General features: G+C 37.6%; 1 protein-coding gene across 1 annotated transcript; it reads right to left on the bottom strand.

The window, feature by feature from the left end:
- Positions 1–34,683: 34,683 nt before the first annotated feature.
- On the bottom strand, positions 34,684–70,989 carry GRXCR1 (glutaredoxin and cysteine rich domain containing 1). The gene is made up of 5 exons (XM_008491807.2): positions 70,594–70,989; positions 50,690–50,714; positions 44,787–45,010; positions 37,417–37,482; positions 34,684–34,863 (listed from the first exon to the last, which is right to left on the bottom strand). Exons 1-5 carry the CDS (start codon positions 70,987–70,989, stop codon positions 34,684–34,686), a joined length of 891 nt encoding a protein of 296 aa, XP_008490029.2.
- Positions 70,990–72,089: the final 1,100 nt, after the last annotated feature.

Raw genomic sequence — 72,089 nt, 5'->3', positions numbered from 1 at the left:
GAGCTCTTTTTTGGTAACCTTGGAGTTCCTTTTATGAAGATAGTCACTTGGTATTTAATCACTCACACACAGCTTGTTGTCTTCTGTCTGTCATGGTTTTAGACAGCAACTAGGTGATGGATGCTCTCTTTTATCCCCCACTACCTTTCCAGGGAAAGTTGAAGAAGGTAACAAGGGAGAAAGACTTGGCTGGATGAAAAAACTCAGGCAGGTTTAATGAGGTAGAAACATAGCAAATTACAAATGTATATAAAAACATGGAACTCACCCTTCTCGACCAGTGATTACTTCCTGACAAGAAAACTCTAACACTTGACTGGGCAACAGGTGGGGATGTCTAAGTCCAGGGTGTCAGGGGCAGTTCACAACAGCCTGAGAGCACCCAAGCCAGTCCTTCTTGAGAAGGCAAAAGGTGACCCACCTTGGTGAGTGGGTTCTTCTCCAGTCAGAAGACAGGGAGCAGGAGAAACCTCAATCCAGCTAGCACTCCAACCAAAGAAACCACCAGAGGACTTGCTTAGGAGCCATTTTATACCGAGCACCATGGGAAGGATTACTGTGATTGGTCTATTTGGGTCACCTGACCTGTCCTCTCCTCCCCATAGGCTCAGCTGCTCCCCATTATAATTGCCACATCAAGAGGTTGGCAGTGGCTTGGCGTGTCCCAGGCAGGTTTGTTTTTATCCTGGTTGTCTGAAACTAAGACACTATCTCTTAAGGAATGCTCACTAAATAGGATGTGAATTTTCTTAAAAATCTCTAAATATCCTAGATTTTCTTGCGAGTTTCTTCTCTCTTGCTCCTTGAGCAAAAAAACCCACAGAATTTGATATTTCTGGTCTATAATACAAGTGGTGATAAGCTAGGCTTCCAAGGGACTGGTGGACTAATAAGTAGATGATATCTGTGTTGCATCATCTTTGGAAACACGAGAGAGAGGAAATTTTTTAATATATATATATATATTTTTTTAATATATATAGTTAAATGACATTAATACATAGAAAAACTTGACGTGCTTTGCTGTCCCATTTGATAACTGCTGTAACACACATCCATGAAATTGAAAAGAGCTCAGCACTAGTCAGTAGTTGAATCTTCTGAAGTCCTCTAAAAGGGCCACTAACTCAGATTCCTGGCAGATGAAGAGCATTCATGTCTACAAGGCAGTACAATGTAATTCAAACAGCAAAAATGACTTTTTGTAAGGTGCTTAATGTGCTAGTTGTTTCCTGTCTCTTGAAGTGAAGGATTTGGCTCACCATCATTTTTCTATGGCAGTGGTCCCCACTCATTTTAATGGAAAAATGCCACAATGAGCACTTTTCAAGGCTTTAATGCATTACAGCCCTTCCTATCTACTATTTTCCAAGATGATTATGGATATAACACCTAGGCATCGCTTAATACCATACAACCTGTGCTTGTCCATAGAAAGTAGAAAGCCATTGATTATTTTGCAAGGTGCTACCTACTTGAAATTGTCATGTTTGTGCTTTAGGACATTCAATATATTTATTCTGCTGGGTTCTTTAAATGTCTCCTCAAAACTTTCTCTACTTTAGACAACTAATTGCTTCAGACAAATTACATAATTCCCTTTCATATTTCCCTATATGCTAAATACTGATAAATAGCCTCTATTTATCAAAGAGATTCAGCTTTGCAGTAATTATATTCCAAAGCATATAAAAATAATTTTTTGGTAGCACTCTTTAGTGATGCACAAAGGAACCACATACTGAATATAAACCAAATACAAAGACTAAAACCAACTGAAATATTGAATCCTGAGCAGAGATGAAAATAATACATTCAAATTAATTCAGGCAATTTTGAATACCATCATTTTTACTACAGCTTATGCTCTCAACAATCACTGTCTTTGAACTGCAGCAACTGGGATTAAAGATTAGGATGTATGCAGCCTACCCCAATCTTTCTGAATAGCCACAATTATCTTATGATTTGTAATGCTGTGCTCCTGCTCTTGAATGCTAATACCAGGAACTGGTTTTATTATGAAAATCACAAGTTTTCTAATGCCTTTTAGAACATTATTTCAGATGCTTTTATGTGCTGAGTTAAACTGACTACGCATGCAGCACAAAATTAAGGACAAAATATGGTCTAATTTAACTGTAATTAGGATAGAAATTAAAGGAAATTAGCTAGTACAGCACAAAAAATCTACAAAAATAATAAAACTATTATCCTAGATAAAGCTGGAACCTTGAACTTTGAGGCTTAACAAATGATTTCAAAGCAAGTCAAACAGTCTGAGCTAGATGCTAATAAATGACAACTTGTGCACTTCTAGCTCTCTGGAAGGCATCATTAGCCACGTGAAGCTATAGATCTTGGCTTCTTTTTCACTTGAGTAAATTTTACACTGTGAAGACCCACGATGGGGTGGGTATTTCATGCTAACGAGCTCCCTGCACCACGTTACTCTCTTAGTATTAGGGGAAAATTACCATTTTTAAGGAAAGACAATTTTGTAACTAAAAGATTAGTCAATCAGTACTTAGAGCAATTCCCTGTGCTGGTCCAAGAATAAATATTCAGCTAGAACTGTTTTCTAGTCAGCCATGGTAAAATGCAATGTCTATTAGATAGATCTCTATATGGCTGTAGTCTTTTGTCTGGGAAAAATAGGAGTTGGATCAAAATTTTATTTTATTTTAACTGTATCAAACTCAACAAGGTTGCTTCAAAACAAGACATTTCTGGGAAATTATTTCACAGACCTTTAAAGGGGTGAAATTGAGCTACTCAGATGTACTGTGTTGCTTAGCACAGCAACAAATTCCCATAGTTAAACTCCAGTGTATTCTTGTACAAACTAAATATTGCTGACAAGTTTTATTCTTCAGTGATGCCACTTGTTTCCATATACAAAGGAAATATTGATGATGGGTATGGATGATCTTTTAGGACTCCTCCAACCCAAACCATTCTATTATTCTATTATAAGATAATGGTGTCTGCAAGGACTAAAAATTACTCTTATTTGTCTTCTGAAATGGTCCTGAGCTGTATTAAAGTCTCCCCAAGCAAACAAAGTTCTTAGACCACCCCCACAGCACTTTTTTCAAAGAAACTGTCAGTTAATGCTACTCATTAAAGAGAACACAGAAGAATCAAAAAGAAACAACCTAAAGAAAGTCTCAGAATACTAGTTTTACAGCTCACAAAAGCCCATCACTGTCTTTGGCTTCAGCATTCCTGTTACATTCAATAATTAAAAAAAAATACTCCCAAATAAAATACTGTTGAACACAGAAAAATGGAAAGGAAAACTCCAGAGTTTGTGTAGGAAGGAACCCTAGCAAATAATAGCTGTTATTGTATAATCTTTGCATGAAGACATTTCACAAACCTAAGTATCTCTGCTGTCCAGATACAAACTTCCATGGAAATAGAAGTTCTATTAATATACATATACACGTATCTCTAGCTCAGAGTTTCTCTGAGTTGAAAGCAAAGGGTCTCAGTCACAGGGTCATATCTCAGCAAGCCAAAAGCAAATTTCAAAAACCTATACACCTCTCCAGTTTCCTTATGGCTGAGAAAAGTTTGGATTACAGCTTGCATGGTTTCCATTTATGGTCTCAGTTTATCAAAGGTTGAGAATTGTTGAACCAAGAAGTTGACATAAAAGGCAGAAGGAAAGGATTGCAAGCAAATACACTTACATTTCACAAATTTTCACATTATCTCATAAATGGGAAAATATAAATTACCATATACCTGTTGGCTGTTTTTCATACACCTTGAAAAAAATGAGTTAGTGAGAGCCCTATAGACAGATACTGCAATGCAGGCAGAATGCAGTAATATTTATTATTGTAACAAGCATGTAAAAATACAGAAAAAAAAGTCATATATGGCTTCCAAGAACTACTCTTCAAATACTGTTACTACTTAGAACAGGAGTAGCTAGAGGAAATGCCATTCCTGGATGGTTATGCTGACAGGGTGGACTAAAGACTGCCATATTCTACTGAAGAGAAAAACGCCCTACTGAGGCAGCACTGCCTTTTTATAAGCAGATACACAGAAATAATGAGGGATTAGGAGAGGAAGGCAGATGCCTCAGGAGATTTGCAAAATATAGCCCTTTGATAGCAATTAGGCTCTGAGCCTCCTATTGCAGCCTTCCTAGTTACTAAAATAGCACAGTTCTCATGCAAAGTGCCTGCACTCCAAACACAGTTTGTATTAAAGAAAATGAAGTAACGGGGTGAGGGAGGTCTGGCAGTAATCACTTTTTCTTGCATCATTCCACACAGTTTTGCAGAAAAGGCCCCTGCCAAGAGGCTTCTCCTGGCTGCTGAGTGTTACCTCCTTCATAGTGTTGTGACTGAACACACATGATGCTTGTGGTACATTTCTCTCAGTTCCATGGTGGTTTTGTTACTTTCTCATGACATACATTCAGAGTTAGAAAAGGTTAGTAATGTACTCAGCTTTCAGAAATAGCTAACCACCATCACAATTCAGCCAAAATTATATTCTCTGAGAAATCTTTCCTGCTATAAACAGCATGAGGAAAGCCTATCGAGGAAGAAAAATGAAGAGAGAAGGGATCCAAAGCATTGGCTCTCTACCGGGAAAAAAAGAAGCGCAGGGGATCCAGATGAAGTGCAGGGAAGCCTCCATAGAGCAGATTTAAATTACTTAGAAAACATTTAGACATTATAGTAATAAGCACAAGGGGAAACGCTAATGCAGGTGTATAAAACATTAAACAATATAATTTATTTCTAATGCCTGCTTTTACAATGCTATTTTATTTCAATCTTTCTAGCACATTTAGTGCAAGCACCAAAATAACAGCAACTCCTTCCAACAAAAATAGTATTCAGGAAGCTGCAAAACCATTTATTCTGCTTCACTCCCATCACATTAACCCAAATATATCCCGCTCTTTAGCAGCTCTTACTGAAGGTACCCTCCCAGATACCAGAATCGCAGTATTACTTATTATCTCAGTTTACACTGGGCATGAAATATGAATTTTCAATCTATCAGCAATAGAAAGGAAACAGAGTAACAAAGTCTTGACAGACAGTATTTTAAACCCTCTCCTTTCTCTCTCTCTCTTTTTTTTTTTTTTTTTTTGGTTGGTTGGTTGGGTTTTGTTTTGTTGTTTTTTGTTTGGTTTGGTTTGGTTGCTGAGATTCAGAGCTTGGAAGAGAATGAAGCGGGAGTCAGCAGATGACACTGATCATTGTAGAGGGGTTACTGGTACCATAATGGAGATTTCAAATAAGATAACAGGCAGTGAAGATCTGAAACACTGTAAGGTTCAAGGAGCCTGTGACCCAAGAACCTCACACACCAAGGGATACAGCAGGGATTGCACCCCATTACCTGGCTGTCCTGCTACTTGGTTTTGTCTGTAAGAATTTCAAAACCAACTATTCATCAAAAAGCCATTAACATTGTTCAAATTCATATATCTCGCCTTAATTTTCAAAGCACTTGGTTGTCTCTACAGTCTTAAAATTCTCTGTATGAGTCTCTATATAGAGATGATGTAAACGCCAAAATGCTATTTTTGAGGTTAGCAAAGAAAACAGATTTGAGGCACAAGAAAAAAAAATTAGAGAGTTATTAATTACTGTGAATGAAAAGAACTCATTATTTATTTGGGCCAGATTTGGTAATCTCCTGAATCACAGAATCAAGTGGGAAGTGAGTTAGTAAATCTTTCAAGGATCTGCTAGCACTTAATGAGATCTAAAAGAGAAAACAAAAAGTTAAAAAGTAACAGTTTCCAAGCAAGGGCTTTTCATTTGTCTCAGTAAGAACAAATTAAAAAATATTAGTTTTAAAGTGTTTCAGATTTTTATGGGTATTTTTGGGTTGAGTTTGTTTGGTTGGGGGGTTTTGGCTGTTTTGGGTAGTGGGTCTTTTTGTGTTTTTCCATTGCTTTTTATCATTCACTTGCTTCAGGAAAAGTAAATATTCAGTTAGGAGAGCTCACTTTCCAGTGTCAAGTTAAGACACTTGATTCAGTGACAAATGGGAATATTTTACGGCTATGAGGCTCGAAGTCACAGAAAAGTATCCCACCTGTACCACAGGAACTCAGAAAGTTTCACTGATGCAGTGTAGTCCATACAAAAAGATTCTATAGGAGGAATTCAGTGTAATTATTAAATTTATGGTTGACTGGGACTTACACAGCAAATTTTTGTTGCTCATTATTAGTAGTCACATGAGTTTAAATACTAATGTAATAAATAGAACTGGTCTAAAGCTGTCATTCTTCTGCAGTGAGCACAAGGTAGATGTAGTAATATTTGTATTTAAGATCATTTACTCACATCTGGATGTGCTTTGAAGAGACAGCAAAATCTTGCAGGAGTGCCAGCAATCACTAGGAAAGGTTCATAATCTAAGGTTTTTTAGAAAACAGCCGCACATTTTACATAATATTTTATCTTTGTTTTCACAGTCCACTTCAGGTCAAAAAGACATACCTGCCCAATTTCTGGAGCACTTCTGGGGTCAGAGGCAAATGGAAAAAATGCTTGCCTGTAGATCCAATAACTCCTCCTGGAAGAGCTCTTATATCTCCGGGGACTTGGATAAAGACAGCAGCTGGTTCTTACATCCTGAAGGAAAAAGCTTTTTCTCCACTAGTTCCTCCTTTACTGCAACCCTGGCAGTGTCACTCTGCTTCTGATGTTTTTCTGAAGTTCTTTGAGATTTCTCTTCAAAGATTTCAGAGAGTCAATTAGGGCAGATGAGAATTTCTGCCGCCACACAGCTTTTGATTCCCTTCTCTGAGATATTAAAAAAGCTGAAAAAGCTTGTGCAGTCTCAGCCAGTATCTCACATATATTGTTAACTTTATTCCTCTTGAGCAGAAATAGACCTATGTCCTCCCATAAAACAAAACAAGCCGACCCAAATGTGCTTTAGGTCTGCACTGCTAATCAACACCGAATGGCTGTGAACACACAATCTCAAAATTCAGCCTCATAGTCTTCTACAGAGGATTAGACTTCTGAGTATGGACACTTTCATACATTTAACATCAATGTTTATGGCACGCTCCATTTTAAGGGGATGTGCAACAAGAGTTTGCTAATGAATAAAACAATGTCTTCATCTCCAGACTCTACAACTTCTTTTGTTTGTAAGTGGCACAACACCCTTTTCTCTCCACATCATAAAAGGAAGCACCATCTGTTGTGACACAAGTGAGAGATGAGTTTCCCATGTGTTGTGTTCATCAGCAGTGTTGCTTTCAGGATAGTTATTTTTTAATCAACATTGTCTTTGAGGGTCTAAAGAGCACAAGGGCCTCAGAGACTTTTTGTGTCACTCCACATCTGCAAACCACATTCCTGTCAGCAGAGCTCTCATCTGTACCGTGGAAAGCTTAACATGCTTGCTGTCCTCCTGTTGACCACACTTGTCATCATTATTGTTGATACCTTCTATCCAGAGTGACACTTTTGTGAGGTTGACTGCCCAAAATGTAGGGCAGCAAGGATGGCCCTGAATTCCCACATAAGGCTTTTTATTCTCTACACTCTTTACCTACCTGGGCATCTCCATCCCTATCTGATAAAACTGACCAGAGAGGAAGGGTACATTGAGTTTCTGCACATGATAAAGGTTCCTGCAATGAAAGGGGCATTTTCACCGCAGGAGACTGAAGGTATGTGCAAGAACTCTAGAGCAGAACATGAGGGATGCCTGGGGGTACAAAGCCTTCTGACATAGGGCCTGGAGAATCAAAGATGGAAGCAAGCCAACATTGGTGTAGCCTTGTCCATCCTGCCTTTGTGAATAGTCCTTGCTACAACGTGTCTAAAACCCTGCCCAGTTATTCCCTGGGGCACATAGCGAGCCTTAAGAAAGTCATGAACCCTGTTAAAAGGTAACCAGTGTGTATGACCATAGTGCAATGATCAAAACATTTTCCTTAGCTGTGGCTTTTTTAACAGCATGCAAGTTACCTTACTTTCAAATGTGTTCCTCAAAAAACCACTGCTCAGCTTAGCAAAGAGAAGGTGCATGGGGTGACTTTTCAATATTAATACCTGATGGAAGGGTGCAAAGAGGATGGAGCCAGGTTTTTTACAGTGGTTCCAGGTGACAAGACACAAGACAATGGGTGCTAACCAAAACACAGGAGGCTCCCTCTAAACATTAGGAAACACATTTTCACTGTGAGGGTGACAGAGTACTGGCACAGCTTTCCATCCTGGGTAGTTTTAGGGTTTCCATCCTTGGAAACGTTATAAAAATCATCTGGACACAGTTTTGGTCACGCTGCTCAGAGTGACCACACTTGAGATGACCTCCAGATGTCCTTCCAGCACCAGGCTGTCTGTGATGCTATGATTTGGTTCTGCTGTGAGTAGACAATTTGAAAAAGAGTCATTTGTGAACCATGTACAAAGGCTTCATAGCTCACAAGTATCTTGTGAACTGCATTTTGGTGAGTCTTGATCTAAGAAAAATATGGGTGCATGTGAGTTGATCCAAATAAATCTCCAGAAAAACGGTATGCCACTGAAAATTAATCCCAGAAAAAAAAACCAAAAAAAACCCTCAGACTACTATGGCATTTACAAAACACCTAAACTTTAAACAAGACATATACCCCATGAAGACTCATCCAAATGAAAGAATCCAGATGAAATACATTGCACGGGACACTTTCCATCTATTTCCTACATAGTTTTTTTGTTATATACAAAAAGAAAAAGCTAAAAAGCATAAGTTAAAAGTCATTTCAACTGCATCTTTTCACATCAGTGAAGATAAAGGGAGAATGATATGAAATCTAGTTTATCCAAATGAAAAAAAAAAAAAAAGTTTCTGTGCTGGGGAGAAAAGGCTTAAGAAATACAGCAGAAAGTTTTCAGCTAGCTTCAAAAGAAACAATCCATAAAATTCAGATTTTATTTGTCTGAGGGGATTTATTTTCCTATAGACTGATCTCTCAGTTCCATTATTAATAACTGTTTATATTAACATAGCTAATTATCACCAAAATTCTAGTATGCTAAAATCTGAAATATACATACAGGACAGAAAACTATCTTGTTCATAAACTTGAATACAGGAATAATTCAAAGGAAAATGTTACTGTATGATGTTCTAAATTTTGTTCAATAATCATTGATTGTTGCATTCTTTAACCATATCTGCTCCAGATAGAAGTTCCTTGCCCTCATGAACCTCCTTCTAGTACTCCAATCTCTGATGAGTGTGTTACCAACACTGTCAAGAGGGTGACATTTCTTTGCCAGCCCAGGATTCAGATCTTGTGTAGGTGGTCAAACCTTATCAGGTGTTCAGAATGACAGTCTTGCAATAGATTTAGAGTTGTTCCACCCATTTCCTTCCAAGAACCTGACAGAAAGAATTTATCAGCAAAGTCTGCAACTCCTACACTAGTCCTTGCACAGCTCTGCCTCTCACATGCTGTTGTTGGCCATGCTACATGACCATTTTTCCTGTAAAGTTATTTTACTGATTAATGCATAAGTGGGTCATATGGGTTTAAAACTGTGGCATGAGCATGACAAATTGTAACAGTCATATCATCTGTAAGTGCCCAGTACCTAGTTTCACAGTAAAAGTGAACCAAATGTACTTTCAGTTTCAGTAAGTATTACTACTGGGAAAATAGTAGCATAAGTTGCTTATTTAAACATTCCACTGGCAATGCCTGGAGTGCCAGGCTCCCAGGAGTGGATGTGGAGTCTTTGCCCCTGGGATCTTGATCCACTTTCTGTGAGTTTCTATACAGACAGTGGTTTTGTTTTCAAGCTACATATCACTTGGCAACATGGAGAAGTCAGTGAATGCTGTGAATTAGGGAGGAGGTGAATTATGAATTCCTCCATGCTGCCTCATTATCTGCTCATCACAAAGGTCAACTTTATGCTCAGGACAATAGTCTGCTACCACTTCTAATAGGGCATGAGAGAGAGAGAGAGAGGGGAGAGCAGAGGCATCTTTGTGGCTCCTACATCAGTCTCCAGCTCTGAAATAATTTCTAAATAAACTTATCTTGTTTTCTCCTGATTGTGGAGGAAGAGTCTGGGACCCCTGAGTATATCCCTTAGAGCACATCCAATTAATTCCAAACTAAATGTGGAATAATTTGTCTCACAGGCAGTGGTAAAGGGCAGAGCAGGTGAGAGGGGGAGGTATTGTATCACTTGAAGTGAGAGATAATCTCCCCAGACTCTCTTTATAGTCACTGGTGGGGGAGAAGGGGAGGGGTGGGAAGAGAGAGAGAGAAAGAGAGAATTTTCTCTGGAGTGGAGATCATTGCTCATGTCTAACTTACATGCTCTGAATCTCTCTTTGCAAGAGACTCTACACTGACAATCCAGAAGCCTGCAACTAGCTGAGATGGATGGCTATACTGAGAATGCCCTCACCAAGAGCCTGTGTAGAGTAAATCACACACTGTAAATTCACATTGTAATTTATGGAGCTCCAGCTTTCCACATAGACAAGTAATTCATGACAAAAAAAGGAAACTGTGGACATGACCTTTTGTAGAAAATGCTGTAATTTTAAATCTAACTTTCATGTAACACTTTTAATCCATTGATCTAGTGGAATTTAAAAAAAAACCAGATGAGTACAAGTCCTGAGACGAGATGAGTCCTTTAGAGACTGAAACCACAATACAAGTACTAGTAATAAAGAAATTCTGTCAGAGACCTGAAACAACCCCCAGATCTCTGGCTTTCCATCTGGGATTTATTGCCATTGTTTGGCTGACTTGTGGTAACAAGGAATATTAAGAAACACTTAACAATGTTCACTCATTTAGAGGAAATTACATTCCAAGTATCATTAGTGATGAATGCATGTGCTGTGTAACTACTACTGGACATATGAAAACCCAGAGCTCATTCTGATACGTGTTGAATTCCTTTGCCTAGATTTTTACACTATATTCCTGTTATCTAAGAGCAGGATAGATTCAGCTTTGAGCAATAAGGATTCAGCTTTGACAAGATCTTTCACACATAAAAAGGCTTGAAGTACTAACAATAGGTGACTACTTGCATAGGAGAATCTTTTAAAGTCAACTAAATTCAAATTAGACCATGAAATCAAAAGAATGGGAATTCAAAACCAGAACATTAATTTTACATACACATGTGCAAAACCATGGCTTAGTTTGTGGCTGAAGTAGGCAACTTACAGTAAATTAAAATTATCCTATCAGTATTGGAGATGCAGATAACAAAACGGTTCTTTACTTTATACCCAGTGAAACTTTGTTCAAGAATTCAGTAGCATATTAAGTCACTAAAGTATAGAAGCTGAAGACCTAAATGGGCAAGAATGAGAGAACAGTAAATCTTTCTTTCCATCAGCTGCTTGTCAATGTTATGTTGCTGTAACAATGACCAATGATGGCTTTGAAACTTTCACACTGCTCCTATAATATGCTGCACTAAATCACAATGTAAGAACCAAAGAACTGCAGAGAAGGGAGAACCTGATTGCACTGATACCTCATATAAACTTGTGATTCCATAGCTCTCCTCTTCTCAGGGCACTGAAATGAAGTTGTCAGGAGTGCAAATAGGGAATCCTTGCCCCCCATGAGGACAGAGTGCAGCCATTTGCTGCCACCAGCACCCACACATTTTGCTTTTAGAAAGTCATTGTCACAAACAGAAAATCCTAAAGTTTTGCTCAGCCTGGAATGTTTCCCAAAATGCTCAGGATTCTTGCTTTCCTTCCCCTTGCCTTACTGCTTACATGGTGTATGAAAATTTGGTCTCAAGTCACTCACATGGTCTGCCCAAGGCTGCACAACTTCAAAAGTTGGCAGAGAACTCAGAGCATTTTCTTTTATCTGCTGTTAACTTCCAGCACTATGCTGAACCAGAGTTTTATGAGATGTTCCCACCTCCTGCTTTTCTTAGTGTATCCAGCTATAACTCCTGACCTTGGGAACTGAACCCATGGTGATTACCTGCTGGTGTAGGTGCCAGGTCTCTTTCTCCCTGATGTTCCTCAGTGGAAGGAAGCAGCAGGTGCAGCTGTGGAGCTCCACATACTTCAAATTGAGCCCTACACATGAAGTCCAAGAGCTTTTCTCCCAGACCTTCGACCTTTGGACAGCTATGGGCCTTCATCCTGTCAGAGCTACTGTTGCAGGAACACTCTGCAGGAACAGACCCTTTCATTTAGCCTAGAGGAAAAAAGAAGAAAAACTCGGTATGAATGTGAGCTGTTGATAAGCTCTCATTGCAGTCTGTACCTTCACAGTTGGGGAAGTTGGAGATACCTCTGAAGCTAGGAAACTTGGACTTCAGATGGAAATTAATGGTTTAAAAAGTGGAGAATAGGTTTAATATTTACTAACTGGCAGGCATCTTATGACTACACTGTGAAAAAGAGGTGCTTCTAACATCTTCCTACTTTAAAATCCCAGTAAACTTCACCAGGTCTACAAGGCCCTTGTCACAGAACACAACTGAAGTATGTTCTTCACCTCAGTGCAGGCTTGAATTAAGTGGCTGCAGATCCATGAAGGCATTTCCTTGCTTACTGTGGTCCCATGTGACCAAATGCCCCATGAGAACTAAACAATTTGCCACACATTTTCTTAATACTTTAATATTTAACGGCACTTTATGAGCACAATGTATTGCTGGGTGAGGGTAACAGTGCAAAGTACCAAGATATCATAAAAACTTTGGAGACAGCAGCAATATTTAACATGCTTCTCTTTTTTTTTTTTTTTTTTTCCTGTTTTGGTACATAGCACAGCTGCACTCCTCTTATCTGTCATTTCTTAAGAAGGGACAGTTAACTCCTGCTTACATTAGCTACTTTTCCACTAAGCCAAAAGAAAGCCTTCACCTCTGACCCTAATATGCAATTAACCACAGTATTCAACTGGGCTCATCTTTTTCCACAGTAGACACCGCTGTCAGAGATTGGAAGCACACCAGCTCCATCTGCTGAAACACTCTCGGCAGAGCCTTACCCAGTACCAAGCAAGAGATTGATTTTCATCAGCCAGCTGATATCAAGAGACAAGTACTGAAAGATAAGATTTCAATGAAAATACCTTTGTTAAAGCTGACTCAGCAAAACCATATATTAACAACCTTTTCTCAAATCTACTTTCTAAAAATTAATTGTCTTTCATAGTAAATAGATTCCTTACAATAACAAACCATGAGTCTTTCTAAATATTTCCTGGTTTGCTGGCCATTATTTCAACATCCCTATCATTAATGCACATTTTTTTTAATATATTAATAAGATTTTTTTCCACAAAAAATATCACATTCTGGTAGATCTAAAAGTGAGAAGATCACACAGAGGCAGTTAAGAAATGCTGAATTAAAATTTTAAGTCAGAAGATTGTGGCTTCCTATGTAAAATGGATTTTATGTCAAAAAAATATTTTCTTGTTACTCATGAAAAAATTGTAAATCTATCATCAAAGAGAAGTAACTGACAATTTTTCACCTCCTATCCCCAGCAAAGAAAAAGATCTGAAATACTGCTAGGATGGGAGTTTTTGCATGGACATCACTGATCCTGTATTTTGCAGCTTCTAGCAAGAAAATTAGGAAACATTAAGAAGAAAATAAGCAAAAATAATAGATGAGGCAGTTCCTTATTAGGAGACCTGCGATTGGTACATAGCCACTCACTCATTTGACATCAAAGCCGGTTCAAGAGCTACACCATGAAAGGCAAGTATTTTTCTGACTGATAAGTCCTGAAAGCTTGGAGATGTGTTGAACAATGATGAGTCCTCCACTATTAAACCTTAAGAGGCCAGACTGAAGAAGAGGACAGCTTAAATCCAGAAGTAAGTCTTTTAAATGCCTCTAAATCATAGCATAATTCAACTGGTAGAGACCTGCATCAGGTGAAACAAATAACCCTAGAAATACATTACTTTTGCATGGACTTGTTAATGAAACAAACCTTGTACTATCTTTGGAGATAAACAGAAGGCCCTAAGATCTATTTCAGGTGTGAGAGAGGAGGTGATTGTCCAGACCAGATTACTGGAAGGGGCAAATAAGTTCTAGTCCTTCCTGTGGGTGTTCTCTACCCAAGTCCTGTCTGGCCACTGCCCCCAAAGGGCAGCCAGAAATAGCAATAGGGCTGTTGACCTGCAGAAAAAAATACATAAATGTAACAACCACAAAGGCAAAGAGAGCAGCACACACACAAAAGCTGAATAGCAAAGTTTTGTACTACTTCTGACAAATACACTCTCAACAAAAGGCTCTTTTGATGCAGGTTCCCAGAGCTTAGCTAAGGGTATGTGAAGTGCTTTGTTCAGGCACCATGCACTTGTGCATCTGCAGACTCACAGACAAACACACTGAGCACGTGGCAGGTTGGCTTATTATCTCCTGCTGCACTTTCTCAAACTTCTAATTATCAACATCCCTGCTCACTGTCTTTTAAGTCAGATGTAAGAGTTGTGCCCCACAAGGGGTGATGAGGAACGTAATCCTACGCTTCATCCTCTCAACCAAATGTTAAATAGAAGTTTGTAAAACAACGGGGAGGGTGGCAATATTTTTTTTTATAGGGTACTCTAATGGAATGTTTACTGTTATGCAAAGGCAAAGATCTAGAAGAAACTTTTCTGGGATACTGACTTCACCATCTCTGGGAATACATGTATACTTGCCAGTGCCCAGCTCTTAATCTGGTGGAAAATCTAGGGCATCCTATTACACAACTACTTAGCATATTTTACTTCACCATTGTGTTAAGTCTAATACCAAGGAAGATGCATTTGAGGTTGTGGTGAAGCATCTCAGTAACCTCTAGGTGTTTCCTTTCATTAATATTTCCTATTTAAGATAGAACATGATTCCACACAGCAGGAGACAACCTCTCCTAAAAGCACAGTGCAGTCCCTTGGGCTGCTGTGAAGGGAAGGGGATAGAAAGAAAAAGAAAATGAAAAGGACAAAAAAAAAATCAATTAGACTTAAAGAGGAATACAGTGCAATCAGTGCTTTAAATATTCTTTCTACAGATGGAGTTTTCTAAGGTTCACACAGGAAATCCAACATCTGTCCCTTCTTCTATGACTGCACAGGTGACAACAAGCCCACAATGTTACCAAAGGGACTGGTTTCACCCCAGAAATGACTTGAGTTTTAAGGTGTCACAAAGACAGAATAAATTTACCCTACCATAATCCACAGGCTGCAGAGACCAAATTCATCCCTCAGCATCACAAACCAGGAGAGGAGCAAGCTGAAGAGTGTGAGGGGCTGGACTATATGGGGAAGATAAACATGGATCAAGCAGCTCTCAGAAACTCAGCTCTCTTGGCCAGGCTGTAATGAGGGACCTTATGAGTTAAATCAGCATTTGCCTTGGCAGGTGAGAAGTGGTCGCAGCTGAATGTAGTTAAGCTCAAAACCTTTTTAAAATAAAAGCCTCTGATGCATATTTCAAAAAAGGGAATTAGAGTATTAAGGAGGCTTTTTTAAAGTAGTCTTTTTTTCATTCTACTTGGTTTAAAGCTATACGAGAGTTACCAGGCCATAGCTGGTTTGTTTAGTCTGCTCATTTAAGTAGAACAAGCATCTAGTCAGGTAAAAATAAACCTCTCCAAGCAGGGTGCTTTAGTTGTTCTTTTTGCACTTTAGCTTGTTCTTCTGTCTCCCTATTATGCACATTTGTATCTTAAGCCTTGCCGGGTATTTATGTAGCCTTCACATTCTTTTGTATGATTGATGGAACTTCTGTTGTAATACCTAAAGACTGTATAGCTAATATCTAGCTTTTTAAGGAAGGAAAGGCAAGCTTTAATCAGTCTCCCTCTGTCTTCCCAAAAATTGACTTGACTAAAATTATGACTGAAATAAAAAAAAATTTAAATATTTAAAGGAAAAACATTAAAAATTGATTGTTTTAAGAATTACATTTCCAAAACACTGGAAAATCTTATTTAGAAGACTACTTGGATCAACCCTGGAGTCAAAGCAGGGGTTTAGATGAGGTGAGAAAGCAGTGTCTGGCAAATACATGTGGAAAGGGGAAATAAACATGGAATCAATGCAGCTTATGAGCAAACATTTTGCTGTGAATGAATAACCAGAGTTAAAGATTTTAGTGAAAAAAATCTATATCCTAAAGAGAAATAAGGTTTCTAAAACCAACTTTAAAATTACAAACAATATAGAACAATATATATAAACAATTGTAGAATAATAACAACAAAAATGTTAGAAATTGAAGAAAAAGAGAGCATGTCTAGTCAGGATGTGGGAAGTGCAAACATGTTCATGAGTAATCTCCTTTTGTTTCTTTAATGTTTCTATTTTTTCCCATGATTACATTTTTTGCTTCTACTCCAAGCATCTGAGAGTGCTTTTGTCCATTAGCAATCAGCAGAAGTGTTAAAATATTTATCCATGGTGAATAGAATAGCTGAGTAAAACGTTGGGGAGAATGGGAACAATGGCAAAAAAAGCTGAATAGGTTAGTAGGATGAGAGAAATAGATTAGTATTTGTGTGAACACTCATATAAGACATCAAAACAAAGTTTTATTACTAAACACCAAATGCAGGCTTCAAAGGTATAAAGACCTGCTCCAAATAAAAACCCAACATCATGTAAGTTCCCATATCATGAAACACTAAAAGAGCTGGCAGTCACATGGTACTTAAATTAGTAATGGATGTATGAGAAAAGAAATCAATTTATTTTTAGATCTGCAAAGACTTACAGTAATATTATGAAAGTTTGTTCAGCTTAAGTCTCTGCATAGTAAAAAGGTAGGTAGAAAATCTCTTGATAGTAAAGAATTTGAAGGCTGGAGAAATGCCTTGCAACAAGGGTTTGGGAGCCCAAGATGTTCAGCCCAAAAACGGGCTTGAGAGGTGGTTTGATTAATGGTTGCAAGTGCCTTCATAGCAATAAATTATGTATTAAGGGGATATTTAATATAGAGGAGTCATAATAAGAACATATGGAGAGGAAGTAATGCCAGATATTTCTGGCATGAAATTTTTCTTACAATGATGATAAATCATTATAGGGAAATCCTAAGGGAAATGGTGAAATTACAATTGTTCCATGTCTTTGTATCAAGATTAAATATCTCTCCCGGAGAGATGCATTTGTTAAATGCAACCTCTTTGGTGTTAACTAGGTGAAAGAAAATTGTTCACAATCTTGTGTTGCCTATAAATCCTTCAGAACTGTACTCCAGTTCAAAACCTAGGCAATGTCTCTAAGGATCAAAGATGAGTCCTGTATTCATTGAAAAAGTAATTATTTTCTCTCCTCACCTGCTGACCTACATGGAAGAGTCTAATATGGCTACTTTCACGCTTCTTTGGGGGTGTCTGAGAACATTTGCAGTGCTAGCAATTCACACACCCAGACAGACTCTATGTTAAAATTAAGTCCCTTTTCCCATTTGTGAGCCTTTCAAACAGCTCTCACTGTTTATTTTCATACACCACTTCTTGTAAGATAATACGTAACAAACTTTCAGTTAGGAGTTCTAGTAAACCCTGAACCTCAAAAGGTAGAGATGGATCATCAAAAATAAGCTGTGTTCTTAGTTAACATTGTGAATTTTATTAAGAATAAGAAACTCTCCCTTATAATATCCATTTGAATGTGTATGCACTTTTTGTTTGTTCATTTCTTCTGTTTCACAGTGGAGCATAGCTCTAGGACTGCTGCAAAGATCAGGAACCATTCCGCTCTCTTGAGACCTCTGGATTCTGCATATGAAGAACTTGATGTTATTTGTGTGCATTTTCAAGTCATCCAGAGTTCCAGTGGAAACTCTTGATTATCTTGTGGATAATCAGCCTCCAAATGCTGATCTTTACATCTTGTTACCAGGAATAAGGGTTATTACATTAATTTCTAGTATGGATCCAGTGTTAATGGTCAACATTATCGAAAACACTCATTCAGATGAGAAGTATCCCCTCAGAATCATTGGCAGTGCACAAGGCTTACACACACACAAAAAAGCCAATGCCTAGACTAAATATGATGTAATTGATAGATCACCTTCCTTCAGACCACCACTGGCAAGAAATTTAATTGCACATCTTTTTCCTAGGGAAAGGTAGTAGAAAACCAGGAGACTGTTTCTCTGACAATAAGAGCAAGAATCTAAATCTTCTACTGTCAAACTTGTTCTTTAGTAGATGCAGTGTTAAACATGTTTCTGTCCATGTGAAACAGGTAGAGTACACAGACTGGGTTGCATAGGACAGAGAACCTCTGGTGCCATCCCTGAACTCTTTAAGGAATAGAAAGAATGGTGTGCATGTGGTCTTGGCTGTAGTACAGCTGGTTTTAGTAGATATAACAGGAACAGGGGAATATAAGTGAGAAAAGTATGCAGAATCACCTAGACGAGATGTCCTGAAGTGGGTGATCATACAGCTGTACAGCTAAAGAAATAATGCATTTAGGAAACAGCTTGGGTGAGGTTGAGTCAGATATAAAGCTATGTGCTGCTCAGCAAACTGGTTGAAAAATCCTGACTGTCATTTTGAAAAGAAAGCATTAGAGTGCACTGGAGATGTAAGTGTCTTTTTAAGCCTTGCTAGTATAACGTGCTGGAGCCCTGGTTCAGTTAACTGGAAAAGACATTTTATTTTTCTTGCATGCAGAAAACATGAAAGTAGCTACCCCTGGGAAAACAAGTGCATTCATAGCTCAGCTTGCTGCAAGCAAAGCTTAGTTGGTTAATTGGGCTTTGGAGGATGGGAAACACACCAGTGGGAAATTACTCTGTGACAATCACGTTGCAGGAACACAGCCAGCCCTGCAACATCTGTCTTCTCCCAAATTTTGCTGAAGCCAATTAATCTCCCTCATAACCAGCTGGCCCCAATGTGACCAGGCACTGGCTCAATCCATGCAAGCTGAGCTCTACTCTGAAGCACGGAAGGTTTCATTTCCACCTCTCTCACAAAACTTGTGCACAGCAGCCTCAGTTCCACTCCCATGGGTTTCCTTTACCAAAAAGCCATTTCCTTCAGGGTAAGGCCAAAGCTGACCTAAAAAAGTCTTCAGTCATCCTTTGTATTTTACTGTGCGATCCAGATAATTTAATCTACACAGCCAAAAGTACCTTTTCCAGCACTGCAATTATGGTTAGCATGTCAATGTCAGTGTCAGTGTCCCCCAGTAAATGCTAGGCTTCAAGTGCTGCCCCAGTGCTCAGAGCCTGCAAACCCTTATTTTTCAAAGCAGACCCTGCCACATGAATCCTCCTGATCACAGGAAAATGGGCTGGACAGCCTGACCAACCCCAGCCCCAGCAACATGTTTCACTTCAGGTACCTTTCTAAGATTTCTTTGTAGACTTCTACTGCTTCAGGTCACTTGCTCTTTGCCTTGCTGTCATTTCAAAGGCATGTAATAGTTTGTAAAGACGCTGCCTGTCACTTTATTTCCTAGCAGAAGAGTTATTGAGAGCAGAGGGCAAAATAATACCCTACTATGTTTCTGTTGTTTTTCTGATCCTGTGTATCAATCAATTAAGATCACACAGTAAAGAAAGTTTTATAGTACAGTAATTTTCATGAAAGTCACAGTCATATACTGATGAGGCTGTTGACAGAAATGTAAGTGAATTACAGCCTGGCAAGAGATGAGGCTATTAAATTGAAAATGTCCTCCAGGTCTCCCCTAAGGATCAGCAGGTTTTATACCCCACAACTTTTCTTTACTTGATGATGTCTCTGTGGGAGTTACAGATGCCCAGTAAGTCTTACATTACTTTTTGTCTCACATTAGAAGTGCTCTGCACTGCCTAGACAGTGCAGGGTTAGGGAGTGGAAGGAAAATAGAAAAAAGAAAAAAAAAGAAAAAGAAAGAGAAAAAGTAATAAAAAAGAGAAGGTATTTGTTCTGAAAACAGAAACTAAAAACAACTTTTTTCCTCCATGACAGGCATTATTTTTATATATACACAGTTCTGCCTGTAAAACTTCCTTACATGAACTCATCAGTACCTTTGCAATCTGCCTTTTCTTGCCAAAATGCAGAAATGCATTGTAAAGTTCTTTATCAGAGCCAAGTGTGGAGGGAAAAGAATCCCTGTCTTTCTAAATCATGATCAATCTTGTTTACTGAATTGTGAGAGGTGCTGGGAAACCTCAGGATGAAATTATAAGCTTGTTTAGAAGACATTGTTATTTGTAGATATTCTTGTTATTTCTTGCATTTTCCCCCATAAAGATTCTTCTCAGAAAGCAAAAAGGATTATTCAGTGTCCTAAAAAGCATGCACTATAAATATGAGCATGCTGAACAGTCAGTGATGCACATCACAACATGGTAGGGAAGGCTTAGAGACACCCATATGGCTGCTTATTGTATAAACATGTGTACACCATGCTTATGGGGCACACACACCATAGGTGTGTATATATATATATCTAGAAGCTATATCAGTAGTATACACATACATACAAATACACCCAAACACAAAAATCTGTGTAAAATTAACATTTCCATGACCAACTTAAGGATGGTTTCATTTTAGAAGTGATTATGTGTATATATTTACATTTTTCCAAACAGTAAGGACCCACTCATGTTTTAGAACTTATTTATATTATCCAAACAATCAAGAGCATTTCCAAAATATATTTTAATGTATTTTTGTCTAGTTTAAATTGAGTATTATTTGCATGGGTCAGAATACAAAACAGCTCAGCAACAGTCTGCTTGTTCCTCTGGGTTGGAAATGACTGACTTGCTGAAGACTATTTCTTTGAAGAAGATTCTTTTCAGCTATGATTTAGAGACATTAGAGCAAAATAAGTTGCTCCCTTTCATATTTGCTTATTATTTGCTCCTTTAATCTTGCTCTGGGTTGAGAGGCACTCTGTGTAAGTGCTCACGTATGAAAGGTCCTCAGCTTCTGCTGATGCTCACCAGATTTCTGCTTAACCACCAGGAATGTGGTTTGAATTTCTTCTGTGCAACATCTTTTCCACATAAAATAGCAGCAGCTCTTTTCCACAAGCAAGTAATTATTCTCATAACAATGTAAACCCACTGTTCCAGACTTGGAGGCCTTTTCCTTCTCTTTTAGCCTTAAGTCATCCTGAAGATTTTAGGAACTAGAGTGGTTCCGTTTTCTATTCAAAAAGAAATTGCTTCTCTCCTATTACTGAGCTTTTTCTTATAATTCATTTTTTATCAAAGTGACACAAGCTTTCTGAGCAGCAGAATAGGGAGACAGGGAATTGGGCTGCCAGCAGGGAAAGCAACAGGCAAGTAAACAGAACTTTCTCTCTTACATTCTGGTACACAGCATTAGCTGTGAGCCCTCAAGAAGCAAGAGCAGCTCTGGGAAAAGCAGCAACATTTTTGTCATCTTGATAAAAGAGAGCTGGAGGCTGAGCTCAGAGAACTGCATTTTCTGGGACAGAAACAACTGAGACTACTGAAAAAACTCCTTAACAACCAGCAAGCTCAGCCGGCTGCTTGGGATTTTTTTGTTCTTGTGCTTAGTTTGTTTTATCAGAAAAGGCAACAGTATGACAAAAGTGTATTGTAACACTGTGTAATGATATGGCCATGGTATCACTAGTTGGCTCAGTGTGACTACAAATTTTGCCCAACAGGTGGACAATACGGCCAATAAGGAACTCCCTAACTGCTTTGAATTACTGCTGGTATCTTGTAAAACTGCTGACTATAAAATGCTGTCAGGACAAAAAGTTCATTGATAATATACAGTATGTCCCACATGGAATTCTGCCTACTCTCCTGTGTTCTCATTTACAATGATATAAGAAAGAACATTTTTCTCTGTAGTGCTCTAGATACTGTTTTTATTATTTTCATCAAAGCTCTTTTCTAACATATTGGTGGTGATATTTCTTCTAATATCCGCTGTTCGTTGCTGACATTACAAACAGTGTATATCATACTTACAGAAATAGTTGTCATCATAATGTGAAAGTTCAAAGCCCAAACCATACTCAACAGGTTTGGGCTCTAATTCCACCTACTGCATGTTTTTTTAGTGAGGAATGCCAAGTACACTATTCTCATAAGGAATAGTACAGATCTAAAGGAGGCATTAGGCTCCATCCTGCCCTTGGCAGGTTCTTTCCTGTGTTTTTCATCCTTTCATCATGATTCAGCTCAGCAGTGGGAAAACAAAGCGAAGCACTTCAGCTCTCTTACACCCTCAATTAGGACCTCCTCTGGGAGTTGCTTTAGGAGGCTCTTCAAGAGGTGTTGGAGCCAAAGGCTTGAATCCAGCTCTGCCTGGAGGCCTGGATTTAGCAAACAAGACTAAAGAAGTAAGAAGGAAATAGCAGCCTGAGCTCTGGGTGTTTAAATTTCTTATTTTTTTTATTATTATTATTTTATTTTTCACTTTCTTCAAGCCTGTTGACTAATGCAGTGTATTGAAAAGTATAATTTTAATTACAAAATAAAATCTGTTCTCTTGCATTACCCCACTAATAAATTCCTATCTATTTGTTTATTACTATTCCTCAACTGGGAAGAAATAGACTTTACTTTGAAAACCTGGTTCTTTCACAATTTTTGAGGGATTTAGCAATAAACAAATCAGTTATCTTCATTCTTTAATTGGTATCAAAGGATGGAAAATTAGCAAAGCCTCCAATATATTATAAAACATCTTGACTTCCAGGCCTATAATAAATATGTGCCAAAGTTGTCAAGAAACTTTCCAACAAACTGAGACCAGCATCAGCCTTTTTTTTTTTTTTTTTTTTTTTGACAATCACTATTTTATCCATCTTCCACAGAGATCATGAATTGCTGAAGTAATGGGTCCAATGTGTGTCATATCACAGAGGTTCCCTTATGCCAAATTTCAGATTTATATACTGGGTAATATGGACACATAGCACTAGCTGTGAGAGACCTGTGTAGAAAGTATTTTCTTCCAACAAAAATTCATGGATTTAAGGTAAAATGATGTTAGGAAACATTTGTGCAGCTTTGGTATCTGATACTACACGAAATCACCAGGGACCCTCCCAAAGGGGATTCCACTGCACCATTAGAAGTTAGCTAACTCATCTCTTGTGACATATGATACACACTTAGATCCTGAGCATAGAACAGCTTAAATTAGAGTGAGTAAACCCCTGCACTAAGAGAGCAACATTAACAGTCAGCATCTACTTTTTAGCAGGAACTTCAAAGCAGAGGGAAATCAACAACTCTTTCAAAACAGGAATAGTGTTGCTGCCTCTCCGGTCCTGCTCACCATACTTCTCATTTACAATGATCTCCATCTTATATACATTATTTATATCATCATTAAGCAAGATTAGAGAGAAGCAAGGACCATTTTTCACTGCTCTTTCTCTCTATATTTGCCCTAGAATTAAATAACACCTCTTCTGTTTGTAATACAAATTTCTCTAGAATTGCTCCAGAAGTCCTACCACACATCTCTTTTGCTGCACCACAATTTCTGTTGCATTTGATCTGGAAGTCATGTCCTCTTTGCATGATTACTATGGGCAGTCTGTCATTTTTCATGAGTATTTTTCAGGATCTCATGACCTTTCCCTGTGAAGCAAAAATAGAACTACAAATTGCTACCTCCAGATCAAATAACCTGGAACACATCTAGATAACATTTCTGTCCAGGCTCTCCCCTACCCACATCTATTACTAAGAGTCTCAAATCCTATCCTTTTTAAAAGAAATTTATACTACTAAAAATCTATACTCATTTATGAGTTCATTTGCTGTAGAGGATCTCCTTCAGTAATACAAAGAAGAGTTTGCAGCAGAAGGTACAGTGCTAGAAGTCCTACACTTGCTAGAAGCTCCGTAAGAGGCTACATGGCACAGGGAAATGAAACTACAGTATTTTGTGTCACTGTTTTTCCCTCTACAAGTCTCATGGTCTCACTGTGTATTCTGCTTTGCCTAACAATTCCTGTGCTAAGGCTCTTCTGCTCGGTCCTTTTGCTCCTCAGAAATAAAATTTATGCCTAAAATTTTGTTACATTAGGAAGAAAGTGCATGACTTTTAGTGTAGCTGTTACGAATGTCTTTGTACAGGATGGTGACTCCTTCCTATATCACAGAATAGGAAAAAAAAAAAAGGGGGGGAGGAGGGGTAGAAGTGGGAACTTTATCATTTCACAGCAAGGACTTTAACAGTTCATTCTAGAGTACAAGTCAACTGATTCTTTTTTACAGGCAACATGAGACCAAAGCATTATCAGAGATCTACCTGATTTTTCAGTGAAGTTAAACATCAGAACTACTTCAATAACTTTTTTGAGATTGCTATTAGTTTCAATATGCATTCAATATCATAATTGACTTTGGATTGAGACAGCAATTTCTGTTAGCTATAAGAGTCTGATAGATATAATTTTAATTTAATTAGATTAATTTTCACTCCTATTAGAAAAATCAATTTTGGGGTTCTTTTGTGGAACAAAAATGCATTATGTAAGATCTGGTGTGTTCTCCTGGTTAGGATGCAGACTTTGTCCAATTAAAGAAGGTACATCAGGAGTGGCAGGAGGTGCCACAATATCCCATAGACTCACTTGGTGTGTTACCATCCTACAACCAGGCTGGAGAAGGGATGGTTGTACACGTAGCACACTCAAAAACTCTTCTGAAGTTCTGCAGTCCTTCACCATGCCTCATGCAGGCCTGAAAGTGCTAATGAAGAATGTGGACTGACCTTACAAAGTCTAGAGCAAGTCAAATATTGTGCTAGGAAAGAGTTCTACCAAAGAGGAATTTAGAAATAAAAATAAGAATGCCATATGGCACCATGAGACCAGAAGTGCAAAATGCTGAGGACAATGGGACAAGGGTTTCTATTTTTTTACTTTAGAAACAAAGGACAGAAAAATGGGGAGTTATTACTCTGAGTTTTTTGAGGGGGGGTTTTGGGAGTTTTTTTGTTTGTTTGTTTGTTTGTTTTTAGTGATGTTTTTCCTGGCAACTGATGTCACTTATGGTAAATAGTACCTCTGTGTTTTCATAATTTCCCCTTAAAAGAAAGAAAACATCCTGAATAGATCACACACATATCAAGTTCAAAACCAGAAGTGTGTAAGAGTAGGAAATTAAAGTATATTTAGTTAATGATCTTAATTTGATTGGTTTCATTTAATAGCAGAACACTGAAATAATTTCATCTATGAAGGGTGGTTGTTATTTTTCTTTCATTTAGACAGTATCCAGTTAATGCAAGTGTCATAATTAAGGTCTCTCCCTTGCAATTAATAATGGTTCTTCATGGATGAGACATCTTCAACTATTTGGTCAATAGAACATCTTACCTCTATGTGAAATGGCAAAACATTTGTAGCCATTTTCAATTGCTGCCTACTGGATAAAAAAGTATAACTACGTGCAAATACTCAGAAATTAAGAAGTTTTCCAAAAACTTGCGACAACTTCTCTTAGTATGAAATATAAATCCTTGTTTCTGCAAACATCATTTCATCCTTTTGAGCTACCATGTAAAAATGTTCAGAATTTAAAGACTGCTGAAAATATTAATAGTATTTTTTTAATTAATTGAATGAAATACCAACAAAGATAATAAAATACTAACAAATTTGCTACCAGTGTGTCACTATTGCCATCTGTCTCCAATGAACAGTGATGACATGGTGAATCTCCTGCTCGGTGCTAGGTAGCAAATTTATGGCAGAAAGTTCACATTTTTAATTTACTTTACAGCATATTTGATTTTATACATAATCAGATTTTGAAAGTTTAAACAGACTTGCTATAGCATTTTGAACAATGTTTAACAAAATTCAGGTATCTAAAAGCACAGGACAGAAAGAAGAAAAGTCATAAATTGCTTTTTTTTTCTGACATAAAGGTTTTGGGAAAGATTTACACTTAAAAAAAGGAGAGGAAATAATATAAATTTTTTTTTAGGAGAAGACACAGTTTATTCTAATTTCTGCCTGACAACATTTGTGTTAATCTGAGCATCAGCAAAGTTTGTTTTTTTCTGAAGATTCTAATTAATTTTCTCTCAGTGCCTCTGAGGTAATTAAGGATGTTAAAATAGGGTTCTTAAAATGGGGATGTTAAATCTCACATCATTCAGAATTGCTGTGTTGATCTTCACCGTTTTTTAACTATCAGAGTTACGGCCAAGAAATCCTTTATCAGTTTATAATTATTACCCTTATTATCAGTCTGAAATGCCACACTGGGATAAAAGTGCTTTAAGGATTTAATCAAACTCTTGAAAATCATATATATATGTATATATATATATATATTTATATATATTGACCACTTTGGCTTTAAGGTGTTTCTCTGCAGATGTACATTAGATGAAGATAGGTAACTGGAAGTTAATAGCCCCACTCAAGGTGTCTGTCAGGAGGAGTGGAGCACAAAGCCTGACACCAGCTGAGGACTTAGGGGACCAGAGTAGAACAAACTACTTCTTTTGAGGGGAGTGAAGATGAAATGAGTGAGTTTGTGACCACATTCTGAAACCTAGTTGTGGTACAGCTAGGTATTCTGGACCATAAGTTACAGTACAGCAAAGACAGATGGTAGAAAACTCCAACACAGGACCATGGGATTTGTGGTTGGGCCCTGGGGCTATAAATCCTGTAATAAGTAGATATACCAAGTTAGCTGAAGGTAAGTGTAAAGTGTGGTATGACATATTTGGCATTATTGAGGCAAGAAGGGAAATAAGAAAGACTTATTGCAATCATAGACCTGATGAATGAGTGGAGAATAAATGCAGGACAATATTGCAGGGTTTTTCAAACCATATTGCTCATGAAATATGTCCTGCAAGATCAGATACCATGGCTGTGAAAAGAGGAGAGGATTTTATTGTTAACTTTTCTTTGATGCAGGGTGTGAACACTTGGGTGAGAATATGAGAAAAGACTGACAAATTTAGGATCATTATGTCCCAAACTGGTAAAAAAAATGTGAGACATGGAAAAAAAAAAACAGCTCAGAACCTGTCATCTCAGTGCTCTATGTGCATGGCCCAGGGTATCACAAGTATATGACATGAAGTAGCAAGGAGCCCTCTTGTGAAACCCTGAATCCCACAGAAAGCATGTTAATGGAACTCTCTAAAAAGAGGATCTGAGAAAGACGATTATAGACTAAATTCTCAGATATGTTTTCCTATTATTCTTGCTTTAGTCATTCTTCTGTCTCATGAGATCCTAACCGATTAAGGGAATAATAATAATGATAATAATATTTTACCTGTGTTTTAAATAACAGTTCTTTTGTTTGATAGTATTCCAGTAAATTATATTTTGTGATTATGGTAAAAAGTAAAACTTATCTGAGTAAACATATCATCCCACAGGTCTGAGGCTTTTTGTTGGAGTACCATGTTGGAGTCCTACTGTGAGCTATGCCCACTTGTCATATGATGGGGAAAATTAATGTGCAAATGAACTTTGGGGGTAAGACAGAGTATAGACATTCTTCAGAGTCTCAGGCACTGGCCCGAATCAAGGGCAGAACCCCAAACAGCAACAATATAAAGTTGGTTGTGGGAGTTAGCTCAGAAAACACTCAGATTTAGAGGATGCTTTGAAGATTTATCATTCTCATTTATGATTTACCTGACCTGAGAACAGTGAGAAATTTCTCCCATCTCTGACAGACAAGAAAGCATCCATCAGATAAAATTGTTATCAAGTGTATTCGGCATTTTTATGGCAATTTTTATAGCAAAATACCAAAGTGGTGTTTTGATAAGTGTCCACATTTAAATTACAGTATTTGATGATTTTCTATTGTTCATTACTTGTCTAGTTTGAAAAGATCATGATCAATAATAAAAAACCCAGCTTGTAGTCAACCCTTCTGACTGTTCCTATAACACTTGCTTGGTTTTTGTAGGCACAACAGGTTTTATCTTCAGATCAAAGCCTAACCCTCTGTCAGCTACCAGAAGGCATTACCCCACAGCATATTTCTTTTAAATACTTTTAATTTTCAGGTCACTGGAGAATAATGGCTTTTGTAGAATCTAATACCTGATTTCTGGGGAAGGGGTTTGGTTCTTTTAAATAAACCCTTGATTTCAATAAGATGATCCTTTCACCAGCAGAAGAATTATGAGATTTCAGAGAGACAGGCAGTATATGTCTTATTGCAGTGAGGCTTTTCTTGAGTGAAAAAATTTATTGCATTTCATAAATCTTTTAACTCATTTGAAACCAGTTTTTCAAACTAAAGCTGATAAACTGGAAGAAGCTTAAACTACAATTTTTTTCACAGCCATTTCCTTCTAGTGCAATTATTTCCTCATTCATCACCCCTAAGAAAATTAATGCAAGAAGAAAGGAAAGTCGGATTAAACATAAGGATTTATTTGTAATAATTTCTACTTTTAAAATTATTGTTGGACTACAATGTCCTTTAATATCTCTCTAAATTATTTAGAGCTAAGCAATCTAAATTCTTCTCCTTGCTAAATTATTTATGGAATAAATGTTTCCTGTTGAATGCTTATGTGGTCAAATAATGTATCTCAAGCTAAGTGAATTAAATTAATTTTAATACAATAATACAAAGGCAATATCTAGGAAGAGTAACTGAAGTGCTTTCCCTTATGTACTACTTACTTATGAAAATTGTAAAACTCAGCTCAGTAAAATTACTATTTTATTTTCATTAATAAAGAAGCAAAGCTCTCAGGAATTTGTATTTAGTTTTTTCATGTGATACTGCAGTTTAAAGAAGTAAGTTTTATTCCAGTACATATTTATTTCCCACAGAATTAACTTCTCTTGTGTCAAAACCTATCAGGTTCTTTTCATTCATAATTATGAGTGTTCAGGCATGACAGATTAATTCCCAGTGTTAATATCTTGGAGGACTTCAAGAAAAAGAGACATTTCTACAATATATTCTATAGTGTTAATTACAGAATGCTGTATTTCAGTATTTTGCTTGTAAAAGAAAGATAGGCTAGACCAAATCAACCAAGAATTTTCATCACTAGAATGTTTCTCATTGATTTGAGAGGATTATGTTTGAAATCAATAAACTTTATATTTAGGTACAGAGGTCAATAGCTTCTATGTCTGATCTAGTTTTTAAATGTAATTTATAGGTTGAGCTTATTTATGCAGTGGTCTCTGAAGAAATCCTCATAATTCCAAATTAATATAAATTATTTTATTGAAGTAGGCTGCTGACAGGTGAGATAATCTGTTTTCATGTGTCTTTAGGAACAGCACACCAAGGAAACAATCAGAGATTGAATGGAAATCAATCCCAGACATCCTATTTTTTTTATTAAAATCAATGGATTTTTTCCACAAGATTTTAGTGGTGTGCTAAAAGAGTACACTACTACCCAACATAACAAAACAAAAAATGTTATTAAATATTTTAATATTAAATAAAGTTTATAAATTTTAGGCTCTAAAAACCATGCTAATGAGAAATGTATTGCTATGAAATAACCCAATGTTATTAAAAAGAAAAAAGAGAGAGAAGGGTGAAAACCCTGCTTAAAGGGGTCAGCTCTATTCAGAGTAACCAATTCACTTACACGCTACTCTTATGAGCAGCAAAATCCTCTGCAGAGACCACTTATAAGCTCATATTCCATTGTGAGACTATTGAATGTATAGATTTGTCAATGTGTGGTCATCTGTAGAACTATAAAATATGATTATTTTATTCAGTATGAAATAGCATTTTACTTGGAAAGAAGTGCCAAAGGCTTTAAGAACACTCACCCTTTCCTTAAAATTCATCAGATCAATATCAATAATATGAAGATAAGAAGAAGATTTTAGGTCATACCTGCTATTGAAGCATTGGAACCAAACTTCAGGCAAGCAGGGAAAGAAGAAAGCCCAAAGGAATCTCCTCACCACCATCTGGTCACTTAAAATTTGCATACACAGCTACTCCAAGTACTTGTTCATCTCAGATGGGTCTGAGCTCATATGAATGAATGTGTGTAGGTGCTCAACAGACATCTCCCTCCTGCAGAGACCTCAGGCCAGGTGCTAATCCCTACTGCATCAGCAGTACTTTGTTTCAGAAAGTACTCACATATGTCTTCCTCTGCCTCATAATGGGCAGTTGTTCCCTTTACAAAAATTAATCAGAAAATGTTATTCATAGCAGTCTGGTATTTTCTGTCTTACTCGGCTTCATTTCCTCCTCTGTTCTAAACATACTTTTAACTTCTTAAATTTCTAATTTCTAAATTCTTAAGCTTCTCTAGTTAGGCAAATTTAGTTTAAAAATTTTCTCCTTTGAAAATTTTCACCAAAGCGGGTGTGTTCTGCAGATCATTATGTACTGCAACATCTTATTTGCTTATCCAGTTAGAGTGATATGAACAATCCCCAGAATGATAGTCACAGTCATTTATATATACCTGAAATTATACCTTTATTTGTCAGTCATTAGAAGCTTTTGCCAGGGGAGGGCTTGTGTTTATCCATGAAGATTCAAGTACACTAGACCTCAGATGGCCCTGATGTAGAATAGAGCACTTCAGCTGGTAGAAAGTCATCACCCAATCCAGCTAACCAGGGTAAAGCATGATGCTGAGGGCTTTGTTCAAATGTCTTTTAAACACTGACAGGTTGTGGGTATTCACCTGGAAGCCAGTTCCCTGCAGCATTTTTGTTGATATTTTCCAGTTCTCTATCATGAAATTTACTGGAGCTAGAGACCATTAGCAAATGGTCTACTCTGCTCTTGTGAGACCTCACCTGGATTTCTGTGTCCAGTTCTGGAGACCCCCAACATAAGAAGGACATAGACCTCCTGGCATGTGTCCAGAGAGCCACTAAAATGATCAGAGGGCTGCAGCACCTCCCTATGAAGCCAGGCTGAGGGTGTTGGGGTTGTTCAGCCTGGAGATGAGGGGGCTCCGAGGTGGCCTTACAACAACCTTCCAATATGTGAAGGGGGCCTACAAGAAAGCTGAGATAGGCCTTTTTTGCATGGCTATGTGTTGAGAGAACAGGGGGAAATTATTTCAAACCTGAAGAGGGAAGATTTAGATTAGAGATTAGGAAAAAATTCTTTCTTGTGAGAGTGGTGAGATGCTGGAACAGGTTGCCCAAGTAAGTTGTGGCAGCCCCAACCTTGGAAGTGTTCAAGGCCAGGTTGGAATGGGCTTTGAGGAACCTTTCTAGCTGAAGGTGTTCCCTCCCATGCAGGGGGTGCCTTTGAGGTGCCTTCCAACCTGAGCCATTCTATGTTTCCATGACTACATTGAAGTCACAGAATGAGTCACAGAATGCATCATGTCACATCCTGGGATGCAAATCCAGGTAAAGCCAATCCATCTGATGGCTGTAGAAGATCAGTGTGAGGGATATGTAGTCCAATGGAAAGCATGATGCAAGCTATAGGACTGAGAACTCCAAACCATTCTCATTCTCAGGATCAAAATTATTATTTTGCAAAGCAGACAACCTAAAGATTACCCTGCTTTTTGATACTTGCTTTCATATCTGCTAATATGCTTAGCTGTCAGACAGGCCAAATCAACCTGGATCCTTACCTCAGTGTATCCACAAGTACCAGAAACAAGAGAAGCAGAGCTTGATGCATTTAGATATAGAAAATTCCCTGTTCAAAGATGCAGCTGAATGAGTCTTATTTGTCATATCAGAGGAAATCACTGCCAGCTCTCTGGAAATAAAGATACAACGCTGTTGTAGATCAGAACAGAGCTTCATTTCTCGCGTGTTCTCACACTGGCTCAAACGTACTACTAGCTGTCTAATACCTCTTATACCAGAGAGAGTCATATCCCTGAACTGGGTCCTGGGTTTGCCTTAGTAATGTCACTCAGTCACCTTCATTGCTCCTAGGATGGTTGGAGTGGAGTGAGCTAAGATGCCAGACTTAAAAGCCTAGCAAAGATGGTAAGCCATGTAGTAAAAATATCTCCAAGATGAAAAGAAGAAAAAAAAAAATGGTTTTGAGGTTTTTTATGCAGGCTGCTACAAGGAAAAACTAGCTGAAGAGAAAAAGCTGGTAATTCAGTTCATGACACAGGGAAAAAGGACTTTTCTAGCGCTGGAAATTTGTCATGGGTTCTTGAAAAATAATGCCTGAAGAATGCTCTATTTGGGAGCATTATGGCCTGTGTTTTATTTTATGATCTCCTAGTCTCACATAAAATACTTCTAAAAAAAAAGATTATGTAAAATATGACCTTTTGCTTTCATCATTTCTCCTAAAAATAAAACTAAAGAGATTTTGCCTCCTCTTTGCTCGTAGGAGTTAACAGCCTGTGTTAGAAGGGCAGTGCCTGGGCTAAAAGAGCCTCTCTAGGTTTTTTGCTCTCTAGGTTTTTATCCCCTTGGGATAAATCAAGAAACTAATTTTAGTGAATTTGTCTCGCTGAAGAGAAGTCATTTTCTGATTGCCTGGAAGGTGGGAAAGCTAGCTTCAGACTCTTATTCCATATCAATTGTAATGTTTAACATATTTTGATGAGTTATAGTAATTTGACCACATAGTGCTTCAGTGGAAGAATGGTGATATGGACTATTTCATCAAGGAAAATGTCTTTTGGGGGGAATTACAGTGTGACAAATACACTAGCATTTTCTTCAGTAGTAATTTCTGTCAAGGGCAAGTATGCTAATGCCATCTTAAGTGTGGTATTCACTACTGTGAATGCACTCAGCCCTAGATCTATAGCATATTAACAACTGAAAAAAAAAAAAAGTTTTCATGCATCAGAAACGATGAAATGCTAAGCATTAGCATTCTGCTTTGTGCTACATGTCATTGTCTATCATACCAGCCTGGAATGCAATATTAGCCAGCCACAGAAGCTACATGATGCTATGAAAGAGAAGAAGGAAACTGTATTTTTCTTTCACTTTTTCTTACCCATGCAATGATAAATTAAGTACATCTGCAATTCCGAGTTTTATAGCTGGGGTGCTGTTCAGCATTGTATATGGCCTCTGTAGAAAATTTAATCTCCCTCATTCTATGCAGAAGATCCAGACATTCCCTCTGAGCCTCATTGTAGAAGCTGTAGGAGCAGCAATGAGCAGACATGAATGCTCAAGTCTACACATTCAATCTCTCATAGAATGCAGATGTCTCCTAGCTCCAAATGCCCAAAAAGATAAGCGAGACAAACTTCTTCAACTCTGCAGCACCAGCTACCACCTCTAGATATAGCAAGTGGAATGGAGACAGAGGAAATGTTCTTGCTGTTGCCTCAGGTGAGAGAAATAAGTCATCAAGAAACACAAATATATCAGAAGGGGCTTTTTTGCAGGTGTAACTATTCTTCTTATGCCACAGCTGTGCTGTGCCCAGAGTAATGCAAGGAAAGATGAATTTCCCATCACAGACAAATTAAGGAAAGCAGGATGGAGAAGAGGTAAGGGAAATGAGGTCCCCCACCAGAGAAAGCAGAGTCCAATAAAGTCATCTGCACTTAAACTGGACTCAGCAGAGCTTAAAAGGAAGGAGGCAAAGAGCAAAAAGTGATGTGGCTAAACATTTGCAAAAGTAGTCTGGACAGGATGAAATGCCTGTCATGGAAGACATTTCTAGCCAACAAAAATTTCAGCAAACTGCTAAAATTCTGTATTGTTTGTGCCTCACACACTGATAGGAGGAAGATGAGCAATGTCAACATAAACAGAAAGCAGTGGCCTACCAAAGTTCCCTGTTAAAAAGTACTCTGTGCAAGTGCATGAATGCACTTCCAAGCAGAAATATATCCAATATGGAGAGCCCACAATCCATTCAGACTAATCCCTGACTAATTCTCATGTGCTTCTATTGGTGAAAATGACAAAGGTATATACAGTGCTGGAGTTGTCTGGTCATACACCAGTGGCACCCCAGGAGAGAACTGATGCTCTAAATCACGCAACAGCCATCAAACACATAACAGTTCCTAAACTAAAAAAGCAGGTATTTCATCCTCAGCTACTTTATATTCAATTTATAAAGCTATCTGGTATTCTCATTTGATCACTATAAGATTTACTGTTATATTTAGAATCATAGAGCTCTGAGCACAGTGTTTATCATCTACTAATGTTTATGTCATTTTGTATAGCAACATTTACTATGGAATGGACAGAAGTACTAAAAGAGAAAGCTGATATATGAGACTTTTAAGAAATGCTTCTGTTCTTCTGTTGCCTTTTAGAATTCAGGCCAGAACTCAGTCATAGCAACTTTCCAGGAAAGTGTAGAGTGGAATGGTTTTGGGCTAGTCCACATCACACAATCTTTATTCTCACTGATCTTGAAAGCAGCAGCTATTCAATAATCTGAAGTTTAAATTTCATTCTGCTGTAATCTTGAGCGCATGACTCAGAAAGACTCACTATTACTGATGATTCCCTATAGAAAAAGGGAAGGCTTCACATCCAAAGGGCTGATAATACCATAAATTTAGCAAATTTATCTCCATTAAATATCCACAAATATCTCCATTAAAAAAGTAGAAAAATATATTTCAGAGTTCATTATAAGGTCAGTCTCTTAAGTTTAAACAGCTCAAATGATTAAACCAGCAGAAGTATACTAGAAATGGATCTTTTTATTGACTGAATTGGATAAACAGATTAATTTTTAAAAAAAAATCATATTACAAACTGGTGCAGGACCATAAAATCAGTTTGTACATGTAGAGATGTCATCCTTAACCTGCACAGCTCATGCAGCGCTGTAGCCCGTTCTCGTTGCAGGCCGTGCACTTGAGGGCTTTGAATGAGTCCGTAAAGCAGTTCCGGAACACAGACATCTTGCTCCCATGGCACGCTGAGCATGGCAGGAAACCAAAGCCCCCACAAGAGGGACACTCATGAGGATGCTGGACTCTCTGCTCAAAGAAGAATATGAAAAAGACAGGAACGTTACCTCATCAACCACCATAAGTAATGAGGGCTCCAGCACACCTGAGAATATATATTCTGCTTCTCATCTTGAGGAATACCCACTGCCCCATCCAAAGCTATACCACCACGTGGTATACCACATTATGTGGTATATCACCTGCACATCTGCCTTTTCTGTTGGTCAGATCTATACTCTATGGTCAGAGAGGCTCCCTGCACACTCATAAGTTGCATCATACTTCAGTACCTGTATTTACACTCCCCAAAATAGCCAACTAAAGGGTAGCTGGCATACGTGGACCTAAACTCTGGCATAGTTTAGGTTTAAATCAACGCCAGAAAGTATTGCAAGTGATTGACTCTAAACTCCAGGCAGTTTATCTTGATATTACATTTTCTATGCTATATGTTAAAATATTATGATTTTTAGCATCTGCATGCTTGTGCTGAACATATTCTTGCTACAGCTGATCATATCACAAAAGCAATCCAGAGCTTTTGACAAGTAACGCCTGAGGGAGCAAGTGGTATATTCAAATTTACGTGTGTAGACTGCTGAAGCCTTAAGTGTAAGGAAGAAAGATCATCAATATTCAACAATTCTACCTGGAAAGAATTGCTGCAAGAAAGGCTTGTGCCCCTTCCATTGTCCTAATTCCTGAGTGAAACAATAATTTTACCCTATTTTGTGTGGGATTAAAGAAAATTATGAACACAAGAAATTTCAAAGCCACATTTAAGGTTCCATTGCTGAAAATACTGCTAGTTTGTTTAATGATTGCCTTTAAGTTCTGTATCAGAGAAATGAAAGGTTCACCTTGTTGGATACTTACCATAGCACAGATATTTGCCACTGCTGAGTACAGACTTTACAGTTTTATTTGCAAAGGAAGGCCAAAATCCACACAATTTTTATTAATGTTAGTCTAAGGAATTATGCACCATTAAAAAATTACAAGTTATTACCAGAGTATACTAAAATATGTGCAGATAATGTAGTCCTTGTATATTCATTGAGAAAACTAAACACATATCTGCAAAACAATTAATAATAGCTAAATAATTAACAAATAATAATAGGTAATTTTTAATAAATAATAATAATATAACAGTTCAAGTGAACATGCAAAAAAGTACTTCTTTTTCTCTTGTAGCTCATAAACTGGCATTTTCTTTTTCACTGAGCAAGAAGCACCTGTAACTATTAACTTCTTTATGGACAATATTTAGAAGCATTTAATATAAAACTATCACTCTCTTTGTCTCAAGAGTGTCCACACTTTTCATAATTCATGATGAGGCTTTACTTCCCTTGAAATTATGGCAAATAATCTCAACATTTCACTAGAAAAATGTTTTTAATCTCTACATACATAATTGCTTGCTAGGCTTGCTAGTATCTGTTTTTCCATTGTAGTTAAGATAACCAACAACAAAAAAAAAACATACAAAAATTGATTTAGTTGTTTTCTGAACAGTGGTCACTTTCTTCTTGAACAGAGGACAGTTTGTATAACTACTTCTGCATCTTCATCAATGAAGAAACCTGACTGCCTTTGCAACTGTAGCAAAACCATCTTTGAAAAAAACTAAAAGGTAATTCTGTGCAGTAAGGAGATATCAGTCTGCTGTAGTCTGACATTGTTTGTCTTATAGATGTACTTTCTGTCCCAAGATCAAGACACATACTGGGCTACGTAATAAAGATATATGACCCCCAAAGCAGGACCTGGGGACATTTCATTCCAAAGTAATTTTAAAAAGTAAGTTATATTAGTTAACCTTCCTAATCAGACAGCAAGAACACTGTATGTTTTAATCATACGTATATTTTTGTTTAATAGTCTCTGATTAGCTATCCAATATGGTTCAATATGGCCAACAGGTTCTTCTGCATTTTGTACACCAATACCTACTACACTCAGTCAAGAGGCAAGGAACACTTGGCTCAGTTGAAGAACAGTCCAGCCAAATGCAGAAGGTACCATCTGCACTGCAAAAACAGGAGGCAGTTCAAGATTTACTATGAAATCTACCTTCTGAATAAGGCAGAGGTGAACAACCCTTAGGCTCAGCCTGACTGGAACTTTTGGAGTTCAAGAAGGACTTGGACTAAAAGAAGCCAACATGCTTCACAAAAAAAAAACTAATTTTGTGATAAACTCAAAGTTGTATGGCATACAAAGAGTTATTGAGAGCATGTTATGAAAGAATATGCTGTCATTTAGCTAAATGGAGGATAAGAAAAACTTGGGGTTAAATCAACCAGATGTAGCTTTCTTTGGTCCTTCATTGGTGTCTTTTGCAAACAGCATATCCTCAGTACCTATTCTTAATGCTGATGTTACATGCTTCCAAAGTGTTTTACTAAGGTATCTGAAATGTTATCTTAATTTGGTTTGGGATGATTTCAAAATAACAAGATAATTAATAGCAACCCATTCCTTTTCTAAGGACACAACCGTCCATATAACCCAGACATTATGCCAGACATTATGACACATCTCCCTAAAATTTATTTGCAGAAATACAGTTACCTCAATTTTGGTTAAGAGATCCTGCAGTTCTCCGGATTCATTCATTAGTAAAATTTTCTCAGCACCCTATTAGTAAGAAGAAGAAAAAGGTCAGCCAATTTCTTATGGGGAAAAAAAAACATGCAGAGGACAAATTTGACTCACGTTGAGCATTTTTTAATTAGGTCAATTTTAGGAGAGATAGAAGGAGAGGAGATGCTAACTGAAGTTCTGGTAGTAGTGCTTGAAGTTCATTACCAGGTGCCACATTGCATTGCCTTTTTGCGAAAGGAGGCAAGGCTTGGAAATCCTAATTGTGTTTCATTTATTTTACAGGGTATGTTTCCTGACAGAATAGAAAATATGTCTAGTTACTGTGTCAAAAATTACAATATATAATATACAACACAACACAGAATGCAGCAAAATGAGAGGGGGAAATTGTATTTCACATATTTTGGCAGTTGAGCATTGAATTAAGACATAATATGCCTAATGTATAACACAAGAAGAAAAAGGGTAATGAAAATACTGTAACAACATTGAAGTCAGACACATCAATGAATAATAATAATTTAGTCTGAGTACATTAGGTCTCTAAGGGGCTGTGTGATCTGAATCAAGGCAGTACCGAAGTGTTTTTTCTTTTTTCCTCCTGAAAGTAAATGCTAAGAGATTATTGCAGACAAAATTAGAGTGTCAAAGATGATGTAAAACTGTTTTCCCTTTTCTTCTAATTAATGCATACTCTTCACTTACATAATGAAACTCCCTGAATACTAAATATTACCAAACACTTACAGACACTTTTAATCTGTGGCTCACAAGAAATCAACAAAAGGTGAGGAAACTGAGGCACAGGCTGAAGGAACTGCACAGCCCTTACCAGCTGCTAAAGGTGGCTGCCATCATGCTGCCCCAGTTTCCTAGTGTCTACATGCCCAGACTGGTACCTTTCCCTCTTGGGATTGCTTCAGACAGGAGCTGGGATGCACAGGGCTGAGGTGCAGTGGGATGGTGGCACACAGCTTGGATGTGCCCACTCTCAGCTGAAGGGGCTTCCAGCCCCAGTTCCTCACCAGCACTGCCCTCTGTGGGAGATACAGGAAAGGCTGCTGGGGAGCACAGGGAACACAACTGGGTCACTAATGTATATGTCAGCATCCAGCCATTCACATTGCCTTGCTGGGGGCTGCAGAGGCTACAAGTATCTAACCCAAAAGCCAACCAAGAGCCATAAAAAAATGATTTTGTGTGACACCTTATTAGGGTTATTCTCCCTGTAGAATGCAATTTTTGTCTAACTTTGCACAAAAAAAAAAAAAAAAAAAAAAAAAAGAAAAAAAAAAGAAAAAAAGAAAAAAAAAGCGCTTATGACTGTTTTTTAATATTTTCATTTTAACTGAAAAGCAAAACATTAATATTAGTAGATGTGACTAACACCTTTTCAATAAACTCCATTCTTACAGCTACAACACTTTTCAACAAGGTTTTTTGTTTTGTTTTTTTTTTAAATAAGTATCTACAAGGTAACTAGTTCTGGTTAATCAATCACAGAAGATGTCAGGAGATGCAGAGCAGCCCACCTTGCTTGTGCTGACTCTTCCATTGAGGTCTGTTACAGATCACAGGCACAGAGTGTATGTACCAGCTGCAACAGATGCATTTTGCTCTCCATGTCCCTATCAGAGCAGCTTTTGCAGTCTGTTGGCCCGTTTCAGGCTTGCCCTCTGTTGTTTCTCTGCTTTCACAGGGAAGGGGCACCAGAAGTGATTGGCACAACACAGGGAGGGTTGGCCAAGGCAGCCCAGGGACTACTAGCTCTGGGCCTGAATACACTGCAGAGACTTAAAGCTTGTGCTGCCTGTCTGATCCAAAAACATAAAGGATTTTAAGCTTTATTTATGTTATTGCAGCACTGCAAATGTCATACAAGCTACATGAGCCCTGGTTTGGCCCCAGTTGGGAAAGAAATTCTTCTCTGTGGCCACAGCTGGCAAAAGCATCCCCTGTGGCTTCTGCTCCTTGTCACAGGGATGCTGTGTGCTAGCACTGACTGGCTGTTGCAGCACTGTCATTAAAAGTCTGACAGGTTTCCCATTACAGATTGATATTATAAAGAATTTATACTTCAGATGACATTCAGACAGACAACTGTCTTACTTTCAAAATGGAAAGCTTCTTTACTGTGGTTTTAAAATTAAAAACCAAACATCCGAGTGACTATCAACATTTCTAAGTGTTTCAGTGTCTTTTCTGATTAATAGCTGCTTCAAGAGAAATTTCAGAAAAATCTTTTGCAGAGGTTAACCTTCCCTTTGGATCTCTGAATCTTAACACACAGAGTCTGCAATTAATAGAGTAATGAAAGCAGCTGTTACTTAAGTCCAATAGCTGTTTTCTGAGTAGAGAAGAAATTTGCTTTTCATTTTCTTCCTAGATTGCACTCAGTCCACAGCTGCCCACAAAGGGATGTGAAACATTAAAGACTCATAAGGAGCAGGCACTGCAGTGGCCAGAATGTTTAGAGAAGTAGCAGAGAGAAGTGACTTTTCAGTCTTGTTAATGAGTAAAATTCTATAATCAATCCATAAATCCTTTATCCACTAACTTCAGTAGTTCTCTACCATGGTGTATGAGCTTAGGGCTGCAGTCAGGTCTTTGGCTTTCTTTTGGCAAGGAAATGCCACAGACTTGGCTAAATCACTCAGCGGGATTTTGAGACCATTTTTATTCTTCAAAATATTTTCCCAGTTTTCTCTCTTGAGAACGTGTAGAAATTAGCATCATATTTCAGACAAAGTCCCATTAATTGCAGACCTAGGGTAAATCCAAGGTCCATTAAATGTCCTATTTCCCCAGCTCTTTACTGTCCTTAAACCAGTCTAGTGCTCACCTATCTTGGATGTAGCACATTACTGTTTCAAAATGTAATTCTTCTACTGATTTGGGGAAGCAGCCTTTTTTCCTCACTTTTCTTTCTATACAGAGAAAACCTAGCATGGCACTGCAGCATCTCTCACATTTGCTGTGAGGATAAGTCACCTCCTTCATCTCCTTAGAAAAAGTTTTAAGTTTAGGGGAGAGGTCTGTTGCTAAAGCAGCAGAATGCAATCTCACTCCTTACCCTTACTGGACATGTCATGTTTCTTCACTGAGGCTTAGCAAAGAGGCTGACCATATATACCTCTGCCTTTGCTCAAAGTTCATATACTTTTGACCCTACAGCCCTGCATCTCTCACATGAGGTGCCCCTTGGCAGAAGACGTGGAGTATGACAACATGCCTGGAAATCTGCCCATAAACTCCAAAAATTGACACTGCAGCCTAGTACCAGCACCAGAAATGTTGGAATTTATATGAAAAAAAGCTGAAAGATTGCCATGCAAAGAGTTATCAGAGAAATTATATCCTACTGTTCCTGAAATGTTAAGATGTCAAATGGAAGAAATAAGCAGGAATATGCAAGGAGACTCAACACAGTGATTGCATCACAGTTTTACTGCCACAGAGCTATTCATATCCAACCCATCCAGTGAATGCCAGGAGAATGTGATTAACAAAACATGGAGGTAACTGAGAGCTACTAATCCCATATGGCACTGCAGAGCAGAAAAAATGAACTGTTATCACTTGCATAACAAATAAAAATTGTATGGATATTTTCTAAAACTCAATTACAAAAGTAGCCTCATCTTTCTTAGGAAAAAACCATAACCAACAAGTCAAATAAAACAATTTTACCATACATCTCATGCTATTGTGGGTTCAACACAGCTGGGAAAATTAAATAGGAAACAGTTTTTTAAGTAAAAAAAAAAAATTAGATTCATATATTTGAAAAAGATTCAAGTAGGTTTATACAGTACATGAGTACTGAATTCATTTACATATTTAAATTGAAAAATAAAATAAATGCATTTTTAAACTGGTATGAGGTGAGCTAACATGTTTACTAAAGCTGGCACTTTTTAATGTGCATTCTTTTCCCAGCAGAGTGGGTCTTTTTTTTTTCTCTCTCTCTGGTTTCTGAAAGTCATTGTTCTTCTTCTTTGGTATCCCAGCAGATGGCATAATTCCATTTCAGATGGAGACAGCCTCAGGTGAAAAGGAGGGATTAGATCAGCTGGTAAAGCACTTGCTGCAGAAAGAACCTGCAATTTCCTGACAGACTGATATTTAGACAGTGTGTGTCAAGAAATACAATAATTCAATCTTGAATAAATGAGAAGATTAAAAACCTGCTGTACTGCAGCACACAGGACTTTGCTTGACAGGAGCTTAATATGATTTTTCTATTTCTTCTGCCCCAGTCACTGTTTTGTTTTGTTCCTCCTGTGCAGGCAATGATAAATTCCACAGCACTGTGAAGATTTATCAGCACAGCCTGCAGTGCTCTCACAACCTTGTCCCTGCTCCTGAAGAGCTCAGAGACCATATACTTTATCAGATGCACAGATGCTGTCTTCTGCTGCCTTTGTTACATTTCTCTCATTAAAAATAATCTTGTTCTCTTTCAAAACTGTTCATATTTTAATTAGAGGTTGAATTTTTTTTTCTCTTTCTGACTCATGGAAATGTGCCTGGCATTATACAGATTCTCCTTTGTATTGCTACATGCAGTCTTCTTCAGGGATGGATTTTCCAGGAAATAAATATTCAGAATTTTTAAAAGAGGCAGAAAAAGAGAGAAAATATTGCATGATTAATTTACTGACAGAGCAGGCTCCTAGATTTCTCTGTTGTGTTTGCATCACAGAAGATAATTATCATAAAAGGCATTATAGAAATGTCCATTGTTAACAATGAGACCAAATTCTGTAATTAGTTCTCAATCACATTTTAATGACTCACAAGCCCAGTTCAGATTCCAGCCAGCTCACTGCCTTTGGAGCAATTGTTGCCTTGTCCTAAGGTGCCACATCCCCCAGGCACTGCCAGAGCTGGGAGGTGATTACCTGTGTCCAGACCTTCTCCACATGGGAATTGCACTCCTTCCTTCTTATTTCTCTTCTGACATGAATGAATTCCAGCCTCCCTTATGAAGCCATATTAAGGCAAAGAAATAAAAACTACAATAAATTTGGGGAGTTTGCCATGTTTACCAAGCAGAGTGTGTGGACACAGATCACTTGCCAGAGCAAATGATTCGTTCACCCTGAGGCTGTCCCATGGCCCTGCCAGTCCTGGCACTCCCCTTGGCTCTTGGTTTTCCCATCCTGGTTCATCTCAACTAAACCACATTAGAGAGTGCTGCTTTAGTTTGACAGTCCTTAGTGGAGGGCAGAAACCTTGTCTGTGAGCACAGGTGAGGGCACCCATGTTGGCAGAGCAAAGGGATGCCACCCTCTGGGCTTGCCATGATGCTCCCCACGAACAGAACAATCATTTCCTGAAACCCTTCCTGCTTGCAAAGCAGATTTTCCACAAATAATATTGCTGCTATGTGGTATAACTTTAATCCTCTCCTGGGGCCAGACTGTTCTATTTCACCACTGTGTGCCTCATCAAAGTAATAATAATAATTAAAAAAATATTTAAAATAAAATAAAAGTAGAAAGAACGCACCCCTAATTGTGATTTTATTATGAGTTTTTTCGTAGACCAATACTTTTTTCCCTTGTGTTAAACAATGTCAATGGAGTTGCCATGCTGTAAAAAGTGTCTGTAGACCAGAAGATCAAATTCTTTCTTCATTTTTTACCTACATAATGTAAAACCTGCTGAGTACCTATCAGAAGGCAGCTGGACATCTAGATTTGTCTCTCCCACAGGTAGCTAGCTTCCTAACTCACTTGCCTTGCTTTCTATACTTCTTCAAAACATCTTGTGCAATACTTAATAGTTTTAAAGAGATTGTATTGCTTGTTGGTCCTCTGTTAAAAGTTTCCCATGATCTTGGAAAAATAATTAAAAAAAAACCAGCAGTGAAATAATGGGCCATCCATCACACCAACACGACTATAACCAGGCCTCACTTAGAGCTGAGCAAATAACTTATTCAATCCATTTCAGTATTTTAACTCAATTATTTTGACAAATTAATCACACACATGGACTGAGATTTTCTTGAGCTCAGTCATAACTCACTGCTTTTATTTTCAGTATGATAATTAGGTGAGCAAACTTTAGTTTGAATCCTGTTAAATCTGAAGTTGCTTTTGAACCAAGGACTTCTGTTCCTTCCTGGCTGGAGAAATCTCCAGCTCAGGTTTTTGATAAAATTATTCTGTACTAGGAAGTGAAATTCACTCTCTGCTAATATTCTACACAGAGGTGACTTTGCAGTTGGTGCAATGGTCTGGCAAACCCTGGGCCAGAAAATGCATTTGTTAGAGTGCTTGGGGAAGTTCACCTCAAGCAGAGAACACTGAGAGCTGGAAAGTGGGTGGGGAGAAAGGGTAGAAAGGATCTTTTAATGTTTATACAGGCCTAATACCAATTAAACTCTGATTGTTGATTGCATTTTATTTCAATACTTAAATCTTTTGAGAAAATGAAAGTGTTAAGCAATACAAACAATAATCCTGCTGTGTTTAAATATAGTTTGCCTTCACAAATCACAGTCTCACTGTTGGTGCTAATTGCTAGTTCCTTTCTGCTTGAGACAAATATCTTCTCTGAATTCTCAAGCTGTATTCTGTGTACCACTTTCCAGAATAATTTTCTTCTGAAATGATTTTTTTTCAGTTTCAGAGAAATACATTTCAAAAGTACAGGTTGTCTGTAATGAAAACATGATTTCAGATATCAAAAGGCTTCTAGACTTAGAGTACCAGAGTACAAATTTGGATTATAACTTTCAATTTGGTGTTTATGTCTTTCAACAGGGCAGAGTTGGGCTGTTTTTCTCTTTTACTGTTAGCATTTTCTAAAATTAATTATTATGAATTTTACACTTAAAATGATGATCAGTTGGTTGCATATGCGTGATACAGACTATAACATATAAAAGTAATTGTCTGACACTCTAAGCTGTTAGTTTCACAGCTATGGCTAAATGACAAATTTATGCTATGTGTGTTCACCTCCCTGGGTAACTCATATGCACAGGTTCTCCTGTGGTTTAAAAAAAAAAATAATCCATTTCTCTAGATTGTCATGGTTTCAACTACAAAAATATGTTATTTTTTAAGAAACATGGGATACCTTAGATTGTTTTACTGCATCTTACTACCCTCTTTATAGCCTCTCCCCAGTTATCTTTTGCATCTTCAGATCAAACCTACCACTGTCTGTGCTGCACATCCCACAAAGTGATCTCTGCCTTTGATTGTTCCCATCATTCCAGCACTTTAAATGATTTTCTAAAAAAACTGCTTCTCATTCATCAGGATTTTCATCTGTTCTTCCAGACTGCAGAATGAAACAGAGGCTTGTGCTTTACTTACCCCAAGGTAATGGCCATCAATAAACACAACAGGGAGTGAGGGAACTTCACAGACTCTCCTGCATCTTTCATCTAGTTCTTTTCCATAATCACTGTTCAGGGCAATGTTTTTTTCCTCAAATTTAACTCTGTGGTTTTGAAAGATCTTTCTAACCAGTTCGCATCTTTCAAAAGTGGTTCTCACCACACGAAGGCTGGTGGTATAAATTACTATGCGGCCAAATTCTGGCATTGTTGATACCTGGGGGGAAAAAAAGTGGAAAAAAAAAATTGCAAGTATATTAAATGAAGAATCAATAGTTTCCAAGTATTGAGCATTTTCATTAAAAATATTATTTAAACAAAAATAAGCATCTTGAAAACACAAAACTACATTGTACTATTTTCAAATGTGAAGATGGAGAGGAAGAATTAAGTTCTTGTAATCAACAGTTTAAGGTAATTTAAGATGTTTATCTAAGAAAGGTGCAATTTATGTTTTTTGGAAAGCTTTGGACATGGTGAATCAAGCCAAATAGTTTCAAGAAATTGATTTATTTTAGATTCTGGAAGACTTCCAAATATGAGTAAGTCATAACTCTTTTGCTGTTGTACGCAGTTCCCCTTCCTTCCCTAAGAAGCAAAATATGATTTTGTGGGTTAATCCCCTCTCAGCTATTAAAACATTTCTTCAAGGGTGCAATAGTGATGTGAATATAGGACTCCCTGACACCACTGGGTTTAGAGATGTCTGGTTCCATTATAAGAGTGACTTGTGTTTGCACAAACACAGTTTGGTATTAATTTCCCAGACTAAGTCTAAACTTGCCAGCTGAGTTCTTGTTGACATCCTCCTTCCAGCACAGACAAGAGCCTAAGATAAACTTCATCACATTTGTGAGCCAACACTCACAGAATACTTCAGGTGTCTCCATGCTGAACTAGATTATGACTGCAGAGGGGACAGATGTATCCCTAATTTTTATTGGGGATCCATGTCTGACAATATTTTAAAGCCCACTGCAGCTAAAGAGGCAATTTCCTTGGCTGTAATAAGTTTCGAACTGCAATTCAGACTTTACATTTTATTACTCCTTCAAATGTAAAGGTTTATGCAATATCTTTCTTTTCTGGGATGAAAACAGTTATGGACAATAAATACTACAGGGATTAGTTTGTCCAAGAGGGTTGTACTTTCTCAAAAAGCCTGAGAATCATTGCTTTAAACAAAGACTTTATGTTCAGATAAACTACTAATATCCCTGTTTGGTCTTTTCAAAGGGGATAAGGCATTTCCAAGCTTTTTCATTTATCTATTTGTATTGAGCAAATTATATTTAATCACTTCAGCATTATTTCAGAAGTAGAATAATATGTTAGAAAATAATAGGCAAATACACCTGTAATATACTCCACCAATCTATAGAAAATTAACCTGAACACGTAAGAGGCAAACACATAATTTTTTATCTCATGTAATAACTGTAAAAAAAAGTTGTAAAGTTGGGTAGATGTTATGGCAGATTTTGCCAAATAACGATTTATCTTGCTACGTAAATGCAAAAAATATTCATTGCAAAAAGCATACTCTGCTGTGAAAGCTGTTTACAAGGTTTGATATGTGAAGAGTTCTCAGGAAAAAACTTTTCATTTATAGATGACTGGACATGTGATTGCAAACATGTAATTTATCAGTTGTCTGTCTCCTGTTCTGGGAAGGAAGCACGTTGTCATAGGTTGGTATTTATTTCTCTCTGAACAGGTGCCAGAAATTCAATTTTAGGAACAAAGGTTACAGAAAGTGGGCTAATCTTCTCCAACATGTTCTCTAGGCTGAAAATCTTTTATGTCGTTACTGCAGCATTTACTCTTCTCCAGCATATTTTCACACATTAGAGGATTATCTTGTTCTCTACTCATAAGTACTTTATATAAACACTGTCAAATATTTTACTAACCATGCACAGGTTGCAGGAAGGAAGAGGTGTTCATCTTTTTTAGAAGTAACCAAAAGGATTTCTTAAAAAAATTCCTTCAAAAGATAATTTCACTACTTTTTTTCTCCTCTTTAGATGCAAATACATTTTAAAGTGGAAAACCATTAAGTAGGATGAAAATTCTTGTTCATATATAGCTCTAATCTCTAATGCTCTTTGTTCCTAGACACCAGCACTGGCAGCATAGCAACAGACAGTCATTATCTGGTGAAGCATCAGGACTATGGTGTCCTTACAGCATACAAATAAGCAGCTGAAGACACGGAAAAATGGAAAGTTGTAAAGTGATCTGCAAAGATATCAAGTGGGAGGTGTGTATGCAGAGTCACTTTTATGTCTGTGCTTTTATTTTTTCCTAATGTGTTAGTGAATAAATACCCTTGTTTGCCTTGTGCAGATGTATCAAAGGCATTGAGTAAATAATTCCTTATGGACATTTTAGTAAATACCTTGTTTTCTGTGCTACAAACACACAGAACTTGTCTTTGGCAGGACTTTATCATACCAGTGAAAACCACCCCTGTTAAACCATGCTGGTAGTTAAAAATAGAAGTCAAGACAGTTAGAGAGGTTTATATGTTTTCCCTGCTGAAAATCGATGCTAATTCCTATTTTGCTACCCAAATCAATGAGTACAACCTGTGATATTTAGAATACACTCTTGAAGTCAGTCAACCAAAAACTGAACACTGTGCTTTACATCATAGGTTGGAACTGTGGCAGAACAATAATAAATGGCAAACAGTGTGGACAAATTAATACAGAGGCATTTCAGAAAATTAACTTTACAAGTTTGTGTAAAAAGCCTTGAATTAGAATAATCTAATGTAATTTGCAAACGCAGAAAAAAATAAGCTGAATTTAAAGAGAAGGTGATTCCACAGTTAATGGGCATTACAAAACTTTACTCAGGAGGTAGATGTTGGACAGATGAGCAAAGCAAAAGACCTGGGGCAACTGACATTGACCATTTTCTTTCACATCTCATAAGTAGGATTCTCATTAAAACCTGAAGCTCATGGAAAAAATTTGGCCTGAGGTGAAAACTTTTGTGTTTCAGAGGCAAAAAAGTTGTTTTCATAACAATCCTCAATGCCATTTACAGGTTTTACTTTGACAGCACAGTGCCGTCATCTCCCAAATGAGCTGTTTGACTGCATCAGCCTGAAGAGTTTGCATTTTGCTTGGGAACTTCAAATAAGCAGTACACACAAAAAACCTCATAAACCCTCAAAAAAAAAAAAACCAAAAAAACCCCTCCAAAAACATCCCAAAACACGCAAAAAAAAAACCAAAACAAGGAGACAAAAGATTTTTTTTTTGCTCCTGACTCATTCTTTTCCCACACTGCTCCACCAGGTGTATCAGGGCTTTAGCAGCTGAGGCGTTGGTTACACTTCATTGCACAACTAAGAGAAACCAACACCTCTGCTGTCTCACCAGCAGCCACTTGACATAGCTGCAAATAAATGTAATTATTAACTGAGCAAGTTTTCTGCAAAGAGCACGAAGGATCTTATCCCATGAGGCTTGATACGTCAGCTTAGCATCAAGAGAGAGCAGAGAACTGAAGAAGGAATTGCTGGGGGAAAAGAGAAGATTTAATACAGCAAGCAGGTGAGCAACAAAAGAGAAGGATGCAGGGGTTGAAAAAGGGGCTGAAAATAAAGAAATAATTAAAAGTAGATTAAAACAAGAAACTTAGTGCCCCCCACTCTGAGCAAACACCATTCACACTTCTATTTGTAAAGGGAATTTATAAAATTAATTACATAATAATAATAGTAGATATTTCTTCAGCATATATTTCATGAATTGCTTTCCCAAGGCAATAGGTTTACTTTAATATCTTTTATGACATTTTCATGTCTGCTTTGATGGCAGACTCACATAGAGTGGCTCTTTATCCTTCAACCAAAACTCATAAAGTAGGTATTTTTGCAGCACCTTGAGGCATAGAGTAATTGTGCATCAAACAGTGGTAACATTATCTTTTTGAAAACCTCTGCATATGACCATGTCTGTAAGGAAGTAAACAGAGAAACCCAGCAGAAAGAGGAATATTTATTGTGTTAACCTCATTTTACTTTGGTTGCAAACAAAAGCTATACAGCAAAACTACAAAAATAATCATAGGATATTTTTTCTGTCCTCTTTCTGAAGAGAAGGTATAAATGTGGGTTTAATTTAATTGGTGTGAAAATAATAGCTGTTTACATTCATATACATCTATAATTTATTTCAATAGTGGTGTCACACACAAATTCACACTTACCTTTTTTAAAACACTTATCTTTTTCCTATGCTTGTTTCCAAGAACAAATGCAATTAGAAAAAAACAAAACACAAACCTTCTTCTGCTTTTTGTATTATATAAGCAGCTGTATTCTAGCAACAGTGGAATATTTTTTCTGTTAAGCTTAATAGGCTGGTGTAATGAGCTGAAATGTTAATGCCAACCTATATCACCTATGAAATTTTTAAAGGTTTTTACTGTATTTAGCTATAACATTCAGCTAATGTTATTCATGCAGTGGTGAATTGCTTCTGTGACCTAAATCAATGGCTGATATGCCCTTCGCTGTCTCAGAATATCATCTTTCAACACCTCATAGTGTGCTACTAGAATATGCACCCCCTGGCTTTGCCAGGAGATACTATCAGATTGGCAGAAGGATCTGCTGTCCACTAATGCAGTGGAGGCAAGAATCTAGAGTACATTGCAAACCTGCACCAGAGATGCTTCAGTGAGTCTATGCAGCATTCATGCTCTGAAGAAAACTCTGAACAAGAAAGAATGAGTATATATGTATTTATATACATATGTATATGTGTATGTGCACATACTTTTTTTTTAATGCATGCTCGCATATCCAGAAGCTCAGAAGCTTTTAAAGTTGCTTATGCCCCTAGTGATACTTAATAACTTAGAGCTTGAATTAGTACCAGTAACTGCATAGCAAGAAGAATTAGGGTCTAACAATAATTTTCTGATCACGGTCTGTTTGGCACATTTTGGTTTTATTTTCCATGCAGAAGAGAACTCTAATAGCATTCTTGTTGAATCAGTTCTGCACAAAAAGAAAATAATCAATTCAAACATTTAATTTCTGCAAGACTGAAAAGCTTCTACTAGCATTTGAGCTTCAAAATGCTTTCAAAATATTTGCTAAGTGTAATTAATGCTTTCTGAAAGAATTTTTTAAAGTGAAAAGCTATCAACAAAACTTTCAGGTTTTTTCTACGTGACACTTCTTTAGAGCATGCATGTTTTCCAAAATGTAAAGCATTTAATAAAAAGCATACTTTTTGTTATGTCCCTGTTTAGATGAAAATAGGCAACATTCTTTGAATGAGATGGCTGGGGACTGGAGGTCTGTGTTCTAGTGGAAATTACAATACTTGCCCTCACAACAAGATAATACACTGCTAAGGGAGGAGGGAATGAGTCCCTTCTGACTGTCATTGTTTGCTGCCTGCTTCAAAGGAAAGGTTTATGGATTTTTTTCAGGAAGAACTGATTCACTGGCCGGAAGACATCTTTAAGAAAACAGACCTCTTCAACCAAATAAAAATATTTTTCTTTGGCAGGTAAGATCTACTTACACATACGGGAGGCATTGGAAGCGGTCCCCAGCCACAGAATGTCCTCTTGGTATAAAATCACATTCCCTTTCACTTCTCTTTTTGCAGTTTCAGCCTTCCATGAACTCTCACGCAGCAAAGAACAATGTGCACTTAAATGTAAAGTTAAGCACTCTCTAAAGTGCTTTACTACGTTAAGTCTGCAATCCTGTTTACAGTCTTCAAGGACCTCACACTGTATCAATGTTGGGGAAAATTCAGAACCTGAGTTTCATTAAATTTAGAAACCCATGCATCTTAGTAAAGCTCTGTAGAACTAAGACTGAATTTCTGCAACATATACTCAAGTCAAAGCATGTACTGACCTGCTGAACACACTGCTTAAAAAGCACTACACTTTTTCTTACCCGGTTTTTGCAATTACAGGTTCCATAACTGTAGGACTTGGAGTCTGTGACCCTATTGGGACAATAAAATGATATCACCAGCTATCATCCTCATAGCCATCAATCAGCAAGCTGGGGAGGTCTATGCTCCAGTTTACAAGAGCAGACATCCAGAGCTGCACTCCTGAACAAGGCAGCCAGACCTTGGAACAGGCCCAAATACAGACACTTGTTTTGCTTTCCCAGGGAAAGTGGTCAGGTCACTGTTTCTTTCAGATTTTAAAATAGCACAAATACTTCTGTTCCTTGTGCTTGCCTGTATTCTGGCACTCACCTGCTTCCCAAACAGCAGCCCTAGGAATATATCCATTTCCAAAAGCTGTTAGGAGTGCAGGGTCCTCTGCCTGACTGGGCATTCCAGCAAAGGACATGAAACAACTCTTTTTTTTCCTGTATCAGTTTTAGCTCTGAGGAGCTGGTCACAGTTATAGAGAAGGGCTGTGATCCACCAAGAACCTGAATCCTCTGATGTTCTGACTTCTAGGCAATTGTTGTCTCTATTACCTATGCACCCACCACATACTGCTGGCTATAAAATAAGTTTTACTTCCTTAAGTTTGGAATCCTCAAAATTGTTGAACTGCAGCATAAAATAGAATTAGTATGTCAGTACACTTAAAGCATAGGTATATCAGTATGTATATGTATATATTCATATATGTATATGAATAACAAATATGTTAATTATTTGTACTTTTCAGGCTGTATATCAACTTTGGAGATGTCAGATGAAAATAACAAAAGTAATAAAGATAATGCATACTATATGAACATTGTTTCTTTCATCTTAAAGAATTCAAAGCCACTTTACACAAAAATCACTTGACTAAAAAAGCAAAAGGAGGGCTTTTCACCCTCCAATGCTATGTGTATGTGCATTGTCACCCTTTCTGTTCTTCAAATAATACAACATAACATCATACCTTATTTTCTACAGCAGGCTTTCCCTCATATCTTCTGGCACACACCAATGTGCAGGGGATGTCAAAGGATTTTCATTTCAAAGAAGAAAAAATACTTACAATTTTTAGCAGAGCAAAGGAGTGCAGGGCATGACCCTGCCTGTCCCTGATCTCTGTAACGCTTCCTCGATCGGCAGTTTCAGAAGGTTCAAAGATGACAACTGAGCTCAGCTCCCAGTGTCCTCTTTACTGCTCATCCAGCACACACCCATGCAACCAGGTGACAGCCTCTTCTCAGGTGACTCGAGCTCAGATAAGAGAACAGGTTATCTCCCTAAGATTCATGGACACTGATAGACCCTTATGTAGATTTTCTGAAGACAAAGTACCTGCTGCAGGTGTGGCACTGAGTCCAGGAGAAAAAGCAAACTCCTGTTCAAAAAGGCACAGTGATGCTGTGGAAGTCAGGCAGGGCAAAGTTTAATACCATGTTCAATTTAGTTGAAAAAAGATCCATATCTGTCCATGCCTAATTGGATTTTATTTATCAAGCATTGGAAAGCTTATCGGTATTTTCTTATTAGTTCATTTATGCCATTCTGCATGTGATAAGAATAAATGAAACCTTTGAAAATCAGAAGGAAAGATAATCCTGTGAGTAATTCTAACCTAGTCTGCAATTCTCACAGGAAGAAACAATACTGTGATATAATCCTTTCTTTTGCTTCCTTGCTCTTTATTTCTCTCTCTTCATATTTAACAATTCAACACGTTCCAGAAATTCTTCCCAGAGAAAGGAGACAGTCTCTGGAAAGACCCTTGGCCATGTTACATAGATTTATAGGAAAGGAGAAGAACTTTGTTGTTCAAGGACATTGCCCCCAAAGAATGAAGGGGAAGAAAACTACTTTCAGTTGTTACTACTGATAGTTTTATCCTCAGCAGTTAGCATGAGACACTGCTTGAAAAAGTGAAGTCCAACAACCACCTCTCACATCATGCAGTTTTTTGAACTAATCTTGTATACAAGAGAGGAGGCTTGAAACCAGATATGTTGTACCTAGACCATCCTGTGACATCAGTGAAGCTACTTGTGGCACATGGAGGGTAGGCTGAGACAGGTTGCAGCTGAGCTGTCTACACTAGTTGAGTGTATCTGTGTTCTATGCCTTAGAGTCTTCATCAAATTAGTAGAGCTCATCTTTCTTTTTCTTCCCAAAAGAAATATAATGACTTACAAGAAATGGTAGGGTATTTTTGATCTCTGAAGTGTCTTAAGCTGCATAGCCAGCACAATAATGCATAAAATTATACATATAAATGTATATAGCTGATAAAATGCAAGCATTTAGACAATCAAACCACACCTCAGCAAAGTATTGTATCTCACACCCCTTTTATGAAGAAGCAGAAAACTTCATCTGTTCCTGGAGAATGAGACATTATTACAGCAAGGACTAATGATGACCAAAATATCATCCTAGAAACAAAAAATATCCAAAATTTATCAAAAGGTCCCTTTTTCAGTTTCCATGCAAAGCCCTCAAACTTAATCTTGGTGATCTGAGAAAAGGCTTCAAATTACACACTCTTCACCAAGCACCATTTTTATATCTCTTAACTTTATATCTTTATCTCTCTTTTTATATCTCTTTATAGTTTATCACAGCCTAAAATGTTGCTTATAAATGAAATATAATAACAGAGTTAATTAATAAAACACTGTCACACTGTTCTTAAAAAGCGATGGAAATATATTTCTCAGATAATCCAGTAAGGGCAGTAAGAAACAAATCATGGCTATTTCTTACATAATTGACTTTATTCCATTTTTTTTTTCATTATTCAAACCCCTTTCATTATTGCAGAGATCTCTGTAATTCAATCTGCCAACTTCCTCCCCCCCACCCCCTCTTCAGCCTTATAAAGACACCAAGGAAAATACAATGTTAGAAGAACAAAGCAATTAGCAATAAAATGTTAGAGCCAGAAAAATGGTCCCACCATTAATCTTTTTACAGATGGCCTGTGGAAACCAGGGTTCCAGTAACTCTGAAACTTCTACTGCCAGTACAGAGAAAATCTTTATGACTTCATCCAGATCAGAAAAATCTGACATAATTCAGGGCAGTGCAGTTTTCTTAGCAGCACTAGCCAGAGAAATCAATTTTAGAAAATTTTAAGCAAGCAGTGCAATCATGATTCAAAAATAATTTCTAATAACTATGTAAAAGAAAAATATTTGTCACTGATAAGGTTGACTGGAATTTCATAGAGGTATTTTCTATCTCTTAAGACTACAGCTCCTGAAGCACACACATCAGTGAGGATCCAGCTGGATAAAGTCCCATGGGAGTTTCTCGATGTGTTCATTTTACTGAATTCATTTTGTGCTTGGCAGGTAAGCAAAGTGGCTTCAAACCACATGAATGGTACACTTGATTTTGTGATACAGAACCTCATCTTCATTGAGAGCCTGATTACTCCTGAGATTGCTTCAGTGGCAGGGCCATGGCACAAACCAGAACCCTTATTCTTTCACCTGCTAGTTCAAGAACTGCAATACCAGCTCTCAAACTGATTGGGAATGGGGACAGTAAATAAAGTTAAAAGTTGCTCTGGTGCTGCCCAGCAAACAGCCTGTTCATCTATTATGTTCCTCCCCTAGCAAATAATTTTAGAGCAACAAGACTTCCTATACAAGAGGAAAAATGCTGGCATTACTTTATATAAATACAGTATTAAAAACATAGCTTTTTTGAGACAATGAACACTAATCTATAAAACTACTTTCTAGCAAAACAAACTCAGTTTTTCAGCAGGGAAATGGTGCTGTTTCTAATAAGTAGTTTTTACTTCTCCTAGGTGTTTTATAGTATATTGATTGTGAACATGCTTTATATCTACCTTAACCGATACAGAACACATCATGCAAACTTCAGCCAGTGTCTGTCATAACAAAGAGTTTTCTTTGCCAATGAGATATTCTGTATTTCCCCTCTGTGCCTACTTAGTGTTGAAAGACTGACTGTAGTGTGCTGTAACCTGGCATCCAGCCAGGGAAACAATTGTTTTCTACAGGTGCAGTGTTAACAGGAAAGCTATCATCAGATTTTAATAATGTAATGTAATAATGTTTGATTATCTGCCATGTTTGATAAATAGCTTTCAGTTGAACAATCTGAGTGGCATTATAACCAATTTCTCTTTGATGTAATCACTGGATCAGTAAATTGAAACCTATATTTCTGAAAATTTTTGTTACAGTGTTACAGGAAATATTAGCTCTCTGATTTGTTTTGGGGTTTTTGACTGCATTTCTAACTAGAAATGCTTACTACATTTTAATACCAGTTCTCAAGAAGTAGGCTGTGCCAATCAGATACAGATTAGGAGCTAAATTCAGAAAAATTCAATGGTACAAAACAACAAAAATGTTGCAAAACTTCAAATTACCTTGTGGTTAGGACTGAAGTTCTGTTGGAAAATTATGCTAGAAATCACTCTTCTAGAAAAAACAAAATTAGGAAGAAAATTCACCATTGATGTGGCTAAAATGTAAGTATCCTTAAGTTTTAAATCAAAGGAATTAACAAAAGGATTATTCTTAATGTTGGTCACAGTCAGGTGTTTCAGCACAGTGTAACAAGTCACCTGTCTCCTCCCATTCATCTGGCTTTGCCAGATCTTTTGAATTCAAACTATAATTGAAAACCCATGTTTACACAGTCCTTTTTTCTTCTCCTTCAGGGAACTATCAAGATTGCAGACCAAGCTTCCCTTCCCCTGCAGCAAGCCTGATTGCTCTTCATCCCTCTCCCAGGTCAAAGTCATCTCTCAGGACTTTAGCACAGTTTTCTCCAGGCCTCCAAAAGAGATTTGCACTTCCTATAATACTACCAGCATGAAGAAGCCTTTCTTCTCCTGCCTCTCTCTTTCTGCTTTATTCTTTCAAGACAAGAGTACTTCACTGCCGCGCTTCTGGCAGTGGCACTGCTTCTGACGTTTCTGGCAGCTATTGAGGGACTGATTTAAGTGCAGGCCTTATCATAAGATTTATGTGAGGCCAGAATTACAAGCCTGTACTGCAGGCAGGCTGCAAGAAGAGCTGGGAACTAAATATTTCCATGGTGCCAGCTCAGAAGTAGACAGTGCCTCCTTATTACTTTTCAGTAGGGCTTAGCATAAAATGGATCAGCCAAAATGGGACAACACCAGAGGACTGAAACCACTAAGCAGATAGAGCTTCCCAAATGAAAGCTACAAGCATTTGCCATAGGCACAATTTCTAGGTTTCTGGAGTTGTCTTCCTAACTGAAAATGTAATGCATCAGATATTGCAATAAATTGCCTGACTCTTCCTTGCTGCTGCAAAATAGTGCCACAATCTAATCCAGGAAGATACTGAGCCAAAACCTCCAAAAAGTTTGTATACATTGCAGTTTATGTCTGAAATATAATGAACTCAAAGCACCATTTCCCTCTTTGGTAGGTTTGGTGAGGAATTCTGTGAATCCAAGTGAATTTACCTCATCATCTTAACAAACACTGAAAATACAGAGTACTTTAAGTCACTGCAGAGCATCTCTGCAGCCAACACACCAGCTTTTCAGGATCCCAAACAACCTTACAACCTCTGGCAATCACAGGTCTCCCATTCTCTCCAATACATATGAGATAAGATGCTGCATAATTTCACCCTACTGAGTTTACTCAGTGAGATTTCTTTGAGATACTTTTGCCATCTCAGGCAAGGACTTTTGCTTCCTCTAACAATAATCTCTTGGTTTTTTCCCATTTACTTCCAGTATCCACTCATCATAGTTTTTTTCTCTGACCTCTTGCATCACTTGACGTAAACTGAATTCCTTTGAAAATCATCAGATTCAAAGTATTTTCTAAAGCACTGAGGTATTCAACTACGCATAAATAATTTGCACTAAAATTCATATCCAGTCCTCAGAAAATATGTTGCTTATGAAGCATGGTGCCATAGCAGTGGTCAAACTGAACCTTCCCATTTCTGCAAGATTATTTCTGGCACATACAGCTTGTGTTGTGACAGCCCTGGATACAGTTGTGATGCCTACAAAAAAGTATAACGTTGTTGCATGATGTGTTACCATTTGGAGGTCTTTTAATTTAGGTCTAAATTTTAGCCTGAACTTGCATTAAAGAATAGATACATTTTGGCTCCAGTAGCATGTCTGATCTATGCAAAACTAAGCAGACAGTTTTTAAATTATGCCAATGAGGGTTTACGATTATGCTACACCAATGAGAAAGGGAAAGAGCTCTTTACTGTTTGCAGGTGTTTACCTTGAGACAGTTTTCTGAAGATTTTGCTCATAGAGCAGCAGCATAAGAGTTTAGGTAATATGTCTTTGACATGAGAAAGACACAGGCTTGTTGAAAGCCTGGAAAATTGGGAAGTCAAACAAAATATGAGAATAAAAAAGGTAGGGTCAAAATTTATCATTTCTACCATGTTGCAGTGCTTAATGCGAGACAACATGAAGTTAGAGGGCTGGTAAATTGGAATGTGTCACTATTGCTACTCCAAAGTACCTTGCAAACATAAATGAATTAATACAAGAAAGACAAAAAACAATCTACTGCACTTCACCTAAATAAATGGTGACATAAGTAAATTAAAAATGTATGGCTGGAGCTGCATAGCATCTGCTTGCCTAAAGCGACCTCTCTTGATAGTGTGGACAACCAGAGAATTGAAATAATGGATCACAGGTGGGTCATGAGAAGGATATTAATATTAATTATATAATCTAAATAATGTGCAAGCTCTGGAAATCTGAGACAAAGCCTCTGTTCTTAAAAGAGGATTTGTCCTATGTTACGTCATTTAATTTCCTTGCTTAACATTAATGAACTCGTAAGTGGTGATAAAAGTTACATGTAAGAGTATGGAAAATAATTACTCAAAATTTGTTCAGTGTTTATGTCATCTCTCTCTCTTTATCTCCAATAATAGGTAAAAACAGGCTGTATGAAAAATATTGGTCAGTTTTTTCACCCATTATTTCTGGGCCTCTCTCTTTTCTGGTTCTAGTCAAAAAAAGAAGGGCTGGAAATCAAAGAAAAGAGCACATAGGTCAACTTTTGAAAGAGTTCTGACTAGAATTTAGTGCTTGGTCAATTGCCCAAAATGGATTTTTAAACATATCTAGACCTTCCTGTGTTTGGTTGTATATGTAAAATACTTGAAAAAATGACTAGTTATTTTTCCTACATATTTCTCTTGTTTTCCTGTCAGTTCACATTTTAAGGTACTTTAGGGCTTTCTTTTTAGAAATAACAAGCAGGATTTTTCAAATATGTTTAATTGTCTTGAGCAAGAATGTTTTGTCTTTCTATTTATTCAGACATTAGTTCAAATTCTATTGTTTACTTATGTACCATTTTCCATGAAGATACCTTGAATTATTTAAAAAATAAAATAAAATAAGTAAAAATAAATTAAATAATAATAATAATAATAATTAAAAAAAAAAAACATTAAAAGAAAAAAACCCACCAATATTTGTCTAAGCACCACAATTTGTGGGGGCCAAATCCTATATTCTTTAATCATGGGCAGCTTTTTCTTGTTTCATTTTATTTATCACAATAGTCAAGATGTCTGAATCTTGATTTGCCTGTCTGGTCTGTCTGGGAAGAATTATTGGGAAGTTTGTATCCTACCTGAGAATACTCTCTAAGTGACAATAGTTTTAGTCAAAAGTGAACTAAAGCAGTACTTGCTGAGTGCTGGCAGATGAAGATGAAAGTGTCTGATATCACAGATCATGTGAAAACCTTATCAAACAGCTCAAACACATGGCTCTGTGTAAGTCCTGGTTTGAGCATGCTGGCCCCATCTTTCTATGATCACTGTTTCTTCACTCAACAGGATGTTTCATACTGCAGAAAAGCAGAGTTGTGTTGATCTGTAGCAAATGGCTCTCATGAAAATTACTGTCTACTGTGGCCCATTTCTTTTCAGCCTGGCAGCAGCTTTGGAAACACCTGTTTACAAGTCTCTAGCAGGCAGATGACGTTTTATTTTGTTTTGGTTTTTTTTAAAAGAAAAAGAAAGTTGCTATTTCTTTCCTCTTTCTCTTTTCTCCTTTCTTTCACCAGTCACCCTTTCTAACATGCTCCCTTTGTGCCCTTAAACTGCCAGAGTGAATGATAACTGTAAGGATGACATAATAATACATACATTCACACATGAATCTCTGACTCATTCATGTTACATTTAAACATACCCAAGTGCTGTTTATTCATGCAGTGATGCTCTCTATAGTTCCCAAACTTCAACTCGAGTTTGGTTAATTAAAAGACACTAGTGGTCTATGAAAATTATTTCTAGTTTGTTGAGCTTCTTACAAATGTGATTCAGCATATTTCTGACTGGAGAATAAAATAGTTATCTGGTCAGATCCTGCTTGTGATATTACATGGCTCTTCCTTCTTTGACAGGTTATGCTTTTTGTGATAAATGGACTTATTCTCTCTCCTAAGACTTACCTTCAATATACCAGAATATCGTCAGAAACAATAAAATAATCCATAACCTCTTTTTTATTTGCACCAATGCTGCAACTGGTGATATTTCTAGTTTTAAAGAATCAGCAGAAAATTCAGAAAAGCTCTTATCAGTTAAACTTAGCTCAGCTGAAAATTTACTGCATTTTCATTGGTGTCTGCTTCACCCTTTCCCCATGGGCTAATTATGCCTTCAGGTCAGTCTGTCTTATACCACAGAACTACTTCTGCACACCCAGAAAAAATTTAAAAGTAATGGCATAAGTGAAATAAGGTGGCATTCTAAACTGCAATCATAGCAGAAAAAATTCAAAATTATGATCCAAAATTTACCTTCCTAAGGAATAAAATCAGAGGAAAGAGTTAAACAAAGTCAATTTTTTATTTGGAATACATCCTTGCACTTTCATGTTTGGCAGATAACATGCTTTCTGTCAAAAATTATTTTATTTTTTATTGTATTTCCATGAATGGAAGCAGGAATGAGATGCACTGAGATCCTAAAACTCCCAGTATGCTTGGATTTCATTTCCAAACAGCTGGTAAATGATTCACTTTTTCTTTCCTGCTGCTTTATCCAATTTAAAATCTGCCTGAAAATGTTAATCATCTGAGCTGAGACAAAAACTGGAAAAAGCTGAAGTTGTCATTTATACTACAAAAAAAGACCAACAATTTTTCAGGTGGACAGAGGGCACTCTCTTGCATAGGGTCACAAAGCCAAAGCACTCTGCAACAGGTAATAAATTTTTCACAAGTCTTTGAATGAGGAGAAGAGCAAAGTTGTATTCTGCTTGGTGTAACAAAGTGCTGATGAGGTGCTGATTCAGTAAAGAGACCCTTATCACTCAATATATGGAAGTGATGAGAAGGATCTCTTGAAGTTATAGCACTACTTTGTTCTGTACTAACACTGCATGATGAAGGACTTTGTTTCCCTGATATATTACTTAACTTAATTGGAAATGCACTCTCAACTATCTCATTACTTAATAATAGCTAAAAGTTTAGTACCTTCATCTTCAAAACCTTGGTAGTTAATTACTAGCTGTTCGCTCAATCTCATTAAATTAAGGACCCATCTGCATTGTATATAGTGCTTCATTCCTTTTCTCATACCATGGACTGTAAAAGCCAGAGAGCTACAGATTTTTATGCAGGCTTAAGGGATGGAACTCCTGGACAGCATACATAAAGCAGCTCTGGCCTAGAATAGCCTGGACCACAGCTGCTGGCCTGGATGTGCAAAAGACTACAGGTGAATCATCCACCATTTCTGTGTGAGCAAATAAAATATATCTGTGTGGAGCAGAATTATAGGCTTTGTTGCTGAAAAACGTGTAAGATGTTTTTGTCTTTTTTTTAACCAAACAGGTAAAATATCTGAAAATCAGCATGTAGCAGTTTGCATACTTAACATCAGCTCCTAAAACTGTTAATCAACTGTTGCCGAGGTAGTTCTGTCATTTATAACATTTCTGAGGCATGAGTAATTTTTTAACAGGGGCAATGTGAGCAGCTTTATGCTCAGGACTTGACCCAGACATATATATGTTTTTAAATAAAACCGAATGTTTTATTTTTATTATCATATTTCTCATATAATGATGTTCTTATAATAGGGATAGAATCTATAGTGTGCTGTAGAGTTAAACAAGTTCTGTTCAAGGAATATGATTTCAATGCAAATGCTGATATGATTAAATTGGTTATCTGCTTCTCTTTTGGAACAGCATTTCAATAGCTCCTTTGCATAGATATTTTTTAATCCCCTGCAGCAAGAAAAATCAATAACAATTTAGACTAATATCATACCACGTCTTCAAACAATGCTGGAGCTCCCTACTGATTACATTTCTGCCAGTTGTATAAGCTGCCAAAATGAGACTTGAGAGAGCATAAAAGACAGGTCAAAGAGTTCATTAGACATCTCTCTTTTTTTGAACACTCTTCCTGTTATCTCTTGTGGCTTCAAAAGACAAATGCTAGAGCAGCAGATAAAACTACCTGGCTGAAGAAACTGCACGGATCAAGGATGCTCAGAAATCAGTGGCAACAGAAAAAAAAATTATAGTATTAGTCACCTGTATCCAGCTGCAAATTTTGTTCTGTAAAAGTGACCTTCTTCACCCCAGTCTCTAACATGAGAATTCACAAGAACATCCCAGGCCAAGCAGATAACAGGTTTTCAAAAAGCCTGACCACTCATCAGACACAAAAAATAGTTGCAGTGGCAAAATATTGCACTCATTTAAATGAATAGAATCTATTTCCTGAACAAGTCATTTAGAAACTGCTGTCTCTTTCAAGCCTTCATGACAGCTTAAGTCTCGATGTGAAGAGACTGAGCAAATTTTTGGATCGTTGTGGAATTTGGAGGAACAACTGGATTGACTTCCTGTATGTTTAGAAATCTGTTTGAAAGTATCAGCCAACACCTGGAAAGGAAAATTGTGAAGATGCAGGTAAGACCTGTGATAGGTGGAAGGAACTCAAGCAATAAAACTTATAGGTCTCATTTTTCACTATATCTATCAGTCTGCCTCTTAGGACATTCTCCACCTGCACAGCAATTAAATGGTTCCCAGCTGTCTGTGCCTCTAGGAGGGAGAGTTCTTTCTTTTTAGATGGAGTAAACCACGAGCAGGACATGACCAGCTGGGAAGGAAAAATCATCATTTCTTTAAAAGCTGTAACTCCTGCTGCTGGTTTAGAAAAGGACTGCCTTCTGTCTTACAGAGTTGCATGGGGAAATAGATTTTTCTTAAATAGTAGTGTACAGATGCTGTAAATGCCTACTATTTTTACAACCTGATAGATATTTACCAATCTGTAGTATTCCAAAGGCTACTGGGAGTCAATCTCAAAGAAAAAATTTTCTTTGCCTTTGCACTAGCTTTGACTGACTTATTTGTCCAGAACATAATACTCCATGATATTTAATGTCATAAACATGTTCAAATGTTGGCCAGCATGGTTTTTATAGGCTTTTGTGAGAAGTTAAGAAAGAATAAGTTTCTATGTGGTATTTCTGTGGTATAGAAGACATATTCTCCTGACATTATTGATGTATGGTGTCACAAGAAAAAATACCAAAGTAAACTCATATTAAGGTTGTTAAAATGCTTTCCACAATTCATACCAGCAATGAATGATAGTTTTTCTGTCATCTTTCTTCCTAGGTGTGAAATGAGTCTCAGTGACTCCAGCTGCTTATCTGTGACCATTTCTGCTGCTTTGTATGTAGGAGGCTGTACAGAGTTGTGCTCTGGCAGCCTCTCCACAACATTACTCTGTCAAGTAAAACCACAAGATTGTCTGTTTGGATGTGGAGCTGTATTTTTCCAGCTCCTTTTCAAAATCAACAGGCTGGGGATGCTGTCCTAATTACAATTTATCAGACAAGTTTTAGAAAAATTCAGAGATTTGAGTTTCATGCTTTATACTACCTAGTCCTGGATGTTGCATCAATGAGAAAAGTTTTCATGCGTGAAAGTCATACCCTTTTATCTGGTTGCAAATTCCTTTGTGAAGCATATTTATTGCAATTGAGCAACAAACTTATGATGCTGTTGAAAACTGCAGTCACATGTCCATCCAAAATAAGAGCAATATCTTTGTCCATTTCTTTCTTTCAAGCTGTTAATCGTGCACCCTGTATTGGTGTAATATCTCACAAACTGTCAACACTAGCAGACAAGTGTCAGAGCAGGTTGCTGGCAGACTAGAGCAGTCCAGCAAGTGTTATCTGCAAAAAAAGCATGACTTCATTTCTTTTCTTAGAGAAGGAAATAGTCCTCAATGGCACCTGCATGACAATTAAATTGACAGCACGTGACTCCTGACACGTGGGTCTGGTCAAATGCAGTATTCCTGGGTTATTGTAGCACAAATCCTGTATGGCATGTGCACATTTACATTTGTTTAGTTTGTGTTTGCATATCCTAGTTGAGAACTCAGACAGTTCTGAGGTCTGTAAAGTAAATGGAATTGTAAAATACTTAACTTCTTAGAAACTATTTTTGTTAGTATCTTCCATAGCATGAAATCAAAAGCATTAAGGCATGCTGGGAGAATCCCACCACTAAGGTAAAGGTAATTCCTCTTCTGGTCATTTTTTTAATAAAGGACCTGAGTTTCATCCCCATAACACCAAACTTTTGCAATCACACAGCCGTGTAATATGGGAAAAAACTGGCCTAGCCTAGCCAAATATTTTCCTCCATGTTTATAAATATAACTAAACAACACTTCACCCAAGACACTCAAGCAATGAGACGACTTAAATATTTGGTTTAAAGTCATTTATTTGTTGAGAAACATTAGAAGTCGGTGGCCAAGAATGATGCTAGCAATTAAGTCTATCGGGTGTTTTATATTTGTGGGCAATCTTTTTCATCTTCATGTATTCCACAAACTTTGTGTATGCTGTCAAAGGCATGCAGATATTCAGGGGCAAAGGACATGGCAAATGAGGACAAGGCAGCCAAAAAAAATATGCCAAAAAAAGGGGAATAGCCCCAGTTTTTCTTGATGGTCCTAGTTTTAAGAATATTTAAAAAAATATTTTCTCACAATTGTCTTGCTGAGTTACTGAACTGGGCTCCATAGCTAGAAAAAATATTGAAGTGCTTAGTACTGTTAATCAGTTAACTAATCAGTTAATCTTTTTCATCTGTGTTGTAAGAGAATAATTAAGGAAAAAAAATATTTCCTACTGTTACAATCAGTAGAAAAAACCTGCAGTGACATCCTCATAATTTTTAATAGGCTGTTTACATAACATTGCTTTTTATTCCAAGTCAATTTAAAGAAAGATGAAGCATTTTCCATGTTAATTCAAAGGTTGAGCACCTTCAGGAGCCGTTCCACAAAGAGACATTTTATGTAAGAGCTCTACAGCAATACATGGGCTCAGAATCAGTCTAGTATTCCATGTCATCTGCCAGACAGATAACTCAATGTATGGTATTTCCTCCTAATACACTCTCATTTTATTACTACTTTTAGCTCAGAGGATTTTCTGAGACCAATATAGTTTAGGAATCCCATATAGTAAGACCAGAAGGCAATTTTTCTATTTGGCATTCATGTCGCCTGAGAACAAGTACTCTGGTTCTTTCTTTCAAAAAGAAAGGAAATGTATTTTTAGATTTAAAGAGAGAGCATGAAACAAGGTAGAATAACATAGTTATTTGCTATCTCTTAAAGTCTCAGCTACTTGGATTCAGTCTCCTCCACAACTCTTGTCCCTAACAGTCAAGCCACAGGCTACATACTTTTCTAGGATAACTCCATAGTGAAAAAAATGCCATCACTATAATATTTAGGAGTGAAAAAGAAATAGAAGTCAAGCATGATACTAAAGCACAGTATTAGAGATAGCAACTTGAGAATCAGTAACCCTCTGTTCCACTCCTGCTCCAGCAACTTATTCATGCTGTCTTGTGACTAATTCAAAGTACAATTCTCACCACTGCCTCCTGCAAGCATGATTTGTAACCAAGCAGCATCTGCTTGTGTACAGTTCGTGTAGGATCTGATCCACTAAGGATGCTTAGAGCACAGCTACTGCATCAGTCTCTGCAGGTGAGACAGGCAAAGGAATTCCTGTTTTGTGCCATAGAACCCGAGTAGGAAGTAACTGGTATGTTCTATCGATACTAAGCCACTGAGGCACATGGCCAAGGTAGATTATTAGTCAAATTTTTATTAATAAAAGTCTTTTTTCTCCTTTTTCTTCACTGCAGTATTACCTTCTTTTTATTAGCTTCTGAAGTATGAGCTTCTTTGCTATGTCTTTTGTCATGTAAAGGATACAAGGCGAGTGGATGAAACCTATTAATGAATCACTGTGTTTGAGAAAGTAACCAGATAGCTCATATGTTCCCCCCTCAAAGGGGGAACAATTTAACTCTGTTCTCCATCACAGCTCAAAGCAGCAGCTCAGCTTTTTTTCTACAGGCAGCACCACCTGCTTGGACCACAGGCACTTACACCCAGGTGTGGTAGGCCCAAGACAGCTCTGTGCAGTACCAGAAAACTGGACAGGCTGACAGCATTAAAGTCTAGCAATTTTTTTCTCTTCAGTTACTGATTCAGTCTTGAAGAAGTGATAAATGTAACTATGGTTTTGCTCTTAAGCTGAGTGTACTGAAGAGTCAAGACATCCCTTATCTACACTTTTTAAAATGAGAAAGAAAAGTCCAATGACAATGGAGTCTCAGCACTGATCACCTGACAAAGAAGTGAGGAAAACAACATCATGACTTCTCCAGTGAAAGTGTAGAGCTCTCTCTTTCTCTTTTCTCCAGAGTTGTGGGAATTGAAGTGATAAATGCTCCAGAGGCTGGAGTGGTATACAGTGTTCCACTCACCCTGAAACTTCTGCTTGTACAAATGAATCAGAAACTTTCCTTAACAGCACTTTGCAACATCTGTCTTCTTTGAAAGATGGCTTTTCTACTGGCTTTAATTGTATTTTCTCTATGGATTTAGCTAGCCCTACTGTTTTGTAAGCTCTGCATATCCTGCTATGTGTTCACTTTTCCAGGTCACCTGCAACTAAAGAAAGATGAAAGTGAACCTGGCCACCCCTGAGGCTCTTCTTCTCTCAACAAACTGCCACCAGATTCTTAACTCTTTCCTACCTCTGTCTCTAAACATTACTGAGTTAATTCTTTATAAGGCTGAATACTGAATTGCCCTTTGCAGCCTTAAATGTTGGCTCAAACTGAGACGCTGTGCTGGAAAATATCTTAAAGACCAAGTATATTATGTCTGACTCTTCACCCATATCCCTTCTGATGCAAAGTTCACAAAGGCTTTAACCAGGTTTGTTCACCTGGCCTGCCCTTTCACAAGAGTCCTCAGCAGGCCCACCTTGAGGATGAGATCCGTATCTAATTTAGCAGAACATGACCTTTCAAAGCAGGCCAGAGGCCCAGTGGAGCATGTAAAAGTGGAAATAGAGGAAAAGACTGATGCTAAAAAAGTGGAAATGAAGGAAGCCCTGTATAAAACCTTTAGCTGAGCTCCATTACATTGCATGTTTGCATGAAAACCTAGTCTAGCATGAAATGATCAATGTACTGATTAGCAATATAGCAAAAATCCCAAGGATTTTTAGTCTGGGTAACATGAAAACCATCACAAGGGTGGTCTGCTCAAACTGGTCATGAAGAGAAGTATATTTATTTCAAGAAAACAAAAACCATTTCTCTACTACTTTCTATGTGAAGAATGTAGAAAAAAATCATATCCATTCACTTTTTAATAGTATCCTAAGAAGAGGAAAATAATAATTTTAGTAGTGTACTGAAATAAGACCACAATTCCTTTGGCTATGCAGAGAAGGGGCTTATGTTCCTGATGCAATTATTGAGTCATGTACTCAGCTCTGGATCTGAGCAACGCCATCACCTTTAGTGTTTCAGCAGGAGATGACTTCACTTACACCAAACAGTTGCACAAACAGGGAGACTGGGAGCTTCAGGTCATTTCTGTTACCCAGGCTTTTCAGTAGTGCACATTTCTCATGAATTAAATATTTCCAACTGTTTGAGTGCTGTGCTGCCAGCCCTGCAGGAGACCAACCCTCCAGTCCCAGGCTAGGTGCACAGGGAGGCCGGGTGGACACATGTGACCGCACCCTGCCCTCCATCCATGACCACAGACTGGCCTCCTGCCTTCCACACCACCTTCCCAGGATGTGGTTGCTATGCCAACACTCTCCTAGTGGCATCCACCCCTGGGAGAAAAAGGCTGAAGGGGTTGCCATGGAAACCATGCTCCCCTGAAGCTTCAATAGGGCTGTTCTCTTCCATGCTTTTCTGCCCCCAAAATACCTTGCCATGAAGCTGAGCTGACCCCTGGAAACACCCTGCTCTATCCCACCCCATACCCACAGCCTTATCAGCCCCCGTTCCCACCAGGCTCACAGTAGCTTCAGCAGCCATGCAGGGCCACCTGGTAGGAGACCTTTTACTGCCACAGTGCTGCAGCTCCTGTCTGGTGACACAGCCCATCATTAGACAGACTAACACGAGGGACCTAATTCCTCTTCTCAAGGAATGGTGCAAATAGGAAGTCACTGGTTGTTCTGGTGATTAAATTTCTCAGTGCATGGATGTGGGATGCACATCTACTTGGCAGCAGATATACATTCTCAGGCCAGGCTTGTATCACACACAAAAAACCCAGTCAAAACCACCTTTTCACCTAGAAATACTTTCTGTATTATATTACTCTATTCACATTCCTGGAAACTTCAAAAGGTGTGAGTTTTTTTCAGATGAGTCTCTTCTGGGAAGGAATTGTCTGAAGCAATTCAGTAGGAAGGCTATTGTTAGAAAGCATGGAAAAAATGTTCAAAACCCCAAATATCCCACGCAACATTAAAATACATAGAAGTACTTTTAGCACAGGCATCTGAACAGAAAACATAAAAGCTGTTGACTGCACCACTTAACAAAACCCAGTTAATGAATCCCTGCTTATCCCCATAATATCTGAACAAAGTGATTTGTTTTAAAGGATCTCTGCCAGAGGGAACATCTGGGGATCTGGGGCTACAGGATTGTAGAGGAGTTTGCAGATATAGTGTAAAGAATCAAAATACTGAAAGTGCTCAGGATTTGGTATTTTCAAGAGTTCATATGCATATTCTGAGGCCTGCTTTGACCCTGACTCTGTATAATGAGCTCACCTACAGCTGGATCATCAAAGGGTCAGAGATGGGCTCTCCTCAGGGATAAGGAACTTTATATACATCTGCAGATGACCTCACATCAAATCACAGAATCATTTGGGTTGGAAAAAAACTTAATAATGAAGTCCAGTCATTAATCTACCACTGCCAAGTCCACCACTGAATCATGTCCCTGTCACATCTACACATCTTTTAAATACCTCCAGGGGTCACTGTAAAAAAGTCCAGATGAAGGCTTATGAGTTATATCTTCTAATAGAGACATATTTCTGTCTTATCATAACTTTGCAAAACTGCTGTTGTTCTTCAAGTAGTATTACTATGCAGGTACTTGTCTGGAACATACTTACATTAGAGTATAAATCATCCTCTAATCTTACCCTAAAGGTCATTACTTCATTTTTGATTGGATGGATTTCAATCATATTTCCCACCAGGATCAAGCATTTCCAAATCAGTCTCAAAGCCAAACTTCATCCTTTGCTCTCCACTCTGTTTACCATGTGTCATGAAAAACCAGCTCATCATATGACATAAATATATGATTTTTTTCTTCACTAGACTTCAAACTCTAGCTCTGGGGAAAAAAAATTTTTGTGTAGAAACCTCAAATGATGATGTTCGCTCTATTATTGAATATATGTCTTTGATACAGCAGATGCTTAAGATGAGAATATACAGTTATTTCTGGAAAGTGGTTATCTAGACCTGCCTAAACAAAGTTGATTAACTCCCCATTTACTTTCCTCATCAATTTTCTAAGCTTGTCTATTTTTGGCCTTTACAATGCCTATAGCAGAGTGCTTAAATTTAATTATGTGCTGTATTACAAACTTTGAAATGTGCTTTCACCTGGTAATTCAATTTTTTCGCTTTCTTCTGCTGTAAATTAAGAGATCTTTATCACTTTTAAACCATTAATTATTTTACAGGTTTTAATTATGGACTTCTGCAGTAGATTTGCCCACATATAATTTTCTGATGTTATCAGATGGACATATACCTCCCCTCAAGCCTTCTCTTCTTCCAGGAAAGCAACTCATGGAAACAGTGCTGGTCCTAGCTGTAACCCCTCTAGGAATAATTAAAAAAAAAAAAGTTCATTGCAATCAAAATTTATTTCAGTCCATGAACTTTTTCTGAAGAAATTCCAGCTTACTGGAGATGGAAACAGCAAGATGACAGGGCCACTAGTTAAGGTATGTATGTCTTCAGATAGGTTCACTTATTTAGGTGATTCAGATTTCTGAGATTTGTGTCACTGATGCTGCAGAAGGAAGGTATTAGGAAGGAATGAGGCTAGAGAGGTGAATTGGTGTTACTGCATGTAGCAAAACAACATGGAAGAGTAATTTGAATAAAGATTGGAGAAGAACTCAGACATACCTCAGTTAACACTTCCTAACTCATAACTACGTCAAAAAACTTAGTTTTATTAGAGTAGGCAACTCAAGGACAAACCCTTCAATGAGTGGCTTGAAGGAAAGCAAGTTACTTGAGTGCTATGTGATTTTAAGAGCAAAAATGAACTGATAATTCGTCTTTGAAATATTCACCCTCCACAAGAATATCTCTATTTACAAAAAGACTTTTATAATTTAGGTACAACAAAGGGAATAAATAATATGCAGATGCAAGAGAATGTTAATCTATAGCCATTTCTAAACATATTATGAAATTACTTGGCTTCAAAGTAAGAGTAACTTTCTGATTTCTTTTCAGTGCACAACAGTTGGTATATCAAACACCTTATGCTTTAAAACTGCATATATACTTTTAAAGCAATGCTCTGTATCCAGACAGAGGTTAATTTAAGAGCCTGTCCTAATTCTGGACTATAACAGTCTTTAGAAAGAGCTTGATTACATAGATGTTTCCCCCTCTCCTTTTTTTTTTTTTTTTTTTTTACATTAATGATTTAAATATTTGGATAGCATATACAGATAAATTATATATCATTGAACTAAATCTTTTATATATTTTTATCTTTATTTTTCTGTGGACTGTATTTCTGTACTGTCAGTGTGGCATATACTTTAAGTACAGTTATTCTGCTCCTTCTACTTAATCAATTGAAAACAGACATTAATGAAAAAGACCTCTGACTAAGATTTCATTCCTGTGAAATTTTCATGTGGGAAAACCATCATTGCTGCCATCCTGCATCTAATTTGATCTACTTTGAAGATAAAACACAATGGAATTTGCAAGTATACATATTTACATGCAGGGAACAGTAGATAACATCATAAACTCATTAGCACTTGTATAATAGAAGAGGAAACATGACACGCCCTGTACAGTGGATCTGTATAGATCTTCAACAAAGACACAGTTAATTCCTCCATTATGTTTCTTTTCTGATCTTTGCACGGATAGCCCAACATACTCATTTCTAGCCAGCAAATTTTAGGGCAATTTTCAAAGAAAAATTTCACATTTACTTTGTAGTGGGGAGCCAGAGTGTATCAGAAAAACAGTGATCCCCTCTTGAATAATTGCAGCAAATAGAGAGTAATTTGAATGTGTCAGAATATTGAGAAACCATAAATGAAAGAGGTTTGGACAAAGTGACAGAATAACTTGGGTAGTTATAAGGGACAGACAAGGGGCGTAGAGCCAGCAGGACCACATCACTTACCTGAAATACTTTTGCCAAATTGTCAAAGAGGGCTTGACCAGCACTGACTTTATGCTTGACTCCCCTGACTGTGCCATTTTTGCTGAGGATGTTGACTCTCTTTGTACCAAACCCCTTCTCTTTAGCAGCTCTCACTAGAATGAGCAAATCATCCTGCTCGTTCTCATTCTCATCACACTCGGACCCTACGTGTCCATTCTGCTGCCCCTCCACCTCGCTCAGCCGGCTGGTTTGCTCTGTCTCTGAGCTACTGGCATACTCAGAGTCCAGGGAGTCGGTGGCCTCCCCGTCAGCGTAGACCTCCTTCAGCACCCTCCCGCTGTGCAAGGACGCCACGCGGAACCGAACCTTCCTCGGGAGCCGCTCGCCGTCCCCTTTCAGCTCGCTTTTGAACATCGCCTCTTCCACTGACACGAGCAGTTTGCATTGTTCCAGCGTGGTGCCCATTGCATTTGCCAGTTTGTCACACTTAACAACAATATCAGGGCTTTTTTCTGTTGACAGGGGTTCTCATATTAAACTAAAGAGGGCTCCCAAGAAGCTAGGCTGCCCTTCTGCAGTGAATAATGGATGCGTTTGTGCTATGGTTACCTTTAAACTAAAACCTGTAAAACGATCTCATCGATTAACTATTAAAAAGCCATTGTGTACTTTTTAGCACTAATGATGAAAGCAAGAAGGGGAGAAATTATATTCATTGATTAAAATAAAAATTGAAACCCACACATAAGTTAGATAACAGAAACTGTGTGAGTTTATTATAACGTAGGTTTTGGTTGCTGAGAAAGGCAAAAAGGAAGAGTTTGTCACAAGACGTACAGTGGCAAAACTCTTCATATACATTATGCCTGAGGGGAAAATTGCAAAATTCAGCTCTGTAGTCAGTGACAGGTCCATTTCTTTCACCAAAACACTTAATTTCCCTACCAGTCAGACCTCATTCACTGAAATTTGTTTTTCATATAAGCTTACAGAGTCTCAGCAGGGAGCTCTGACTTGGTATTTGTGATGCTGGCTTTTTCAGACTGGCAGAGGAGTGGAGAAACAATTAGTCACAATTTGTTGCACAGAGTAAAACAGTGTTATTAAATAAAACTGAGCCACAGCTAGTATCAGACAGTAACTACAGCCTCCGTTCAGCATTAGCAATTATCAAGGGACTGGGCCACAAGAATCTGGAAAAAAGAAATAGGAGACAGCTAATAAATTGGGACAACAGGAGCAAAGGATGAAAAGTGAGGTAATGTGGATACAACTAAAGGGGAAGCAAACTCCCTTATCCCAACAAATCACATGTAGAGGCTGACACAGTGTTGGGCACCCACCTGGCTCTAGATGTCAAAACAATAAACCCACACATTTCTGGCTATGTCTACTCGATATCATATAGTAACACCTTAGATCCCCAAGCTGGTTCTGAATTTGTGTGATGATCACAACTTACAGTGCTATTTCTGCTTTCTCTCCATTTAAAGGAAAAGGCAAAGCACTCCTTC

Source organism: Calypte anna, chromosome 4A (assembly GCF_003957555.1).
Source record: "Calypte anna isolate BGI_N300 chromosome 4A, bCalAnn1_v1.p, whole genome shotgun sequence".
NCBI lineage: Eukaryota > Metazoa > Chordata > Aves > Apodiformes > Trochilidae > Calypte > Calypte anna.
Note: the sequence above shows the minus strand (reverse complement) of the source record. Positions and strands in the feature narration are given on the sequence as shown.

Coding starts and splice junctions, on each gene's coding strand:
- GRXCR1 (XM_008491807.2), bottom strand. CDS start 70,989: ATGTTCAAAAGCGAGCTGAAAGGGGACGGCGAGCGGCTCCCGAGGAAG. Junction 50,715..70,593: donor ATTTGGCAAAAGTATTTCAG/GTAAGTGATGTG, acceptor CAGTGTGTTCAG/CAGGTCAGTACATGCTTTGA. Junction 37,483..44,786: donor TTGATGGCCATTACCTTGGG/GTAAGTAAAGCA, acceptor TCTTACTAATAG/GGTGCTGAGAAAATTTTACT.